The sequence below is a fragment of the Callospermophilus lateralis genome, chromosome 7 (assembly GCF_048772815.1).
Source record: "Callospermophilus lateralis isolate mCalLat2 chromosome 7, mCalLat2.hap1, whole genome shotgun sequence".
Lineage (NCBI taxonomy): Eukaryota > Metazoa > Chordata > Mammalia > Rodentia > Sciuridae > Callospermophilus > Callospermophilus lateralis.
Genome location: NC_135311.1, coordinates 42,415,319 through 42,487,407, shown reverse-complemented (window position 1 = coordinate 42,487,407; position 72,089 = coordinate 42,415,319).

Sequence of the window (72,089 nt, the reverse complement as noted above, 5' to 3'; positions counted from 1 at the left end):
TACTAAACTCCAATAGTTGGTAAAAAAAATTAAAGAAACTAAGTGTTAAAATACTTACATATTTACTGGAATAACATGAACTATTATCAATTATGTTGGAAACTTTGATAACATGAACATTTAATAAACTATAATGTTATCAGAAAAAAATATTTTTTAAACATTACACTTAACGTTATCACTTGCTATATAATAACAGGGAGGCATCATTTAATCTTAATGCCTTCACATTTTAGGGTCTAAGTTTTAGATAGAAGAAGACCATCACTAGTCTTTGGTTATGTGGGCCTACAGATACCTAATGTTAAAAATCTACAGAATTTACAGTTATTGAATGAAGTAATTTGAGAGTATTATGACTATGGGTAATTAATTTTTTCTTTTATTTACCTTTTTTTATAGACTTCACAGGATGCTCTACTTTTGTAATAAGAATATTCCCTTTCAAAAAAATTTTTAATACAATTAAAAGTAAATTAAGACTTGGAATGGATTTAGTTTTTAGTAATCAAAAAAAAAAAAAAAAACCTTCAGGGCTCAGATGGGAATATAGTACATGGGTTGAAAGTTTGCATTTTAGAGTTATGCTTTTCTGAGTCTGAATTCTATCTCTGCCTCTCCTACTTAACAAGGAACACAGCTCTCTAGACAATGGGGTTGTAAACCTCAAATACAATAGTGCTTGCAAGGTACTTGGCACTCATAGTTAGTTTCAAAGAATAGTTGCTTTTATTATTACCTTAAAATCTAATTTTAATAAAATGAACAACCTACAAACTATTAGACATTTCACACTTTGTACCCTTTTTGAAAATAAAATATTTCTAAACCTTTAACTCATACTTGGACCTGGGCAAATACTCACTCAATTTATATTGTATTTTCCACTTAACATATTATTCTAGGGTAGTGAAAAAGGCAACCAGTTCTCATGGCAACGACAAACATGTCTACCTGGAAGTCATCTTTGATACTGGAAACTTGAAACTACTCATTCCTTTAAATAAGAAACACAACCCTTCATTTGAAATACAAGTTATATTATACACACAAACATATGGACAAAAGTGTTAGGGAATAATTGGTTGTGGTTGTTTTTCCTTTTCTGTGAAGGTGAGGATTAAACCCAAGGCCTTACAATTGCTAGGCAAGTGCTCTACCACTGAGGTATACTCCCAGTCCCAAATATATGTATTGCATACAATCTCTTTAAAAAATCTGTTATGTACGTCATTAGTAACAAAATATGCTTATTACAAGATGAATTTTTTATTCAGAGTAGAAATTAGAAATTTATTGAAGGACAGCAGAAAAGACTTCTCCCGGAGGAAGAAGGGGACCCAAAAGGTGGAAATCCATGGAAGGGCTGTTCTTTCCCCTTTTTTATAGTTTTGGTGATGGAATATATGTTGAAGGGGTTAGGACACAGGTGGGCCCAATTATCACCTTTTGGGATGGGCTTATCATTTCTCTAGGATGGGCTATCTCCAAATCTGTTGGGGGCTGTTTCCTGAGCTCCATTAACATTTCTTTAAGGTGGACTTTGGCCTAGGGCCTTTTCAGGACTTCATTAAAATTCCATGAATTGTCCTGCGTTTTCCCTGAGTCATTCCCAGCATGGCCTCCATTTTAGATTTCACTCGATATTAGATCCGATTTACCTAACTACACTGACTACCTAACTTTAAATCTGGCTTCATTCCCCCCTCTAATTTGGGAACTCCTTACTGCTGTAAGCAAGGGGGCCGAAGAAAATCTTTCTGGCTTCTTCAGGCTGAAAAGGGACAGTGTGGGGCAAGCAATTTGGAATCTCCCTTTAAAAATCGGGTCTATCGAGTGGGTCCATGATAGAAGTCTGTTTGAGAAGTAATAGACTGGAAGGCCATTTGAGTGATGGGTGGTCTATAAGAGAAACAAGAATTCATTAGTACTGGAACCAGATTGATGCAGCAATAAATCCCATAGCACAGGAATATGCCAATGAGTATGATGGCAAAGACAAAGACTAACAATGTTTTCCACCAGGAAGTACCAAGAACTAGGAGCTAAGATATTGTTTCCATGACAAAGTTGCTAAGGACATGGCTTCTATCTGAGCATGTAAATCTCTAAGGGTATTCGTCACATTGCCAGAATTTTCAGGGGTGTAAACACAACATTTAACTTTTAGGGTTACAGATGTCCTTTTCCTTAACATACAGTTTAATAACTTAATGTCATCTGAGCTTGCAAAATCCTTTTACTAGTATGACCTCTGTGTCTAATAAAGAAATATTTAATTCTGTTACTTAGGGCTGGATAACCATACTAGCAAACCTTAAGCCTACCTGAGTAGGTTAGAAATAAAGGCCTTGAACTAAAAACTACTCTGGCAATTTCTTTTGATAGTAATCAGGCATTCCTGTCTGAGAATCTCTTTTGAAGCCTCCTGTTTACTTATTTATAGAAGTTACATTTAACTATTATTTTATTTAAAATGTCCAGGAATAGCTGTGTTTTGGCTTTGACTGTCTTTGCTAAGTGTTTAAGATGAAGCATGTCAAACTGACTTTTGTTTCTATCTATTGTTAACAGTCAGCTGAGTTTCCTTGGGAGTCCTCAGGAACTTGCAGCAGCTTCTCAGATCTGCTAGTGCCATTTGTGCTAGGATGGGTCCAGGCCTTGCTTGACCATGTGGCTTCCCTCCGAAGCATCAGGGATGTCTCCATTTTCTGATGAGCCTCCTCTTCACAGCAAATGCACTGATTGGCTTTATATGCCAAAATGCCCCAAGACAATTGATTCAAATCCAATGAGAATATTAGATTCAGAGAACTGTAATTACTGGTTAGTAATTCAATTTTCCTAAGAGGCAAATACTGGATCACTTGCTCTCCCAGAAAAAGAGAAAGGAAAAAAAAAAAAGTTTTAAATGAAACTTGAATATGCAACTTGGACATTTTACAAAGTAGTTCATATTTTTTAGTTGTAATTTCTTCATGGATATGAACTTGATCTTCAGAGATAATATCCCTTATAAGCTCATCACATTTATTTCTTTCCTAAAACATACAAAAACAGAATCACTTAAGTATTTAAATTCTTATTTTTTTTTACTCTTAGAAATATGTCACTACAAAGAAACACATATTAAGCTGCATACTCTTAAGTACATATTATATCATTATAAAAAAGCATTTATTTTTCTCTTGCAAATTTATTATGTAAAGCCTAAAACAAAACAGCATTAAAACATTTTTTTACAATAACTCAGGACCTTTTCTTAATTGTATTCTTAACTTCTTAAAAATTTCTTAAATCATTATTTATCTTTAAAGATTTGTGAATATATTTAGCTATAATTAGAGAAGAATTTAATTTTGCTTTATAAAGTTTATGGAAATAACATCATCTCATGGGAAGGCTGGAATATTTTAATATCTGTCTGACTTTTGTTGTGTGTTTTCTGCATCTGCAAAGGTAAATATAACTCAATAGTTTTTGTTTTATAAGCTAGCAATGAATTTGTAAATTTGGAGAGACCATTAAGTGTATTTCATACAAAAAATAGTTTTAGATCCCTACATATTCTGGACCCTTTATCATGTAGTTTTTGTACTTTGGACTTTTCAGGTATTTTCTATTCCATATGATGGTTCAGTCAAATGTGAAACTTCTTTGAAATTCAAGGTATTAAATGATTTCTTCTATATAAAATATTTTCTTTAGAAAATTTTACATACCCTTATCAAGTCTGAAACCAAGGTTGTAATTTTAAAATGGGAATGAATACTTTATTTTGAATTCATTATCCCACAAAAATAATAATGCATAAATATCATGTTTAAACAACCATGGATAAACCTTCTATAAAGGCAAAACTTAATGTGTCTATTCATTGGGAGTACACTCTCTCTCTTGTAAGAAACAAGAGAGCAAATGCAGAGATTTTCCTATACAAATTGAGACATGCCTGATTGAACTGTGAGGAAGTCTCAGGAGATGTCTTCCTAAAATATCATCTGTCAAGAAACTTTAGCTTTAAAGACTGGAATTGAAAGATCTCAGGCGCACCCGTGAGGAACTCATGTTTACATAGATCTGTGCCTGACAGTTGGCTGGGTGTAAGAGCCAGAATTCAAGATAGGCCCAAAGAGGAGCAGATTCATATTTCTGAAATCTCCTCTCTCCTTGACAGAAAAATATTTAACTGTAACTTGATATTGTCTATAATGTCATTTCCATATACCTTTTGAAAAAGATACCACAAGGAAACAACTAAACATTCTATAATACATTTCTCTGTTTTTTTGCAGCAAGGTGAATTCACCTTCCCATGGCTTTCTCAAGATCATAAATAAGAAGCACTGCATGAGAATACACAAAGAAAGCAAAGTAAACTAAGGACAAGATGAATTTCCTGTCTATTTTCTTCATGGTGGTAATTTCTTAAAATATAATAATGGAATTGTTTATTTTCATCTTTAAGTATTGAAATTGATGAAAAGAATTTGACAACACATAAAAATATGTAAGCTAGTATGTGACTAGAGATTGCCATGTAAACTAAATGAATGATTAAATGTAAAAATGAAAATGTAACAGGACTTATATAGTCATTGTGTTTTAACAAATTACAATTTTCATTTTGGGTATATGTGGATATTATTGTACGTGTAACTTAAAAACATTAATTTTCTGAGGGCAGACAATTAATTGGGTCCAATTCACTCTTAACATGAATTGTAAACTCTCTATTATTAAATATTTCCTCAGTCTGATAGCTGTGAACTCCCAGGTTATCATGAGTATGGCTAAGATGCACTGTGCAGTGTTCATTCAACAATTTGCTGCTGTGGTGCTTGAGTTCCTGTGGTTCTTGATGCCTGAGGTAGTTTTTACTCTTTTGCCCAGCTTGCATTCCATACTTTCATAAAAGTTTTAGAGATGTATCTCAATGCCATCTAGAAAATATCTATTTTCTTAGTAATGAACCCCAACAACACATTGCAGTAATACGTTAAATTTATAAATCCTTCAAAGCCTATAGTAAGTCTTTCTAAGAAGGACTGGAGATTTGTAAACTCACAGAAATGCAATAATGTATTATTGATTTTTGTTAATGATATGCTCATACTGATTACAAATTTCATAGTGTTATAATTGAATATGACATGTAGTAACAATACAGTTACATAGAAAATGACAAGTAAATCAGAACTATGTATAACTATTTCTAATTTACATGGCAAGTTTGAGGCTAAATTTACTTAAATTTCCATTTGTCTAGCCAATAGATAACCAAATTATTTTTTCAAGCTTTGTGTGTATGAGTGATGTGTGTATGTGTATATATATATATATATATATATATATATATATATATATATATATATATATATATATAATTCAAAATATTTCTATGTACTTTCACACTCTAAATAATATTACATAATATTATTGTGGTAATATTTGCTTACTAATGAATAATTAACAACACATATGATTTTTATCAGAATATTTTCTTGAAAATGTTCTGTAAAATATTTTAGCTGGATAATTTAAGTGTATAAGCAAAGCTGAAATTTAAAATTTAAATTCCAGGTAAGATTATGATACAGTAATTAAAAAAAAGTACTATGTTAACAAAAAATATAAAATGGCCCAGGAATTTTTAATGATTTGTGTGCAGACCTTTGTAGTTAACCTCAGAAACACAAATCTGAGCTAGATGTTTTTAAATAGCAGATGATTATTAACCAACTTAAAAGTCTAATGGAAATTTGCTCATAATTGTCTATTATTTAAAAGCAGTGCTCTTTATAGTTTGAATCTGGTGCTACCAGAATCACTACACTAGGAAAAATACTAACAAGCATAAGCTTCTTCTCACCTATAGATATTTTCTGACATGTTGCTCACCATCTCTAGCAGTCAGAGAAATGCCAAGCAAAACCACCCTAAGATTGGCAGCCATTAGGAAGTCAAACAACAACAGGTGCTGGCGAGGATGTGGGGAAAAGGGTACCCTTGTACATTGCTGGTGGGACTGCAAATTGGTGCGGCCAATTTGGAAAGCAGTATGGAGATTCCTGGGAAAGCTGGGAATGGAATCACCATTTGACCCAGCTATTGCCCTTCTCGGACTATTCCCTGAAGACCTTAAAAGAGCGTACTACAGGGATACTGCCACATCGATGTTCATAGCAGCAAATTCACAATAGCTAGACTGTGGAACCAACCCAGATGCCCTCAATAGATGAATGGATAAAAAAAAAATGTGGCATTTATACACAATGGACTATTATGCAGCACTAAAAAATGACAAAATCATGGAATTTGCAGGGAAATGTATGGCATTAGAGCAGATTATGCTAAGTGAAGCTATCCAATCCCTAAAAAACAAATGCCAAATGTCTTCTTTGATATAATGAGAACAACTAAGAACAGAGCAGGGAGGAAGAGCAGGAGGAAAAGATTAACATTAAACAGAGACATGAGGTGGGAGGGAAAGGGAGAGAAAAGGGAAATTGCATACAAATGCAAGAAGACCCTCATTGTTAACAAAATTACATATAAGAGGTTGTGAGAAAAATGGGAAAAAAACTTACTCTAACCTATAGATATTTTATGACATGTTGCTAGTATGAACATGGTGGTTACTTATTGCATGAGGATCAGAAAAAAATTGACAAGCACTTTACATTAACTGTTATTATTATTTGCAAAAAGTCAAATACAAATGTCAATACACACACATATATTCTGTGATATAATTTCTTTGATCTTACATTTATTTTTATTTTCTTTATAATGACACTTATTTTAACATCTTCTATAAATCAGGCAACTGTAAGAACCACTTACCCCCTCACACGTGTGAAAACACTTGCCTGTTAAGTGCTAAATACCTGGCAGTTAGAATGTACCTCATTCACTTAATGAGCTCAAAAATAACCTTTGCAAGGAATAACTGGTGGGGCTGTGGTATTCAGTGATAGGGTTTTAATTCTCAGCACCACATTAAAGGAAATAAATAAAAGAAAGATGTAGTGCACATCTGTAGCTAAAAATATTTTTAAAAAATAACTGATGATTACATTATAACAATATTTTTCAATTTTATTCTGTTCAACAACCTGAGTTAACATGCCCTTATCAACCTTCCTGCCTATATCAATATAGTGTTTCACAGATAAACTTTCACTTCTCACATGAAGTTCCCTTTCAGAAGGAAAATGCATCCTATGCCCTGGTTCCTACACTCATTAACTTTTTTCTCTTCACTAAATCTAAAATTACTTCCAATATAAGTTTTAGAAAGCCACATGAACCCTGAGAACTGAAATTGTAGCAGTCTTGAACTCAGACAGTTAGCATGAAAACCAAAGAAGGCACTGACCTCCTGGTGGACTCCCCAGAAGCACCCAGTTAGGAAAAATGAGCTCTGCTTGACATCACTGCCCATCCAGTGTTCCTAGTTAAGTTCTTGAAACCTTCTATTCAGTGCCTTTTTCTTCAGTTCTAAAGCAAACATTCAAAACTTGAATAAACTAAAATTTACCTCAGCAAAATGATTCAATAACTTCCTTGATATAAAATGTTTTCTTCTTTAACTAAAGTGATCAATATTAGAAAATGGAAGGGAGAGTATAGTGTGCATAACAGAATGAAGACAAATAGAATGAATGTGTTCTCTCTATATTTTATTTGACTTTTTTAAAAAATGGTTTTATCAATACTCAGATCTGTCCTGAAGGTTTGCAAGCTCACTTTGCCACTGAGATAGCCCTAGTCCACAGAGAAGAAAAACTGTCTAATAATTTAAGGTGAATGTCAGAGATGCAGTATAAATAATACCATCATTTTCATTTTAATTCAGGACAAAAGTAATATTTATTTTCTCTGTGTCCCATAGATGCAATACTCTTGCAATTATTAAGTCCCTTATATGATTATATAATTCCTCAGAGTCTTATTTCTACATGGGAAAACTAATTATTGCATTAATGTCAATTATTTGAGAATTAATTTATAAGAGTTGTGCAAGATTGGAGAATATAACAATTAAGATTTTTTTAGGTTTTATTTTATTTCTGATTGATATAATAGGATGTTTAAACACTTGTATACATTGTATAATCATAGATTCACGGTAAACAACAAATCCTTCTTAAATATTTATCATTTCTTAAAGTAAGAACCTTCAGAATTCTCCCTTCAATTCTTTATACATTATTTCTAAGTCACTCTACTTTACAATAAAACTCCAGAAATTATTCCTTCTAACTATAAAACTATTCCCATTGACAACTTCCCTACCCCTTCTAAATCTTGCCTAACCACTGTTCTACTCTCAACTTTTAGGAGATCAACAGGTTTAGAGTTTATTGTTTTTCACTGAGTCTTTTTACTGGAAGTAATGCTTTTACATTTTATTTGAAATAGAGATAATAGATAATAAATATTGAGAGCTTCTGAATTAGATCATTTAAATAAAGAACTCATTTTAAAAACCTAAAAAATGGGTAACAAACAAATAATCTTAGAGAAGATATTACTTTAGATGTGGATACAAATGTGCATGTCCAAGTGTGTACACATGTTCATGTACACAGTAAAAAAGAATTGCAGGGGCTGGGGTTGTGGCCAGTGGTAGTATGCTTGCCTAGCACATATGAGGCACTGGGTTCAGACCTCAGCACCACATAAAAATACATAAAACAAAGGCATTTTGTCCAACTACAACTAAAAAATATTTAAAATAAATACATGAATAAATAAATAAATAAATAAAGAGAATTGCAATTCAATACAAAGAAGAGAATTTTTTCAATGAACAAATTTGCTTCATGTGAAAATCAAATTAGATCTTGATAACATATCATAATTAATCCCAGATGGATTCAACATTTTTGGGGGGTCACCCAACCAGCTGTGATTACAGGTGTGTGTCACTGCATCCGGAAGACTCAACACTTAGATGACAAAATTAGAATCAAAGAAGTGAAATCAAAGAAAAAGGTGTGGATAACTAACATTGGAATAACTAATTTTGCAATTGAGAAGAAGGTTGTAAGACTAGGAATAGAGGAGAAATTCACAAGTCTATTATATTTTGCAGTATAAATAATAAAACATTAGAATCACTGAACATACTCATTTGGAATAAAAGAAATAAAAAATCTAGAAAATATCATATATATATATATATATATATATATATATATATATATATATATGACATTATCTATAACTTTTCCATATATACAACCTATAAATAAATAAATATTTTATATAAATTTATATTTGTATGTGTATGTATGTGTATATATATATATATATATATCTTACTAATTTAAATTTATATATGTATGTGTGTGTGTATATATATATATATATATATATATATATATATATATATATATATATATATATATATAAAACCTACTAATTTGCTTAGGGCCTTACTAAGTCTCTAAGCCTGGCTTTGAACTTGTGATTATTCTGCTTCACCCTCCTGAGCCACTGAGTAAAACAAGTTAAACTGATATAAGAATTTTCACTTCCTAAACTTTCTGAAGAAAAATTTGCCAAAATTTTGGAGTATGTGTGTACTTTTATTAAACTGTATACTTTTGATCTAGTAATTCCAATTTCAATCATTCTTGATATTCAGGTTAAATATTTATATAAAAATGTGTTCTATAATTTAATTTGTATGAATTATAAATAATAATCTATTGGTTAATATCTTACACCTTATTACTATGATAGTATACAGCAAAATAGTTTCAAAATATTTTTGAAGATTATTGATCTGCAGAGACATTAGATTACAAATGCTCAAGTTAAAAAAGTATAAAATATGTTCATTGGGTGTTTGGTCATATATAGACATATAAGCATATAAGTTTAAATTTACACTATTTTTGTATTTAAACAGAAGTCTTCATAAACACACCTTACATACAGATGTATGATAAAACACTAAAATACAAGCCATGTTAAACTTAAAATACAGGTGAATTTATTATCATATTAATGGTTTTTGTTTTTCAAAATGCTAACTGAAGGATATTTAAAAACTTCTTCACTTTTTAATAAAAGTATTGTTGGAAGACTGTATGATAGAGGTTGTCTAAGTAATTCTTTCATGATGAATTGAATATACGTTGGAGGCTATGTATGAAAATGGGTTGTCTCTCTGAACTCATGAAGGAATTTAATTACAAAAATCTTATGTCAATGATATTAAAGAAGGTAGAAACTAATTGGACTATGGTGTTTAGTGGTAGGGCCCTTGAAAAATGATTAGGTTTGATTCCTTCATTAGGATGGAGCCCCTTTGATGGAGTTCTGGTGGTTTTATAAGGAGAAAGAGATAAGATATAGATTTGAGAGATACACAACATGGCGCCTGCCATGTTGTGATGCATCCAAGAAGGACTCCTCTCAGAGCCTTAAACCTGTAAAGATCTGAAATATCTGAAAGATGGGATAAATGGCCATGACCAGAATGCTGATAGAAACACAGACAGTAAGGACCATGCTGATGAGAACTCAGATGCAAATGAAGACTATTCTACTGGAAACTGGAATAACAATTGTCACACCTCTGCTGTGAATGTGGCTGAACTGTGTCCATGCTCTAAAGCTTATGGAGGACCAAATCTAGAATTGATGGACTATAATATCTAATGAAGAAAATATGTAGTCAAAACAGCATTCAGGCTCCTTCCTGGTTACTTTCAATTGTATTCTATAGAACTTGGAACAAATGGGATAATCTAAAGCTGAAATGTATAATTTAAAAGAGAAATATGGAGAATTCACAGCCTGTTTAGGTAAGGAGTGAGGAAAAGCACATTTATGACAGAAGGGTAGAGTGGAAAAACCACTTTCTAAATGGCATGTGTTCATTAGTAAGACAATTGGGAAAAAGCCTAATTTCTTGACCACTGAGCCACATCTGCAGCCCTATTTTGTATTTTATTTAAAGACAAGGTCTCACTGAGTTGCTCAGCACCTTTTTTTTAAAAAAAATATATATATTCTTTAGTTTTAGGTGGACATAATATCTTTATTTTTTTATGGTGATGAGGATGGAATCCTGTACCTCACATGTGCTAGGTGAGTGCTCTGTTACTTGAGCCACAACCCCAACCCTTAGCGCCTCACTTTTGCAGAGGCCAATTTTGAACTCACAATACTCCTGCCTCAGCCTCCCAAGCAGCTGGGATTACAGATGGGCATCACCGTGCCTGGCTTTATCTTATGTTTGAGGCGAGGTCTTGCTTATGTTGACCAGGTTGGCTTCCAACTCCTGGGCTCCAGTGATTCTCATTGTCACAGCAACCTGTAAAGCGGGGACAGCGGGGACTACAAGGTCATTCCACCATGACTGGCTTCTTATTTTTTAAACAAGGCTGTCCAGAGCTGGGTCTGGGGCTCAGTGGTAGAGCTGCTTGCTTAGCTTGCATGAGGAACTGGGTTCGATCCTCAGCACCACCTAAAAATAAGTAAAATAAACATTAAAAAATACAACAACATGATTTAAAAAAACAAACAAGCAAGATTGTTCTGATGTCCCAATTTAACAGATGAAGCTGTGGAGGCTGGGGATGTGTAACTTGCTGTAGCAGACGCTGTGGGTGCTCCACTCATGACCCCCACCTATCCCGCTCAAGGCTCTAACGGTGCAGGGGGGATAGAGATCCGAGCCATGTTATTGGTAGAGGCTGGGACACATACACTGGCAGAGGCTAAGCCACTTTCCTAAGTTTCCCCACTTGTCCTGGGGAGTCTGTGTCTTACAGCATGACAGATGAGCCATGTCTTGCAGGCATGGTGGACTGTGTGTGGACAGTCAAGGGGGTGGGACTGGAATGAGGGTGAGCAGGAGAAAATAAGGTCCCTGTGGCCTCCAGTTTTCCCACTGTCATTACTGGGTTTGAGAAGCCTAAGCCATCCTGTGTTACAGAATCAGAGCCCCAAGCCTAGCACCCCACTTGCCATCCCAAGCAATCCTCCCTGGGAAATCTCCAGTGGGGTGTGCCGGCTGGGTTTTTTTTTTGTTTTGTTTTGTTTTGGTTTGGGGTTTGGTTTGGTTTTTCAAACACAAAGCAACTAAAACAAACACATAACAATTAAAACCTCCAAGTGAGGGCAGCCACTGTCCTCGGGCAGAGGGTGGAGCAGAGTTGGCCCCTGGAAAGCTTGACCTGTTGTTCCTCATTGGAACACGCTGGTGGCCAGTGGACTTGTCTGTGTTTCGAGTGTCAACAAAATCAAGTTGACTTACAAAGTACTAAAGTCTCAGATGTGGTGTCACACACCCGCAATCCCAGTGACTTGGAAGGCTGAAACTGGGGGATCGCAAGTTCCAGGCTTGCCTGGACAACTCAGTGAGGCCTTGTCTCAAAAACAGTAGGGGCCACACACGTGTGGTAGGCTGAGATGGGAGGATTCCAAGTTCAAAACCAGCCTCAGCCTCGGGGAGGTGCTAAGCAGTCAGTGAGTCTCTGTCTCTAAATAAAATACAAAATAGGGCTGGGGACGTGGGTCAGTGGTGGAGTGCCCCTGAGTTCAATCCCCTCCCAAAACAACAGAAGGGGCTGAGGGTGTGGCTATGTGGTCAAGTGCTTCTCAAGCAGGTGTGGCCGTGGGTTCACATCCAGTACCAAAAAAGAAAAAGGGAAGAGAGAGAGAGAAAGGAAGGAAGGAGGCAGAGAGGAAGGGAGGGAAAGAGAAAGTCCTGAAGTGCTGCTGAATGAACGGGTTTGGAATTGTTACCAACACAGACCACAGCGTGGTGCAGTGACAGGAGGAAGATGTCTGTGTCTGTCACACATGTGGTCAAACACGCAATTGCCTATTACCAGGCATCAGAAACTAGAATGGTGGTGGCCTCTGGAAAAGGCAGGAGGGTGGCTGAGGGTTGTTTTTAATTTTGTCCCATAAGCATTCATGAGCAGTCAGTGTTTTTAAAAGTGTGTGTGTGTCCTCATTACAAGCCTCTGCCCCATCTCCAGGGTGCCCATATTCCCTTGAGGACAGGGTATTGTGGTGCTCCATCTCGACCCCCTCTCTCCAACCTGTCGCTGCTGGGTGGTGGGGCCCTGGAGAAATTCTTGGCCTTTCTGGACTCCCATTTCCCTGTGGTACAAGGTGAGACTGGACCAGGTTTCCCCCAAGACCCCTCCCATCCCAATGTCCCATTTGCTGTGACTTGGTAAACCCAATCCAGGGACCAAAGCTGGTCTGATGTGCAAAAAACCTCTCCACCCAGCCCATCCCACGACCCCGACCTAGGCCTCTGAAGCCTTCCAAGATGTTGGGACAGCACACCCAAACAGGAGCAGTGCTCAGGCAGGTGTCCCCGCCTCCAGGCAGCCTCTGCCCCGCCTCTGCTACCAGCACCCTGACTGTGCCCTAAGACCCAACTATTCCCTGTGCGGACCTTGAGGGACTCTCCCTTTTAACCCAGGATAGTGCATATGCTTCCCCAAGCCCTTGTTCTGCAGCCCAGGGACACAGCGACACCAGGACAAGGGCCTCTCCCCACGATGGGGTTCCCTGGAGGGTGGTCTATTACTTGGACCCCTAGGGTCTGGAGCCACCCAAGCCCTAGTCCTCCTCTCATTCATCCCAGCAGCTCTCCCCGGCCAGGAAATCACTCTTCGGCCTATGTTGTCACCTCTGTCATGTGCACCCTGAACCCTGATGGACAGGATAGTGCCCTGTTACTAAGACAGCCGCTAAGACCAAGCACATCTCCACACACATCCCACCCAGGAGCCACCTGGGAAGGGTGATCTCAGCAGGCCTGAGAGCCTACAGCCCTCCACTCCGCCCTGGAGAGTCAGGCCCAGGCCCCACCTTGAGGAAGAAAGCAATCTCTTTCTTCCTGGAGGGCTGTGGGGCTCACTGAGAACCCACTTTTTTTCCCTGGAGCCCAGAGCACTAAGGAAGCAGCCAGTGCAGGAAGGGCAGCCTGCGCCCAAGGACTGCCTAGAGGCTGCCAGGAGTTCCTGGCTGGTTCCAGGCTCCCCCAGCCATTGGGAACCCAGGCCTGGGATGGACGAGGCCTTGGAAACAGTCACAAGCCCAGCCCTCAGCAGCTGAGAACATTGGCCAGAGCCTATAACATTAACCTTTACAGATATCTCCTGTAAATGGGAGGATTCAGCCCCTTTCCTGAGAGGAGCTGCAGAAGGGATGAGCTGCAGGGGGAGCCTGGCAGAGGAGGTTACACTTGCTCTTTCCATCAAAGGGACACAGGCTAGGAGTGGGAAAGGACAGGGGTTATCCTTTCTCAGATGGGAGAACCAAGACTCAGACAGGACACGCTGGGTCCTGAGAACTACAAGAACCCCCATTTTTCAGGTTCCTCGTAACAACCACTGCAGTTGTCTGGGCTGTAAAATGTGGCTTGTGGAGCTCGGTGAGCAATTATTACACCTGAAAAGAACCACAAGGGTTTTTTGACTCGATGGGCCTCGCGTGCATCTCCCTATCCCATCCTAAGGCAGCGCACAGGACCACTGACCCTTGCTGTGCAAGAACTCAGTCCAGGGCTGCCAGACCTCCTGATCACCTGGAGCCCAGGAGCCCAGCCCGGGTCAACCCTGGGGGAGGGAAGCCTGGTCCTGAGCACACAGCCAGAGGGGGACTTCCCTGTGTGTGCCAATGGCCTGCAAAGAGGGCTAGTGCAAGAGGTTGCAGGGTCTCCCAGGGCACTGGCCTCCCCTTTGCTGCAGGGCACCTCTCTACACCCACCTCCTCCCAAGCCACCTAAGGGACAGAAAAAGTTGTTAGGGCCTCACTGTCTGCAGTGACACAAACATGGGCTCTTGGCCACTTGTAGCTGTGTGACCTCTGGCTAGTTACTCAGCCTCTCAAAACTTCACTTTCTTCATCTGTAAAACAGGGGAGGAGAACCTCTCTTTGTAGGAGAATAATGCTGCTCATCAAATTCCATCATTCTTATCTATAATCACATTATGGTTCCAGAAGCCTTGGTGCATGCCTGTAATCCCAGCACCTCAGGAAATTGAGGCAGGAAGATCACCAGTTTGAGGCCAGCCTCAGCAACTTAGAAGACCTTGTCTCAAAAATAAAGGAGGTGGAGGCTGTGGATAGAATTCAGCAGTAAAGCACCCTGGGTTCAATCCCCACTACCACAAAAGAAATAAAAATAAAAAAGGTATTGTCTCTTTTCTGTTGTAATACACCTCAAGACCCTGGCTATGGGGTTAACACAAGTAGTTACCTAGGAATTTTTGAACCCTGGATAAACAGCGAGTCACCTAAGCAAAATCTGATGCCCAGGCCTAATTCAGAAACGAGAGAAGGGAGACAAGGAAGACCACCTCTCAGCCTTGCCTTGGCTTAAAGTGGGAAACCACTGATCTAGTCTATTGGCCTCAAGACAGATAGGGAAACTGAAGCACAGAGAGGTGGTGTGACTGGAGCAAAGTCACACAGGAAGCAGAAAGCAGGGCTGGACCAGAAGTTCCATGCTGACTCCTGCCTGCTGCCCCAGCTCATCTAACCCTTAGTGTGTTAGCAACACTCAAGGCCTCCAGGGCCAGACACAAAAGGGGCAAAGAGGACTCAGCTGCACTCCGGAGTTGTGGAAACTGGCAGGACAGTGCCAGTGATCCTTGCTGTGTAAGAACTCAGTCTGGGGCTGCCAGATCTCCTGGTGACTTTGAAGGACAGTTAGAAACCTGAGTTTTTGTGCAAACTTTCCTGAATCTTAAGAATTACGTTCTAGGGCTGGCGTCGTGGCTGAGTGGTAGAGGGCTCACCTAGTATGTGTGAGGCACTGGGTTCGATCCTCAGCACCACATAAATATAAAATAAAGATATTGTGTCCACCTAAAACTAAAAAATAAATATAAAAAAAGAATTGCATTCTATTCCAAGCAAATTTTTTAAATATTTATTTTTTAGTGGTAGTTGGACACAATACCTTTATCTTATTTATTTATTTATTTATTTATTTATTTATTTATTTATTTATTTATTTATTCATATGTGGTGCTGAAGATCAATCCCAGGGCCTTGTACGTGCTAGACGATCGCTCTACCGTGGAGCCAAAGCCTCAGACCCCAAGCAAATTTTAAACCTGAACAACCAACCAACAAAAACCTGGAGCTAGGTGCGCTTCTCTGGTTACCAGTTTGGGACCTCAGTTCCGGATTTCAGGGTAGGACCTGGGGATAATTTTTTGGTGCCGAGTCAGGATAACATGAGAGGTTCTTGGAAAGTATCTTTCTCTATAAATCAGTGTCTGGTCCTGGTGGCTCATATTCTGCCGTTACCTATTTGCTCCTGTGAGCCAAACAGTGCTCTCTCCGGATATTCTTGCCAAAAGGTTTTGAAGAGTTTATTATAAATATCGTTGTCTAGAGAACAGATTTAGGTACTGTCCTGGACCTGGAAAATCAGAAAAAATTAATGGAAAGTGCACTGCATCCCATGAGAGGGAGGAACAAAAAAGGCTGTGCTGTGGCATCTTCAGCCTCCCTCCATTGCTTCAGTGTGTAAGAGGGTAAACTGAGGCCCCTTGTGGAGCAGACCCTGAGGTCACATATCTATCTCAGAGCCCTAAGACCCTTCTTCCCCACTGGGTCAACAGTGACTTCTGACAGAATTACTGGATGCCTCTCCTGACTCCCTTTGCTTCCTGTGGATGCACCCACCATGCCCTCTGCTCCTTCATCACTGCATCTCCTGGTTCCTAGGCTGTGCTCACCTAAGGGGTCCCGGGTGGGATGCTGCTTCCAACGTGCTTCCCCTGTCTTCTCCCCATCCACTGTTCTTATTGGTTGGGATACACTCACTCAGCCTGACTCTGCCTCACCAGCTCTGCCAAACAATTAAGCCCCACTATGTCCTCTTCACTTTTTTTCATAGACTCCACCCAGCATCTGGCCTCTTACCTGCACTGTTCTGCCGAGCCATGCCCACTCCACCCATTTGATCTTCTACATTGTGTCCATGTGGCTCATCTTCCACAGAGATATTGAACACTCTGGGATTGCAGGATTTCCTCTCTAGCTCTGGAACCTTTGTAGTATGGCTTGTTTGATATAAGAATACCTCAATATTGTGATTAACAATGTTTCTCAAAAGTTAAACAATAACATTAAAAAAATCTGAGGATGAGGCTCAGTGGTTATGTTCCCCTAGTTTGAAACCCTTGTACAAAAAAAAGAAAGAAAGAAAGAAAGAAAAAGAAAAAAAAGAAAGAAAAAAAAAAGAAAAAGAAAAAAAGAATAAAGAAAGAAAAATAGGCAAGTAAGAAAAAAATGTGGTTCCTTTTTCTTATGTTATGTGTTACAAATTTAGCATTCATGTTTACCTGTTGTGGAGGCTGTGAAAAGTCAGTCTTTCATACATACCTCCATGCCCACATCTGACATTCTGCTGTAAGGCTATTGCTTTATGTCAAGGTCTTTAATTTACCTGCCACCTCACTTAAATTGGAATTTTTTTTTTCAAATCCTAGGTTTCTCTGATGGCAGGGTTCTTCTTCAGTCCTTGGAACCTGACTTCTTCCTTCAGTGCTCATTTAGTTTCAAGTTTTTTCTTTGGAGAAGACACACTTGAAAATTGGGGACAGTAAAGCTTGCTTAAACTCACTTTCCCAATGGCCCATCAGTGCAGGAATGGAGATTGGGACCAGTGTCAGCCTGTTGTGGAATAGTTCTCAGGAGAACCATGGGAGCCCTGAGATTTTGGTCTTGAGTGTTGGCGTCAAGAGGAAAGATACTCTCTGTGAACTTTCTGCAGCAGATGAGGGACCCTGGAGATGACTCAGGCCTAACTCTGTCCCAATGGCTCAGATTAGGTACTATAGAGGTTCTGTGTTGTACTTTCCTTCCATCCCCAGAGACATGAAAAACAATTGGTGACAAATATGGCTGGTTTTCTTGACCTACATTGTTCCTGAACCTGAAGACAATGAACAGTAAGCAGAACATGGAGGAAAATCAATGCATCTGTCTTTCCAATACTAGAAAAGTAAACCCATCAAATACTGAAAAATATTTCCTTTTACTTGAAAATCAAAAAGCCCAGTGATTGGTAGTCTGGGCTGCTATGGCTATCCAGCTATTCCATCATGCCCCAGGGCCCTTCCTGTTTTTCAATGTGCCATCCATTTAATACAGCAATCAGGGGAAAAAGAAAAAGGAAAAAAACAAAGAGCTAGAGTCCCAGTTGCTTCCAATGTTATCTCATTGACCAGCACAAAATCACAGAGACCCCTACCTGCAAAGAATATAGGGGAATAGAGTTGTTTTTCACTTTTACTTTGGGTTTGTTTTTGTATTTGGTTGTGGGGACTGAATCTATGATTGCTTAATCACTGAATAACCATCCCCAACCCTTTTTAAATTTTAGAGACAGATTTTTAGGCCTTTACTAGATTGCTGAAACTGTCCTTAGACTTGTGAGCCTCCTGCCTCAGCCTCGATAGTCACTGGAATAATAGACATGTGCCATTAGGCCTGCCTGTGTTTTTTTAGGTGCTGTAGTTGGAACACAGAGCCAGGCACATGTGAAATTTGTTTACTGCTGAGCTGTAATTTCAGCCATAAACTTGTCATTTTGAATTATTAGCAACCCATTTTAAAAAAATATAAGATCCCAGTGGAATAAATGAGGGATACCTGCCATCTGTTCCTTAGCAACCAGTTGTGCTGGTGTGGCTTAGTGTAGGCCCAATGCATACTCACAGGGTGGCATGAAAAGATGGGCATCAAGTGAGGAATGGGTTCGGATGGGCTGTGAAAGGAAAACTGCTGGATAGGTGGCAGACTGAGATACTGTTCTTTCATGTGTTGTGATGGGCATCTCAGGTGGAGAAGGGGTAGAGGGTGAGTGCATTTGGGTGGTTAAACATTGAGATACATCCCCATTTTTAAAAAAAAATTTTTTCTTAAAATATTTTTCCCCTGAGATGTCAGGCCTGCACCACTGAGCCAACTCTTATACAATTTTTAAAGTTATTTATTCCATGGTAATATGGATCTATTGTAACTTACAATATAAAAACATACTTATAATATATTCACTTATTATTAATAAAGTTATAAGAATTAGAATATGTCATTTTTATAAAAATAGATGTCACAACACTTGTTCCCAGTGACTAAATATAACCCATAAAATGTTAAACACATAAGGACATTTGATTTATACATTTTATTCTTTTTTCCATATTTATTATTGTAGACAAGTTCTAAACACTGAATGAGTGAATGCAGAGGTTTATGCCAATTTCCATAATTATTAATTGAGAATAATATTTTATTTTTCCTAGTAGTGGCATTTATTTTCCCACAATTACTGCATGTGGCATTTATGTTTTGAAGCTGAAAAGTTAATCACACAGAAACTGAGAACAGAAACACTTCCGGGATTTATGATAAGAATGAGAAACTGACTGATTGTGTGTAGGGAGTGCAAAAAACAATTAAGTCCAGAAAGTAACTCTTAGGTTTTAGAGCACAATAAGGTGATTACATTGTATAATAACTACTTAAATAAATAAAAATAGCCAGAACTTAGAAAGTTTCAAACACAGAATAATAATTTTAATGAGATGAAAATTACCCTGATCTGATAATTACACACTATGTACACATGCCGAGTTATAATAATGGGTCTCATATCCAAGTACAAAGAGTAGATTCCAGGTAAAAATAAAAATAAATAGAAGTAAATTCTTTGATGTTTTAGCCAAATATCTACATTACCTCAGATTTTTAAATGGTATCCTATGTTCATGAATGTTTCAATGTTTTGGTTTCCCTTACTGTCATGTCTTTTAGATCTGCAAGGTCTAAAGAGTCATGGAATGATTTAGACTTATTTACACGGATTTCTCATGACTGTTATTTATTTTCAAAACTTGTTTACACTTTATTTTATTATTTTATTTTTATGTGGTGTTGAGGATAGAACACAGTTCATCACATGTGCTAGGCAAGCATTCTACCACTGTACCACAATCTTAGCCCTGATGACTGGTATTTTTTAATATGTGGCTGGAAAAAAGCTAAAATACATACCTACTATTTCAGGTACTTGACTGAAAATCCAACATGCCTTGTATAAAAAAAATATTCCATCAGATTAACATCAAATTTTTTGTATCAATTTTATGCATGGTTTCTTTACTGGAGAAATGCATCACTTACTTCAAGCAGATGAATATTGGGACTCTTATGGAAGTTTGTCTTTTAGGCTTGGGTCAAATTCTTGTCCTTTAATTTAAAAACCTTACAATGGAGTGACATTGAGTCTATCGGAACTGTGACGTTAATTACACCTTTATTCCAGATGACGAAGGAGAAAACAATAATAATATATTTCTACTGATATTCAATAGCTGGACTTTGGTCACTTAAGATAGTTTTTCTGGTCATGATAATAGCATATATGCAAGGTGGATAGCTACATTGGGGATTCAAAGACAGGCCTTAAATACTGTCAAAGAGCTTTCTACACATATTGCTAGAAAATTTTAATATCATGAAAATAATTTGAATCCACAACATATGTAGCCATTATGAAAAGAAAAGTTTTAAATCTATTAAATCACATAGATGATGAAGTACATAATTAAAAGATAATGGCCATCATTTCTACTGAGTACTTTTTATTTCAGAAACACATCCATATTTGATCCTTGTTCTTCTTTCATACACAAGAGCTCTAGAATATATGTAATAAGACTCCATATATGTAATACAAAATGATCAGATTTAGCACCAACATAACACTTGAACTCAATAAAAGACTACAAATACAAATTAAAAAATCATCTTAGAGGATATGCTTCTCAGTGTCATCTTAGATGATATATTAAAGGCATTAAGTCTGATAATAAATGGTCAAAAGATAGATCTAAAAATACATCTATGTGCACACCTACTACATTGAGATTCATTTTTTGAGAAGGTAGCAATTCTTTACTTTTGTACAATCATTCCATTTCAATTCATTGAAAATTGTAGAGTTTTCAATATATTTCTACTGCTTAATCAAGAAGAGAAAGATGAAATCAACTTAACACTCTACCTCAGAAAATCTCAAAAGAAGATAATATCAAGAAATATTTTGAGAATATATGGTAATTCTGAATCTATAAGAAAGGCTATGTACAGTGGGAACACAGCTACTGTTACACAATCCAGACATGATTTGGTAATAATATTCGAATGGCACCTGGAGAATATTAGAGAGAGTTGATAATTGAAGTGGGAAAAATGTGTGTTGGGTGAATCCACATATATCCCTAGTAATAAGATAGGCTGAGATTGATAAAGATGACACTATTTGAAATAAGGGCTTCTGCTTCATTTTCTCTTAAGATATATACTATTATTATGGAATTTGAAAATAAAGATCAACAAAATATATTATTTTATTAGTATAAGAAACATTTTCTCTGAAGTTCATCTTGAGATCTCAGCTAACACCATAATTTTCTTCTGCAACATCACGTGCCTTTTCTAGCACAAGATCTAACCCAAGAACTTTACCATTGGTATCTTGGCGGTAACATATCTAGGGATGCTGATAATTATGGGGTTTATAGTTACAGATGTTTTTGTCTCAGAATTTTGGAGATGACATCAAATATAAATTAATAATCTACATTCACAGGTTTGGAGAGGGGGCTTCTCCATTTTTACCATCTGCCTGCTGAGTGTTCTCTATGACATACACCTCAGCCCCAGAAGCTCTTGCTTGGCAACGTTCAACCATATATTCTCACATCAGAGCCTGTGGTTCCTTGTTTTCTGTGGGTATTCTGCATGTATGTGACCTGATGTGATCTTATATTTATTACTGTATGCTGAATAATTATACAGATCCATTACTTTCTAAGGCATTTATTTTAAATATTTGGGATGTTCCAGGAATTCTTTTTATAGGGTTCATGTCCTCAGGTCTTTCTAAAATTCAATAAATAGAAAAACCTCTAACTAAAAAATAAGTGATGTCATCACTATTAAAATGTGAACATTAATATAAATAAACAATATTTAAATCTCTCAGCCCATAGGTACAAGGACTTAGATTACAAAGATCAATTTTTTGGGAGACACAAACTACCAAAATGCATTGTGTCCTTGGTGATCATTGTACTGGGAAGAAATTATTGGTTTCAGCATTGGACTCTCACCAAGCCATGGATTTATTAAGGGTAGGACACTGATGTTTTCTTCTGTAACCATGACATGGTCCCAATCATATGTAAAAAGAAAAAAAAATATACAGAAAGGGAAAATGGTTCCCACAGAAAAAGAAGGCATTACCAGCATTCTGTAATAGTGCAAAGAATATCCAAAATGTGGCCTCTGTCTACTGGGACATCTACAGAAAGCATGAACTTGTATACTTTCTGGCAGAAAGAAAAAATTTTCTAACCTTTAAAGAATTGGGCTTTATTACTTGAAATTATAAAAAGTAGCCATTGATAAAGCAATATTTCTTGCAGGACTGAACATTCAATGTAAATTTGCAAGAATATAAAATAGATTCCCAGAGCTATTCAATACAGAAATATTGTTAATACATAAAGCTCAGGAATAGCCCAAATGTCCATCATTTGTTTAGTTCCAACTTTGGTCTATCTACACCATGGAAAGGTAAGATTTTTGCATATGTGGGTTGTTTTCCAGGTTGTTTCATTGAATAATAAATAAGAGGCAGACAGGATATACAGGAGCACTCCCTTTTGGGTAAGAAAGGAATTTACCTAATAACTTATTATTGTTATTGACTCCTACCAGAACAAGAAACAGTAAGAATATATACTAAAAACAATTAAAACAGATGTTCATGAAGGGCAATGAGAAAAGATTAGTGGGGATGGAATAGAGTTGAGTCTTTAACATGGGTTTATATTTGAACCACATAAACAACAACCATGTTGAAAACATAGAATTAAATCAATAACAAAAATCAAGCCCAACAGGTAAGAGTCTGACAACCCAATCATGAACCACATTATTCGGTGACTAATATCCTTTTGTTTTTCTTTTTTTTAAAAGAGAGAGAGAGAGAGAGAGAGAGAGAGAGAGAGAGAGAGAGAGAGAGAGAGAGAAAGAAAGAGAGAGCTTTGAAAAAATATATATATAGTTTTCAGGGGACACAACATCTTTATTTTATTTTTATGTGGTTCTGAGGATAGAACCCAGTGTCCCACGCTTGCCAGATGAGCATGATACCACTTGAGCCAGATCCCCAGCCCCTAATTAGTTTCCTAAGCTTGCATGATTTCCAGGATCTTTTTCTCCAATGTGAACAATATTTTACCTAAATTTTTTACCATATGCTTGTTGCAATGTAATATTTACTGATCACTAATTAGCCATAAATGATCCCAGGATTCATATGCAATGTTTAGTGTCAGTGCAGCAAGGGACAACATGGGTTTTATGCTTTCTCCATTAGACTGGAGTTTACAATGGAAGAGGCCACTTCTTATCTTGTGTGAGCAGCCTGGTGAATACACAGATACGACTATTAATATGCACTGAAGAATTCTTTGAAAGTTTATTGCCAGGAACACATAGAGGACTTGACATTTACTTCCAGGTTCAGATTTCAGAAGCTTGGCTATACACACTTGGGGCAAAATGACCAGTCCTAGACCCTGTGTGAATATGTATTGTAATATTGTGGTAGTTTATCACAAGCCTAGGCAGAAAAAGGTTGGGTCTTGAAGGTTATTCAGTCATGTGGGTATAGCTATGGAATGGGATTATTGTCCTTTATTAAAAGAGAGCTGCAAAGAAACTTCCCAATTTATCCTGTGAGGACACACATGGTGCACTTCCTTACTCTCATCAAGCTGCTATAATAATTAATGGTAGACTGTGTGGTTTATAAGCCACAGACACTCATTTTTTACATTGTATAAGATCAAGGCACAAGGCTATTCAATGCTTGTTGAGAAAATTTATAATGGGTAGAAGCTTCTGGCTGTGTCATAACGTGGTGGAAGAAGCCAGCTAGCCTGTAGCACCTGTTCATTAGAGCATTACTTCCACTGATGAAGTCTTCAGCCTCAGAAACTCAACACCTCTCCAAAGACTCACCTTCTAATACCATCACCTTAATGGAGAGAAGTTCAACCAAGTTACTCAAAGGGACACAAACCTTCATATTACAGCTTTCTATGAAAAAGCAGGATCTCAATAGTCAATAAATCTGTTGGAAAGTTGATCTTAGAAATGTGAGCTTTCAGAAGTCCACAAATAAAATTTATTTTTGCTTGTAAAGTGTAGTTTCTAGAACTCTCTTAGAGCAGTCCAATCTGACTAATGTATATTTCAAATGATAATATTGTCTTTTCAATTGTTCCTCCATTATGAACAATTCTCTGATTTTTACACAGGTTATCAACTCTCTGGGCATCTCTCTCTGTATGTGCCTATGTACATGCACATACAACAGAAAGGAGTTTGGGGCTTTCTGCCAAGCCCAATCCTCATATTCTGCATTTCTACATGTCAAATTTGGGAAACACCCACTTGGCCCCATCAATGCAAGGCAGGCCCAGGCCTCCTGTGATGTTACTCTCTGAGCTACCTCTTTATGGTATGAGTGAAGCCTGCGTCAACCCTGTACTCTGGACTCTGCGCTCTCCTCCTCAGTTCTTGCCTATACCCTGGTTAGAGCCAGGCCTTCCATTGCACCTGTACCTCCTTTTACTGCTCTATAACCTGATCATTATGTGCCAATGCTTTACCATGCTCATTTGTGCATTTCTTCCCCTCTGTTCCAACAGCTACAATGAAGCTGCCATTTGCTAGCTGTGTGACCTAAATCAAATAAACTCGACACAGCTGAGCATCTTTGTTCTGCAACATGAGTGTAAACATGGATTCTGCTCATGGAGTTCTTATTGCCAGTGAAGAGGGTAGGGATAAAAGTCTCAAAAACAATAGTCCAGGACATGGTCATCAATGGCTCCTGATGTCATTAAATGTTACCACTACTAGCTGTCAATCTCATTTCACAACTTGGGAACATGAATCCCTGAAAAGTAAAAAATAATAATAATAATAATTAAGTTCACCTGGCCAGTGGGACCAGGTCTGCTCTGACTCTAGATTCTGTGTCCCAACCAGAGCTCAGGGCCAGGATGAATACAAAGGTGCCACATGAATAGAGGACTAATGTAAACCTGGTGAAGGCAGTTTCATGAATGGACAAAAGGGAAAAAATTGTGGGAAGGAACCATATCCTATATCTGACACGTGGAGAATCAGGAGATTTTACCTTCACATTGATTCCCTTCTCTTGAGAACAAAATTGTACTGAAAACAGACCCCTGGAACAGGTTAGTCATCAATGCAGACAATAAAGGACACTCAGGAAGTTACCAGGCTGTTTGGTGCATGTACAAGCAGTAAGAGCCACAGATTGGAAGACCTCAAATGGTTCACATGAGACCTCATTATTCCTGCATCTTCATTCCCTGGCTCACACAATGGCAGGCTGAGCTTGGAAACTCAAGGTTCTGTGTGCTGGCAGGTGACATACCCAAAAAATAGCATCTACACATCTTTTCACAAGTTTACTCATTCCACTCAGGCATAAACAAGAGAGGAATTATATCATTTGTCGGAGATGGAGGAACCTGGAGCACATCAAATTAAATTAAATAAATCAGATGCAGAAAGTCAATTTTCAAGTGCATTCTCTGATATGTGAAAGGTAAAAAGAAAAATGGAGTGAAAAAAGAAGTGGATCTCGAAAAAATTGGAGAGAGAATAGTTGAGATTATATTAATGGAAGAGAGGATAAGAGAGATGATTCAGGCACTAGAAATGAGACTGATCAATGATGTTATGCCCATACATGTATATGTCACAAATGAATATACTAATAAATTAATATAATGTCTTAATATGAATGACATTTTTGGCACCTGTGACTGAAATTCAGCATGCTTCACCATTGAGCAACATTTCCTTCACCACTCCTTTTATTTATTTTTTTTAAATAGGTTTCTGCTAAGTTGTTCAAGTCTTTGCCAACAGACAAAAAGCTGGGTGCCCACTTTTTGTCTTTGTAAAAATACAAAGGTCTGTTATCACCCTGGCTTATGGAGCACTCACTAGGCAACAAGTACCAAGTATTTATGAATTCATTTAATTCTCATCACAGTCTTGAGAAGCAAGTGGCGTCATCCCCATCCTTAACATAAATAAATAAAAGTTGGGAGAAATTAAAGATCTATTCAAGCTGAGTGAGGTGGCACATGTCTGCAATACCAGCAGATTAGGAGGCTGAGGCAGAAAGATTGTGAGTTCAAAGCCAACCCCAACAAAACTGAGGTGCTAAGCAACTCAGTGAGACACTGTCTGTAAATAAAATACAAAATAGGACTGGGGATGTGACTCAGTGGTTATGAGCCCCTGAGTTCAATCCCAAGTACCAAAGTAAAAGAAATCTATTCAAGCCTTAAACATATATAAAAGCCAGAATACAAATATATGATATGTACTCAAGACCTTGGTCCATTAACATTTATTTTATACTAATCATAACATCTAGGAACCTCCCTGAAAGCTTAATAAATCCAATGCTTGAGAGTACTCCCCAGAGATTTTTGTTTCACTGATTGGAGCTAAAGTTCAGGTATCAGGATAATTTACTCTAATGCTCACAATTAGGAATGGAATCACTTTTCTATTAAAAATCAGGGAAGCACAGACAATATTGTGTGTCAAGTCGACAGGAAAACCAGGGTTTGTGTATATACTTCTGTAGCTCTCCAAAGAGCTCTCTGTGGCTCCAAACAAAAGAAGATTCCACAAAGCAGGAGGCGGAACACAAGCCAAACCCTCTGCCACAACTCACCCCACAATACTCCAATTTTCCTAGACAATAAGTGTGCATATAGGAGACAATTCCAGATGGTACCTTGGTGATCAATGGGCGACATGCAAAGAAATAGGGCACAACCAACTTTAGCAAAGGCAAAGGTGTGGCTGGGCCAGGATGGGGACAAGTCTAGAGGATAAACTTTTCCAGGGCACATGAAGTCCAGGGCTTCCTCCTCCCCAAATAAGCCTTGCCTTATCACACATATTCTTGTTCAACTATTTATGCCCTTCTCCTATTTTATATTTCTCTTGCACATGGCTTTGGAGGTCTTATGCTTTGGCATTTCTTATATTTTTTAATGCATCTTTCAAACTATCACAAAATCAACAATGAGGAATATTACCTGTACAGGTTACAGTTTTATTTTATTACCATTAGCTCAAGTTTGCAAATCTCTCTGAAATACAATTTTTTAGTTTTTATGATAATTTTATTATCCCTTTGCATATTGACAATGGTTGTGATAAAGCAGTATTCTCTGATTTCAACACTTGGAATATCAGTGACCTGCTTAAACTGATTGCACTTTCTTTTGATTCTCCATCATAAGCCTCCTTTTTATTTTTTTACAGTATATATAACTTTATATATAGTACAGACAAGCCCAAGCTAATATTACATGTTTTTTCTCAGAGAAAGGGCAGGTACATGCATTAGTGAGTATGAGGGCTCATCACAGCTTCCTTAGTTTGGCCTACCAGCATGGGCTCTGACTCAGCTCAATGTTCAATCTTCCTGTGATCTCCTCAGCCTGTGGCTTTCAGCTCATCTTCTTCTTTTAAAATTTTAGATTAATTTTAATATTTTACACAGACCCTGAATCACAAAAATGCCAGTTTGAAAATGGTGGCATACATAAACAACACTACCCAGAAATCAGGTGCTTCATGTGGGAACAAGCTAGGGAAGAGAAGCCTATCACACATGATAGAGAGAGGACCCTCAGAGCCATAGTGGAACCATTGGAGGATACAGAAATCCCTCACCTCAAAGTTGAGGCATTGTAAATTGTTTAATGGGTCTGAACTAATGTTATCATACAATCAGAACAATAGCAACTGTGATTGGTACATGATTCCAATTGAGATGCCTTTCCAAATATGTCCAGAAAAATGTTTGGAGACCAGCTATCCCAGGAGTGGTGTTATCAACCAAAAAAGAAAGTAAAATTAAGAGACAGCTGACATGTTACACTGGGAAAGCCACAGTTCTGTGTTTTCCAGGGGGATGTTTGTCATCTTTCTATAGACATTAAAATTATAGGCCTGCAGAGAAAGAACTTAAAGATGTCTTTCCTTAAAACATGCAACTCTTGAGGCTATTACCTGCACCACATTCTTCCTGGCCTCATCCATCTGGGTAAGTGCCTCTGCATTCTTAGATTCAGAAGTAGTGTGCAGTTGGGTCATGGAAAGGCTGTGGAAGAAGGGAGTTTTATCATATTGCTGAGGTTTCTTGTAGATGCAGAAGAGAGACTTCAGCTCCAACAGTTCAACGCAGCCCAGAAAACTTTGTTCCATATGATACATTGAGGATATTTTCTTCTAACAATGTTTGCTTCTTTAATTCATATCCTCCTAAAATGAGTCATTTTTTAAATAGGGAGTGATGATTAATTTTAGTTTCTCATTTGTTCTAAGTTTAATGAGTTCTACTGATACAACTTCCATATAGAATGTCATCTAGAGATTTTAAACATTACTTATTTGTATACATATTATAACAGAAAACGAGTTTTAACTTGATATTTTATAAACATTTATTTTATTTACATGTGGATTTGAGGATTGAACCCAGGACCTCACACATGCTAGGCTCACACCATTGAGCCATATCGCCATCTGTAATTTAGCATTTTTATTTATAAACTGGCTTCTGTAATATTAATAAATAAAATAGCACTACTATTGATGTGAATTCTATAATTTGAGTAATTATAAGTTTTTAAACTTTTAGAAGGAAATGAGATTCTATGTTCAAAACTTCATTTTATAGAGGGCAATATCACGATGCCAGAAACTACATATATTTCTTATAAAGTCTTTGGATCCAATTTAACTGAAAGAATTAAAAATTTCCTGACCCTGTACTCGCTCAGTTAGGAAATGACAAATGAGAGGATCATAATAAAAGGGTTTGGAAGCACACTGAAAATTTTTGAAAATCAAATGAACATACTAGTAATTTCCTAATCCTGGATTAAAAATACACAGGAACATAATTTCCAAGTTTAGAGGAGGAATATTGGTGTTGATTAGTTCTTTATGTATTAGTTTTATGTGTGTATATATATGTGCCTATATACACACATATGTCTTTTCCAATTTCTATTACAATGGAACTGTCTGACTCTAACTTTTTTTAAAGGAACATTTAGGTCAGTGGAATCTCATCCTACCCTGTCACTGTATTTCAATTTCTGATGTTTTCACAAACTCAGGTTATTTTTTAGTTTTTTTTTTTTTTTTTTTTTTTTTACTTGTTTGCTTGATTCTTTACCTGAACAAGTAATTGTGAACCTGTCTCCTTCTCTGGTCACTGAAACACAAAGAACAAGATGACACAGAGAAGCCAAAGTTGTGGGGAAGAAAAGCAGGACTTGAATTTTACATAACTACATCAATCAGAGAGACAGACTGCCCTTTTGGAATCCATGGGTTTCCCAGTAATGAAAGCTTGGCATCTGTGAAGAAGCACTCTCTGGCTTTTTATTTCTTTATTTTAAGATTAAACAGTTTTTTCTCAGCAAAAGAAACAATAAGAGAGGTAAATAGGGAGCCTACGTCCTGGGAACAAATCTTTACTCCTCACACTTCAGACAGAGCCCTAATATCCAGAATATACAAAGAACTAAAAAAATTAGACAATGAGATAACGAATAACCCAATAAACAAATGGGCCAAGGACCTGAACAGAAATTTCTCAGAGGAGGACATACAATCAATCAACAAGTATATGAAAAAATGCTCACCATCTCTAGCAGTCAGAGAAATGCAAATCAAAACCACCCTAAGATACCATCTCACTCCAGTAAGATTGGCAGCCATTAGGAAGTCAAACAGCAACAAGTGCTGGCGAGGATGTGGGGAAAAGGGTCCTCTTGTACATTGCTGGTGGGACTGCAAATTGGTGCGGCCAATTTGGAAAGCAGTATGGAGATTTCTTGGAAAGCTCGGAATGGAACCACCATTTGATCCAGCTATTCCACTACTCGGTCTATTCCCTAAAGACCTAAAAAGAGCACACTATAGGGACACTGCTACATCCATGTTCATAGCAGCACAATTCACAATAGCAAGACTGTGGAACCAACCTAGATGCCCTTCAATAGAAGAATGGATAAAAAAAATGTGGCATTTTTACACAATGGAGTATTACTCTGCATTAAGAAATGACAAAATCATAGAATTTGGAGGGAAATGGATGGCATTAGAGCAGATTATGCTAAGTGAAGCTAGCCAATCCCTTAAAAACAAATGCCAAATGTCTTCTTTGATATAAGGAGAGTAACTAAGAACAGAGTAGGGATGAAGAGCATGAGAAGAAGATTAACATTAAACAGGGATGAGTGGTGGGAGGGAAAGGGAGAGAGAAGGGAAATTGCATGTAAATGGAAGGAGACCCTCAGGGGTATACAAAATTACATACAAGAGGAAGTGAGGGGAAAGGAGGGAAAATATAAGGGGGAGAAATGAATTACAGTAGAGGGGGTAGAGAGAGAAGAGGGGAGGGGAGGGGGGAGGGGGAATAGTAGAGGATAGGAAAGGCAGCAGAATACAACAGACTCCAGAATGGCAATATGTAAATCAATGGTTGTGCAACTGAAGTGATTCTGCAATCTGTATATGGGGTAAAAATGGGAGCTCATATCCCACTTGAATCAAAGTGTGAAATATGATATATCAAGAACTATGTAATGTTTTGAACAACCTACAATAAAAATTAATTTAAAAAAAAAAAGATTAAACAGATGTTAACTTTATGAACCATATAAATTTATTGACCATCAACTATGTGAAACATTTAAGGCTAAACTCTTGGATGAAGAGTTCTTTAAGCCACTGTGCATTTTCTAGCTTTCATGGTAATTGCTCTCTAATTTAGAAACTGTGAAGAACAAGGATTTCTAGACAATTCTATAATTAGAAAGAGGCATATAATTTCAAACTACTCATATAAGCATATATTACATTAATACATCTGAATAAATGAAGCATGTGAGAACACAAAACAAAAACATGGGCCTAAAACTCCCCACACAGTTATAAAAAGTGCTGTAATGACAAAGCAAAATAATTGTCTTTTGGGTCCAAAGCATGAGGTTTCAAAGTCCTGTAGCTAATAAATGTCTATACCTTCTTTATTTCAAATTTATTGCTGTGCATGCATTATCATAATTTGTTTGAAAGATCATGTTTTGATCTAGTGTTTCATTTCAAACAACTCTCTTAAAAGTACTAAGAATTTTTCTTCTAATATCCATCACTAATAGTATTAGTACCATAGTTATATGGTGATTTTTGAGCCTAAAGGAGAAGTTTACTTAAAATTTAAAAATTATGTGTCACTGAAAAGGTAGAACATATACTATATTAAAGCTGACTTTATTGTCTAGGAAATAGAAATATTAAAGGAATTATTTCCAGGTATTTGGTCATTTTTGATGTACTGATCTGTGTATAATAAATAAAATTTAATTATATTTGCAGATTTATGGAACTATGCTTCAAATTAAATGTTCCTTGAGAAAGAATATTAGTGTTTTTTAGCTTCTATATCTATGTCTAGAAAATTTACATAATATCATTAAAATTATATGTTTTCTGTAGAAATGCTATTCACTGTATTGTATTTGGAGGAGATTAATGGATTTGGTATTTTTGCTTCAAATATGTTTTGTCAAAAATAAACAGAACTTGGTTATAAAGCTTTTTTTATATTATATCATCAAAATATGGTGATGTTTTTAATTCTCTTTCAAACACAACTATATATAAAAAAGAGTGATTCTTTTTTTTGGTGTCATGTTATCTTCCAAAATTCTTATCCTTTGTGAAAAAAATGATAATTTTGTAGTGCAGAATTACATCTTTTTAAAGCCTATTTTATTTCCTCCAATTTTAATCATGGATCTAAATTCATATTAAAATGTATTGAACATTTTTTACAGTGTATTATAAACCCATAAACTAAGTTAACTATTTTACTTAGAGACCTGGATCTTCAAATATACAATTCTATTTTACCCACAATGAATTAAAGTAACAGTAAAATAGAAGCATAAAATGAGATAAACATTCACAATGAAAAGAGGAGGTGATCTCCAGTGACAAAAGACTTCAAAGAACTTCTGGAAAACAGAAAGTATGGAATCAGATGAAAAATGCATTTGAGTTCTAATTAGGGCTCCCAAGGAGGGAGATTAAGAGCATGACTAGGCATCTTGGAAGTCTCTAAGGTAGGGTGCTTCAGATTAGCACAATGGAAATAAAGGGAAAGAAGCTTGTTTGGGTGCACAGAATCTGGGTTTGCAGTCTTATCTCAAAGGAGGCTTCTGCTTACTCCAAGTGAAATTTTGGAGTTGTCTTGCACTGTCATATTGGGTCCTACTTGAGACATAGAGTGTGATTTACTTGAGTCTCAAATTGTCTTGAGTGTAGGAAGCCTTGAATGGTCATAGCCATAAAAACTCTCTTCTACTGATGAAAATATTTTGAAAAGACCACTTTCAGCAATTGTCTGGGAAATGAATCCTTCTGTCCTTATGGTGCCATAAAGCACAGTTCCCTATAGTGACACTACAAAAATTCGCTTTTCAGTCAAAGTTCTGTACTTAGTTTATGGTACTGGTGAGAGTCCGTTCCTGAAAGAAAAAAAAAAAAAACTTATAAAAAGGAAAACAGGGCAATTAATTACAGTTTTGACAGCTGTGTAGACTGAATGTCAAATTAATGTCATCTTGTGTTTTTTTTTTTTTTTTTGCTCTTCTTTTTAGATCCCCTAAATAGACTTCTTTTGGTCTCTACAACTTAGCTGATTGAGTGAAACTCATACATATGCCCAAATCATTTGAGCCTCCTCAACATGATTTTCCCAAGACACAACTACTTCACTGGTCTTTTTACAATTCCTGTATGGAAAGTGAGTACTAAAAACAAGAGAATTGGATCATCTGTTTTCAAATTGAATCATCTGAGTTTTTATCTCCATTGCAACATGGAATCAATGTCCTTCTGATAAGGAGAGTGAATTGACCTAGATAGGATTGTACTTTGCCCTCTTGTTTTCTGTTTTTTTTTTTTTCTTTTTTTTTTTTTTTTTTTAGTACATAGAATTTTTAGTCCTCAGGTGGAGTTTAAATTTTAGTTCGAATCTTGTTAGACATCCTGTTGGAAAAGTGTCCTCTTAAATAATTAGGATTTCTAAAACTGGAGGATGCGGAGGCATGGTGTAAGAAAATGTAATTGCCAAGTGGGTTAATGGGAGTGATAGAGAGTGAAGACTCTTAAACTTTGACAGTCTACCTCCTGGATCTATGTAGTATACCTCTTTTATAGCACAAACTGATATAATGTTATGTAATATAAGAAGTATAAGCAAAATCATCACCTGTTCCAGAATTCTACCAGGCCAGTACCTTTTTATTTATTTATTTTTGTAGTTGAAAATACAGTGAATAACATGGTCATAGATCCATATAATATCTTTGTTTTTGTTAACTGTGGTCTCATTCACTTTTATGCATGATCCCTTGGCATTTTATTAATGGTGCTTGCTTAGAATTTATTGTCCCAAAAAGCAAAATGTAAAAAAAAAAATGTTTGGGTTTTTCTGGTTAAAATTATTTCTTCATTAAAAGAAGTCCACTTGTTAATTTATGATGAGAGAATGATGAAAAGAATGATGTTGTCACAAGAATCTAGAAATAGAACTCTCTTTCTAACTGGCTGGATATTTGTAAGAAGTATTTGATAGATAAAATGCAGTGACTGAAAACCACTATGGTACTCAGTCCTCATTCATCCTGTGCATCATCAGAGGCTGGATAAAAACAACTAGCCAAGTCAAGGTGTCAACTTGGTTGTCTTGTACAATGTCCATGATATATTTGCTTTGGTATTTGATAGCATGAAATCTCATGATATTTACACTGCATTATCTCTTTCAGAAATCCATCCTGATTACTGTACCCCCAGAATTTTATAGTCTTCAAAAGTTTCTTCTAGACTCTTGAAAAGTCTTAATTTCTTCCTATAAGTTTATGTACCTTCTTAGCTGAGGTAACTTTTTTTACAGTGTAATTAAGGATGAAGTGTGCTGCCAAGTATTCCTCTCTTTAGAAAGAGCTTTTTTCACTTTTCATTTTTCAAGGCTAACCCTGAAAGATTCTGTACAATGATGCTATTTTATTTCCATTTACTTCTAAATGAAGCTAACTCATATTTATTTCTAGAAACATTTTGTTAAAAGATGGCCAATTTCTCCTTCTATATGATTCATAAAGGGACCTTTTCCCAAAGAAGGGAATGAATAGGTGTTGTATCAATTCTTTGCTCTGAAATTTATTGGGGTTTTCTGAGAAAAGTGTAACTTCGTGACTATCTTCTTGATTAGTTATTTGCTTAGTTATTGGTCACACTCTACAAGTGTGACCCTAGGTGAAATGCAAAGGATGATAAAGAGTAAAATAAGTAGAAGCTATACATTTATTATGCTTTTGTAACTGAAGAAAGTTTTGTGAAGAACTTTATGACTTGCATAACTCTCTACCTTCAATTTAAAGTCAAAAGATAAAATTCATCTTTATTTTTTAGTTTCACAAATAAACTTCTAAAAATAAAATTTACACCTATTTTTCCTAATTCTGTTCATGATTTTTCCATTTTCTTGATTATATGTAATTTTCATAACTCATACTAACTTGATAATCTGTGTCATTTCCTGGTTTACAAACAATTATTGATTTTTGTCTCTTTTTAGTTATAGTTGGCCTCCAGTGACTAAGAGGAAGACTCCTTCCAGTCTGCTCCTCCCAGCCCAGCTCCAGCCTCTCAGCTTCCCAGACCCTCATGCAATTGGTTGCAAATTCTCCCAGAAGTTGTTTTACTGTCTAATTTTCAGAACTAAAAATAAAAAATAAAATAAAGACTTAAAAAATAGTTAAAATGCAAAATGTGGAGGGAGAAAGCAGCACATATTTTTTTTTTTGTAATTAGGCTTTTTTAAAATTTTGAAAATATTTTTCTTTTTTCAATGTGGGTCAGCCACTAATATTTCATCAAAATATAACAGTTTCTTTGTTGAGTTCAGGTAACCAAGGTATAGCCACACCCTCAGAACAAAATAAAACACACACATACAAAAAAAAAAAAGAAAAAAAAAACAGAATCATCTTTAACCTAATGTTTTATAAAATGTCTCAGATCCTTGTAACTTGCACACAAGCTTCTGTGTTCAGTTGAATAGTAACTGCTTTTTGTATTTGAAGAGAGTATGACTGCTGAACTTGAAACCTTTTATTCTGAGTGTCATGGTGGTTTCTGGTGAGATTAAGTAGGTGACAGGGTGAAGAGAAAGTGGGGAGTTCTTCCCTATTATAACATGAATTTTCCCCCACATTCTACTCTCAGCTGCCAGACCTCAAGTTTTTCTTACACTGGTATACTTTAATTATCCATACTTCCCCTTTACCAATTATTTTTAACAGCAGTTTATCAAACTACACTTATTAAGAACAATTTTAAAAATAAAGTTATAGTTCACCTCACCAGTCTACACTTATTGCTTATGGTTTCACTCACCTGCTATGCCTGTTTTTAGTGTCTGAAAAACATAGATATTATTTTCCATATTTTATCCAGTTTCTTACATGTATATACTGGAAAGAAAATCTGGTCTGGAAATATTCCATTTTGATTGAATGCTATATTCAAGAAAATAATATTTAAACATGCTAAATATATCTACAGAATTTCTCAAGTAGCTATGCTTAAACCAAATAGAATATCCTTTAAAGAAAAACTATGGTCAGCTTCAATAAAGCAAGAATAGAACCCAAGTATTTATCATTAATGATGGATTATAGATGATACATACAGAATAACCACAAGATTTAAAGGAAAAATTGTATTCAACATGGTATTCTAAACAGAAGCAGAATGTCAATTAAAGATAAATAATAATAGAATTTCATTAATGATAAAATTCTAAAAAAGCAATTTTCTGTGCCTCATTTCAAAGAGAGTTACTCAATATAGAAGAAAAATAAAGCAAAAGGAGCACAGTTTGTGGACAGAAATAGTGGTTCTAACTACAGAGCTCAAGAAAGTTATGCTGATTTTCAGTAGACCTTGAAAATTGTTTTGTTAGCTTACCTCAGTCCTACCTTTAAAATGATGCTTTAATAGAAATATTAGCAAGTGATTGAATACAGCAAAAGTTAGAAAATTCTAGTGATCTATTTTTCATAGCACACACACACAAAAAAATGAGTATTGGAAAATACAGGAAGAACAAAGTAATAAAAAATAAAGCAAAAACCCACTAAACAAATAATGGAAAGTCAAGTTCTGCATATGAAACACAGTAAAATGTGCACTTTTTGTAACATTTGATGGGATAGAAGAAAGTAGTATTGATTGTTCTTGATGGTAAGAACATCCCTCCATGAGCAGCATTCATGTCCTGATATTGGATGTTAGAAAGGCTAATAAAGTAGAGAAAGAAAGCATTCTTACTTCTTGTGTGTGTTTTGTGATGAAATCTATTTTAAAGTCAAATTTGTGAAAATGATTACTGGTTTTTAACCTTCATAAATTTTCTGTAAACAAAGATTGCAGCACATAATTATTTTTAAAAGGGAATAACTAACTGATGAAGCATGAACACAGGTACTAGTAACTATTGAAAAATAGAGTGGGGTGTGGTGGTGTGTACTGATGCTGATACTCAGAAATAATAAAGTTTCCAATGTAGATTAAGCAAGAAATCACAGAATGCATATCATTCTGATTTTATAAATGAAAATCAATTAAACACTAAAGCCTTTTATTATTTGATTCATTAGTCCTGAAAAGAGAGAAGTGGCCCCATAAGCTAAATTGGTTTTCCTCCCTCTTTCATTGCTATTGGAAAAAATAATGAAAACACCTAATACATTGTGAAGGGTCTTCTATGTATATATTTCAAGATTATGGTCAATATCAATCAACTAGTAGTATGTATGGCTAAATTTATTGCCTTTTAGACCTTTAAATAGTTGCAGATAGAGTGGAGGATGCTGATTTGGGTCTAAAGTATGGAAACTACTGTTTTATATGGTACTGGGGATTGAAACCAGGGGTGCTTTATTATTCATATATATTCACAATTCTTCAATATTTCATTTTGAGAACTGGTCTCTCTTAGTAACCAAGGGTGGTCTTGAAGTTGTGATCCTTCAAGGCCTCAGCCTCTATGATTTTTCAGATTACAGGTATGTACCACCACATCAGGCCTGGACACTACCTATTAATTTTTACATGCATCTAATAATCAAAACTATTTTGAATATTCCTGCCTTTTCTTTTATTTAAAATATTGAATACTAACTTTCTGACATTGCTGGAGAGCATCTGCCTTTTCCCTCACTCCCACTCTGCTTAAGGCACACACAGAAAGAAACCAGAAAAACTTTTTTCAAAATATAATAGAATCCACTCTACAGCCATTCATATCTAAACAGAACAAAAAACAAACAAACAATTATACTGAAGCCAGAGACAGTGGCACAGGCCTGTCATCACCAACAGCTCTGGAGGCTGAGGCAGGAGGACTGCAAAGTGGAGGCCAGCCTCAGAAACTCAGTGAGAGTCTGTCTCTAAATAAAATATAAAAAAAGGCTGGGGGTGGGGCTCAGGAGTTCAATGTCCCTGGGTTCCATTCCTGGTACCAAAAAATAAAAAAAAATGCAGACTTCTTGTGCTCATGCTGGACATACCTGGAAATGGATGATTACAGCAAAGACAAAGATGGAGGCAATGAGATTCCTGAGGTAGAGGTGATTCTGGTGGGAGAAAACCTCTCTAAGGGCTGGGACTTTGTCTGTGTTCGTGGCCCAGAGATGGAACAGTGCAAGATGCCAACCTCCAATTCCATGCCTGTTGGCAGAGGAGGACACAAACGTGAAGGGAAGAACAAAGGGCTGGACTCCGCTGCGTCTTGGGCCTCCTCCTGGCCAAAGCAGATGCAGGAGAACAGAATCAGCCAGGAGACTCAGCCAGGAGACTCATGGCACCAACAGTCACAGGGTCATGATCTGGATTTTTTTGGCACCAAGGATGGAACCCAGGGGCCCTCAGCCACTGAGCCCCACTCCCAGCCTATTTGTATTTCATTCACTGACAGCATCTTACTGAGTTGCTGAGGCCTTGCTGTTGCTGAGGCTGGCCTCCAAGTTGATATCCTCCTACCTCAGCCTCAGAAACAGGCAGAAAGGGGTCTGGCCTGAGGAAAAGGCAACAGACCAGCCAGGGACACTGCAGCACAGGGCACCAAGGTCTGAGCACTTCAGAAATGGCATGAGACTGACTTTAGAACAAGAACACAGTGGGAAACGCTGTCACCATGGCCCCTGCGGCCCAGGTCGGTGCTTCACTAAACGTGGCATCTGTGGGCAGAGTGGCTAATAGCTGGGGACTCAGATGTCCCAGTCTCTCCCTGGGACTGCATTTTTCTGTCAAGCCAGAGTTGGAACAGCAGGACTCATGTCACCTTCTGGATGGCCACTCAGATGGGCCATTTGTCCTGTAGACCACATGGACAGGAAATCTGTGACAGAAACGCTGTCCTAGCTTTCCCTGGCCCCCTGGCATACCCGTGGTGGTCTTCTGACAGCCCATCTCCCTGCCGCCTCTGGCTGTGTAGGACAACGCTGATGTCCCTGTGGTAAAGAATCTGGAGACATGAAACCTTGAGCATTTTGTAAAGGAGGAATTTCAGCAATCCCAGGGAAAGAGAGTAGGGACTTGTCCTGGCTCCTATTGCCACCAATGACCTCTCTGAACTCCCTGCATTTGCTCCGCTGAGCCACAAGTTGACCCTCAAACACACCAATTCATCTCTGCCCCAGGGCCTTTGCACGCACCAGGTTCTCTAGATGGACCTGTAACACTCTTCCCCTGTCACCCCATCTTCCTTCTCGACTCTATTCTGACCCCGGGGCCCTGGGATGACACTGACGCTCACACACCTTACGTTCTATCCCTTTGTATTATTAGCACCCACAGAAGCGCCTAGTGCTTAACAGCACCTTACTGACAAATGTCTGGAATGAAAGGTGGGTGACATCAATGACAGGGTGTGGGCCTTAGAAGCTTTCTGAATGTTTAACATGGTCATTTCTTGCAAATCACTACCCTCTGATCTCTAGAAAATGGGTTGTTTCATGCACTAGTGTCACAGAGGGCAAGAGCCATGTGACATCTGCACTGTCCACCTCCCTCCCAGCCTGGACTGTCCCCCACCTCAGGGAAGAAGGACCAACTCCACTCTCCACTCTAGGGGCCCTTCCACACCCCACTTTCCAGGTCACAAGCTGAGCCATAGTGGCAACTCCTGGTAACAGGAAAGCCTTTCAGCTGAAAGCTACCTGTGCCTGCTCCACCCTCCTCTTGCCCGTTCTGGGGGTGTCCCCATGGCTCCACCATTTTGGCTCCTACAGCACCACTCAAAGCCCCCCAGGTAAGATCTCTGCCCCAACCAGGTCCCAGAGGTGGCCAAGGCAGCCACCTCCATGTCTCAGTTGTCTGTGGCCTTCATCTCTCCCTAAGTCCTAAGGCCCTCACTCTGATGTCACACTGGCTGACTCAGGCTGAATGGCTGTGCCACCATGCCAGCCATTTTCTCAGCCTGTCTCCAAGGGACAACAAATAATTCCTTCAAAAACTGTCCCCTCACTCACCATCCTGCTCCAGAGCAAAGTGATCCTCTGGCTGGCTGCCACGGCCCAAGCCTTCACTGACTAGTCCCCTGTGGTCACCACTGCTCCTACTCTTTTTGAAGGCAGCCCCCCACCAAAACCAGGAGGTCTTGGCAGACTCCTTAACTCCTACCCAGATTTCACCACCACATCCACAGCTGGGTCCCAGCTGCTTTGCCTGCAGTTTTCTCAATTTGATGTCATGGCACTGAAAGCCAAGAACCAGCTCCACAGTCAATTCCAAGAAAACACAAAAAATGCACACAAATATTTTCCATGAGAGACTTCCCAGCAAAAAACAGATTCAGGAATCAGAGGCCAAAAGAAAAAGAAAAGAAAAAAAAGTCAGTTTCCCTCTTCTAAGAAGTCTCACATGTTTTTCAATTTTTATTTTATTAAGATTTGTAAGCCAGGTGTCATGGTAATCCCTGCCACTTGTAATCCCAGTGGCTCTGGAGGCTAAGGCAGGAGGATTGCAAATTGGAGGCTAACGTCAGCCAAATTGGGGCTCTAAGCAACTCAGCGAGACCCTGTCTCTGAATAAAATACAAAAGAGGGTTGGGGACGGGGCTCAGGGGTTAACTGTCCCTGAGTTCAATCCCCAGTGCCTTCCTCCCCAAAATGGCAATACTGTGGGTTGAACCCAGGAACAGTCATTCTACCCATGACTGTTTTGAGACAGGGTCTCACTTATTTGCTAAGGCTGTCCTTGAACTTGTAATCATCGAACTAACTGCTCTTTGCCTTAACAAGTGGTTTGGTGTAGAAATTTTATGTTTAGAATCTTATTCGCTAAGAACAACTGCTAAAATATGTGCAGATGATTGCCCAAGGATATTCACTTCGATGCTAACTGTGACTGAGAAAGAACTGAAATGTCCACCAGAAGACAATAGACTAAAATCAACACTTCTTTATCTTTTCAGTGCAAGTTCCTGCTAAGAAATTTGAGGCAGGATTACTCTGTGGCATGCTAACTGTCCTTGAAATATTCTTATAAGACATGAAAGTTTAGATATCATTTTGATTATTATTTGGTACTAGGGATTTAACCCAGGACCACTTAACCCCTGAGCCCTGTCCCCAGCTCTTTTTATATTATATTTAGAGACAGGGCCTCACTAAGTTGCTGAGGCTGGCCTCCAGCTTGTGATCCTCCTGCCTTGGTCTCCTGAGCTGCTGGGATGACAGGCTTGAGCTTCTGCACTCAGCTATAATTTTAAACATTTGCGCACTGAAAATTCAGAAGAAATGATTCTGAAACAGTTATTTTCGCCCAGAGGAATACTCTGCATACATGAAAACTTCCAGCAGATGTGCCCAATGGGAGGCAGGGCCCTTACCTTGGTCAGTGTTGATGGTGGTGGGGTTGATGGCCTTCTCCAGGATGGTTTTACAAATGTTGCTTGAGATGGAGAGGGAAAAGCCAGAGCCCAGGCCGTTCCCTTTATAATGAAGCTCATCCAAAAGGAAGACGATCAAGCCTGCCACAAAGAACTGCAGAATTAAAATAAATTAATTAATAAAAATGAACTCTGTGTTACTGGCCCCAATGCCCTGCTTCCTTCCATCTTCAATGACAGGGCTCTCTGCTATGAGGGCCAAATAAGAGACCCTTCTCAATCTGCCTCATGGGAATTCAGAAGCCAAAGCCAGGGTCTTTCAATTCTCTATTTTTTTTTAAATCTATTTTTTATTTGGAGGTGGACACAACATCTTTCTTTATTTTTATGGGGTGCTGAGGATCGAGCCCAAGGCCTTGTACATGCCAGGTGAACCTCTGCCACTGCGCCCCAGCCCCAATATTTTTTTTTGTTTGTTTCTTAATTGTTTTGGGGTTTGCAGGTGGACAGCAGGCCTTTATTGATTTCAATATTTCTCGTTGTAGATGGGCACAGTGTCTTTATTTGGTTGATTTCTTTTTGGGCGGTGACCAGCCTCCAACCCGGGGCCTTACCCTGCTCAGGCCAGTGTTTAGCCTTGAGCCCAGCCCTGAGCCTGGCCTGGCCCCAGCTCTGGCTGAGTACTGCTGAGGAGGAAGAGGGACAACAGGGTCACTCAGGAAGCGGGGTGAGAGTGGGAGTTCACCTGAGTGGTGATCAGAAGGCAGATCCCAGAACCCATCTTTGAGGGGGTCCCTGTCCATGCCTGTCATCACATCCATAATGGACTGGCCAATGGTGACAATCATGCCAAACACTAAGGTCCGAAGAAAATCTTGAGCAGAGTGTGGCAGAAATTCAGATGACAAATACTGACACTGCCCACGAAAACCTTGGTGAGGAGTGTCCAACTGTCACACGTCAAAGCGCATGAGAACTCAGAGGCTTTCTAGTGAAAGCACCTTTCATCTTTTTTGTGGCTTTTGGGATTGAACCTAGGGCCTTTCAGACGGTAGGCATGTGCTTTATTAAACTTCAGACCAGTCATCCTAAATCTTTTTTTTTTAAAAAATGATCTTGAATTCTTAATATGGAAAAACATTTTTAAAAAATTGTCAAGTGTAAGGAGAAAACTTCTGGGGCTGTAGCTAAGTGGTAGAGGCACTGAGTTCCATTTTCAGGTCTGCAAAAAAAATATTAAAAACAAAGAGAGAAAGAGAAAAAAACACCCAATTTGGGCTTTAGAAAAATAATGCAAATTTTTTTGTTTGTTTGTTTTGATTTTTGTACTGGGGATTGTACTCAGGGTCACTCAACCACAGAACCTCATCCCTAGCCCTATTTTGGTTTTATTTAGAGAAAGAGTCTCACTGAGCTGCTTAGGGCCTTGCTGTTGCTGAGGTTGGCTTTGACTCACAATGCTCCAGGATCAACCTCCCGAACTGCTGGAATTAGAGGTACGCACCACTGCACTAAGCCAAGTATATTATAAAATGTCAAAAATAAAAATTAAAAAAAGAAAATCTCTTATTAGTGCTTTAGAAGGATAATGCATTAATTTAAGGCATTGAATAATAAATGCATTACTTAATATTTAATAATGCATTACTTAATTCATTAATGATTAATGCATTAATACATAAATATATTCTACAATCTTAATTTGTGTCTGAAATTCACAATTTAAGTTAGATGGATTTCTCACTGAATTATTTAACCTACTAACTTAAGATCTCTAAGACATGCTGTATGGAAGATGGCAGAGTATAAAATTGTAAATATTGTTTTCTAAGTAGCACATTCCACTTAACAGAGGCTAGGCTTGGCTGACTCTGAGGCTGGACCCCATTATTGGGGCTGCCTATCATTTGATACAGCCAATACTCTTAACCTAGTTTAACAGCATGTAGAAACTGAGACTCCAGAACTATTATCTAAATTTCTTCCACATCAAAGATTCTAATCAACAGCAGAGCTGGACTGAGAGGATCACCTTTTTGCTCATTAAATCCTTTTAAATACAGAAGAAAAATAGCACTTGCTAAATAACTACCATGTGTTAGGCACTGTGAGAGTGATTATTTAATTTAACCCTCTTTTTTTTTATACTGAGGACTGAACAGACATGCTTCACCTCTGAGTCTCATGCCCAGCCATTTTTTATTTTATTTAGAAACAGGGTCTCACTGAGGTGCTTAGGGCCTCACTAAGTTGCTGAGGTTGACCTCCAAATAGTGATCCTTCTGCCTCAGCCTCCAAAGCTGCTGTAATTAGAGGCATACTCCACAGCATCTGACTTTGATTGAATTCTTATGACAGCTCTGAAATAGATGTCACCTCCTTCGTGAGGTATAAAAATCATGGCTGGTGAAGGGGTGACCTCCATGCACTGATCCTTCATGTCCATCCTCTGGGGCATTCCTGCCCTCCCCTGCCCTGCCTGGCCTTCCCCTATACCCAGCACCTCCCAGAAGCGCTCTCTCACTAACAGGCCATGGAGAACCTACAGGGTCGGCAGGCAAAACACACAGGCCAAACTGGGCTGTTTTAATGCCCCCAATTTTAGAGCCAATTCAAATTCTCAACTAGACACCAGAAATGTACCCATGATCTTTCTTAAACTTCTGGGCTCCCGTTGAAGAGGGCTTGGTCTTTTGGGGTGTCACCCACTTCAATCATCTTGGTGCAAGCCAAGAGCTGCATGATGAGGCCTAAGGTGACCATTGCAGAGATACCAAGCTCCATGAGTGTGTCTAAGGTAATGGGCAGCCGCAAAGCCCCTGTGAGCTCAAGAAAACAAGACATTATTTAATAAAATGAGCCTACAGAATTGAATGTGACCCCTTTTCAACATTGGATGGGCTTCAGGTTGCTGGCAGCAATTATAGCATAACCCCCCCAAACCAAAGATAAGAACACAACTCAGTCTCTCTGTCGAGCCCACCAGACCCCATGTCATTCTGTTTGGAAAGTCACGTACCCCTCAAGAGCCTGCTTCATTCCCATCCCCATGGACAGATCCATTCTGGCTGGACAGAGAGGCCCGTCCTTCATCAGTTCATAAAACTGGAGAACATTCCAATCATTTCCTGAGTCTGCAGATGGGGCTGGCACATTTGGATCTAGTTGGGAATCTACCTTCCCTTTCCATCATGTTCAGATGAGCTCTGATTCTGAGTGACTGGAACCTCTTTGGAACCCCATTATTAAACCGTGTTCATCAAATGCACCATCAACATACACAAGAAAATCATTTCTAGACCCACAGGTGACTGGTTAGATTTGACCCTCCACTGTCACTCATGATTTTGATCCATATATTTCACCTGTAGATATGAAAAAGATGCAGCTGAGAAACCAATAGAGAGTTCTAGAGAGTGTTCTATGTGGACTCACCATCTCATTTCAGGGATTTCAAACACTCTAGTTTTTTTAAGTTTTCAGAAATTCTCAAGCAGAGACTTATCTTGCTCTTCCAGGTTTTGTATTGCATTCAAACCCAACTCTTAAGAAGATGGTGTTTCCCAGGCTGAATACACTGTTGATCATGCTATTTGACGTGGCACATGCAGACTTTCCAGGCCACAGAGCTGCCCATTCTCTGAGCTCCACAGAAAGGCTGTAGTTCAACTAAATGGTGCTGGTCCAGCAGAAAAGAGGCACAGTGAGTCTAAGCCTCCCGCTGTTGGAGGCCAGAATCCCTCACATCCAGTAGAAAGGGTCCACAGAATCTGAGGCCATAATACCAAACAAAGGATCTGGAAACAAGTAGAAACGAAAGGAGTGGCACGTGGTTCTCCCCTCCTCCCCTTGCCCCAACAACAGCACAGGAGACCGGATTGACCTGACAGCAGACTAAGAAGATGAAAAGGGGGATGGCTCGCCACAGCACCTTTGCCTTCAACTGGATCTGAAGAAGAGGTAGAATCAGAGGACATGAAGTTTCCCAGTAAGTCATTAAAAATAGAGTCCAACAGACACTTTCTCTGATCACCAAGAAAGGCCAAGGTGGGCTGGGGGCACAGCTCCATGGGGAAGCACTTGCCGAGCATGCATGATGTTCTGGATTTAGTCTCCAACAGACAACCTCCACCAAAAAAGCAAAGAAGCCAAACCATGCACCAAGCAGAGTCCTGAAAGGTGAGTCTCATGCTTTCTGTAGACAAAGCCAAAGCGAAGATGTCCATAAGTATCACGTCTGGGAATGCTCATATTATACCACATCATGATCTTCCCACTGCTTAAGTGAGTTCAATGGCAAAGCTGTACTCTTAACCATTGACATGAACAGTTTAGATGCTCAAGGAGGGGCAAGAGGAAGGCAAGTTCAAAGACAGCCTCAGCAAAAGTAAGGCAGTGAGCCACTCTATGGGACCCTGTCTCTCAATAAAAAACAAACTAGGTCTGGAGACATCTCTCAGTGAGTGGTTGCTTCTGAGTTCAATCCTAGGGATAAGTAAGTAAGTAAGTAAGTAAGTAAGTAAGTAAGTACGTAAGTAAATATATTCTTTCTGTTGTTGATATATTTAAAATAATATTTAATCTTTATTTTATTTACCTCTTCTCTGATGTTTAGTATTTTTTCTTCTACTAGCTTTGGGTCAGGCATGTTCTTGATTTTCTACCTCCTTGAAGAGGAAGTCTTGGTTGTTTTCTTTTTTGATGTAGGTATGTACTGATCTAATTATCTTAAAATTGCCTCTGCTCTATGATATAGGGTTTTTTGTTTTGTGTTTCTATCATCATTTTTCTCAAGAATCTTTAAAAATTTCCATTCTATTTGTCATTGACTCTGCTATTTGAGAGCTTTTTGTTATAATCGCAGACATGCAGGATGTTTCTGAAGTTCTGCCTGTTGTAGGTTTCCAGTTTTATTACATTGTGTTCAGAAAAAAAGTTATATTCTTGCAAAATATTTAACCTATACCCCTTGATTTGGTCATCATTCAAAAATACTTCACTTCAGAAATATGAAATGTGAACTTCTTATTTTGTGGTCACTATCAGTTCCGTCTCTCTCCTTTCATTATACTCTCTTGCTTTATGAGACATTTTAACCCCTTTATGTTAAATTATCACCTAATTTATTTCTCTGTTTTTTTTTTTGTTGTTGTTGTTTTGTTTCACTAATTAAATCCCATGCACCATTATTTAAGCTACTTTTTACCCTTTCTCTGAAATTGGGTGAACTTCAATTCCTAGTGTTTTCTTTGTTCATCAACTGGAAATATGAGTTTTGGGAAAATATTAAATAATAAAAATAAATAAAAATGGCAAAAATATTATATTATAATATAGTAATGATGTGTTAAAATATAATAAACACTTAAAAACAATAATAAAAATATAAATAAATACTCACAAAACAGAAAGCCTCTACCAAATATGCTCTGCACTTAAATTGACCATCAAAATTGCCTAGACATATCATCATTTCAAAAATTGAGCACTCAGTGAAAGCTAGTTTCTCCTCTAAACACTGAATGCATGAGAGTGAATACTTAATTATTAATACCTAATTGTAACAAAATAACAAGATTGTTTTATGAGAAATAAAAAAAGAACTAACTAATTAATATAGGAAAAGATATTTGAGCTGAGTTCTAACAAAAAAAAACACAACTTGATTTAGTATTGAGAAAAGAAGGAGAAAGAGAATTCTTCAGGAAAAATAGAATGTTTGAAAGCATGGAGTAAATTTATTGTTGGGCAACAACAAGAAAACCCATTTATTTGTGTGCTATATCACTTCTGGAGAGAGTAAATGTTTTGAGGATGAGAAGTTAAGGTTAGGACAGGGAGGACTTTGTAAGCCATTTTGTATTCTCAATATTTGTCCTAAAGAAAACTTACTGCCAGTAGAATATTTTAAAAATTGAGGTGACATGATATTTTTTTTTTCACATTCAGAAGATAACTTTTAGAATCTTATGGAATTGGAGATGGCAATCCTGGAGTCTGAGGCCCATAAGGATATGGTTGCTATTAAAATAAATGAGAAAGAAAGCTGGCATGGCTCAGGGTGACTCTAGTAGAGGAGGATAACAATAAGGTTGGGCTTGCTTGAACAACTGGATTGTTGTAATATCATTTACAGTAATGAGAAATAATGGTCAAAAAATAGAGTTTTGAGGAAAATGAGTTTACTTTACAGTCTAGGTAGATTTAAAAACAAAACTGAAGAAAAATTTCCAAAGTAAGCAGTTGATTTCATTAGGCATGAGACTTTATAAAGGGAACCATAGAGACATATCTGAGAATTGTCAGAATATTCTTGGGAGTTGAAGCATAGGCACATGGGAGATTACCCACCATCAACAACTCACCGTTATGTGGGAGCAAGGGCTGTGTTTTCTTTGTCCATGGATTTATTTCAGTGTCTCAGAAGAACATCCAGTTAATCTCAGGAACTTAATATTAATTTATAATTTTTCTAAGAGTATAAATCAGATGTCAAGATACATTGGCTATATGGGAATAAAATAAAAGAAGAAAAGAAAGCAAATATCAGAAGAACTAAGTCTTGTTTTCATCCACATATTTTTTATAGTGAAATCAAAGTAATGATTCCAAAACCCAAATTGCACCATACCTTTCTCCTCTTACACCATCTCAAAAAATCCCCATTGCTCATACCCAGATGTGAATGGCTGTTGGTGGTTGTATACATTCTCATACAATGTCTGCATGAATTTATTTAGCTCTCATTTCATTTGCATATGATTAATGCCATCTTTCTGTTTTGACACTGCACTGGAAAGATTGCACTTATTCTTAACTAACCAGTGCAATCTCACTTCTCTTAGCACATGTTTGAACATGTTATTCAATGATCCAGTGCATTGATGACTGAGATATAACTCAATAGGTCCCTTTTTTACTATACATATATGGTATCTGCTGCAGCTATCTTATGGGTAAGCTTTAGAATGTTGACAATTTACAGAGAATGCTGAGACTCACCAGACTTCAAAAATAAAATTCTAATGAAGACTTTACTAATGGCTGCTTTGGTTCCTCAGAATATCCCAGCTAATTGTTACTTAACCATGGGAAAATTCATTACTATGACATTTAAGGTTGCTTATCATCTCTCCTGATTTATAGTTCAGCTTCACCTTTCCCATTGTCAGCTCTGATTTTTATTTTTAACATTAAGCATTTTTTATCTCTACTATCTCTTGAGAAATACAAAGAAAAATAGAACTAAATAGCTAATTGTCAAAATAATTTTTTTAATGAAAGAAAATGTATCACACAAAAAAGAGAGATTATCTATAAAATATTTTTTTCAAACATATTTTTAATAAAATCAATACACATAGAAACTAATATTTCCTTTTATGGATATACAGAAGCAGCAAAATTACATAAGACTTTTTTCACCCTGATTTCTTTTGATGCAGCTAGAAACACTAAGGAGGGAGGGCATTTGAAAAATATTGTCAATTTATAAGTGGATTCATTTCTAACAATGGACTATTTCACTCACAGAACTTCTATTTTCCTCATTTCAATGCCAGAAAACAGAGATGATGCTCACAGAGCACAGGTATATTGTGCTTCACCACACAAATGGGTGGCAAAAAATAAGGTGGTAACATTATTCTGCTGACAGCTGCAATCCAAGCACACTCCCTCCCAGGTCGTTGATATACATGTCTGTTGAGAGATTGCAGGTTATCAGTAGCTACTCATTTTTTTTTTCTGTGAAGATACCAAGAGCCATTTAATTTTTTAAAATATCACCTCATTTGGCTCAATTTATTGGATCTTCATAATGCCCGATCTTTCTACAATCCATTCTGAACTTGCACAGCCTGCATTGTTACCATCAGAACCCTGGCTCTGAGGTAAAAATGAATGTCAAAGATTGAGCCTAAGGCTGTTTTGAATCATTTCCAAGGGACGATTATTCTGTCTGAAACTCTATTGCTGTTTTTTTAAATAACTTGCTGGACAGAAAGATAGTGTAAGAATTTGCAAGTTATGTATTCATCGGCCATGTAAGATTTTTCTCCAGAATATGGAAGATTGTTTATTTACAGGGACTTCTTATTCTTTCCCCTTATTTTCAAGGAGAGTCCTGAAACTTTTATTTGAAGAATCACTGTAGGAGTCTTTGAATACACAAACTTAAAATTAAAATAAGCAATTATTCATCTGTTTTAGGATCTAAAATCTTCAATATTTCATTTTCTCCACAAAAGTTTAGAGCTATGTATAGAATCCACTATTAAGATTTTTATGAGAAAAGAAAAATTAATAAGTAAATTATATAGCCCAGTGCCTGGAATATACTTGGTATGTTTTCATACTTATTGCTATTATTACTAGTGTTCTAATTGTTATTTTTTTTTATTTGTTGATTCAAGAAAACTATATTCCTATTTCACTTTTGCTCTTAATTTTTAATCATTTCTTCTGTCAATTGTCTTCTTTTAAGGGTATATGGGAATTTTAGTATTTATGATTTTTTAATTAAAATTTTTTACTTTAATTCTCTGGTGATAACAAAACATATAAATGAAATAGCCTTATTTTTATAAACTATTGTGAATTTCCCTATTTTATTGGCTTGTTGATGATAATTTCCACATTTAATTTAGTTACTATCCACATGTAGCAACTAAAATCATAAAATATTGGGTACCATAAATGAATGACATTACTTCTTTATTGATCAGCTTATAACAATTGTATAACCCAATCTTAACCATAATTAATGATATAGATGAAGTTAATCTTCATCCAGGAGGCTTTGTTTATTTGAACAATCTGGGGTACATATATCTTTCTTATGTTTTATTTTCCTTTGGCTTTTAATTTAGGTATCCTTTTTATATTGTCCTTTATGGTTTCTGCAAACATAAGTTTTCTCCTTCACTAGATTGTAAACTGCTAGAAGTCAAACGTGATATCATGTAGGTTATGTGCCTGACACATTAAACTATGTTAGGCATTCATAGTGGCTAATATGGTGCAAAAATAAATATCTATGAATTAAGTATTTTATGTAAAGGAAGTGTAATAATAAATAACATGAACCGAAAGCAAGTATTCTCTTGTCACAAGTCACAAATTCAACATTTTTATTTGTAGCTCTTTATGTTTTTGTGAAAAATGTGCATTTTTAAAATAAACAAACATGGATACTTAAGTTTATCTCACTGATATGGTGTTCCTACAAATACAATGCTGATATTGTTTCTTTTCTATTCTGATATTTATTTTGTTGTCCAAATTTTTCTTGGACTTACAATACTTTCAAAACAAGGCAACACGTGATCATTTTATGACATATTAAGTATAGCTAATATAACCTAAATCTGTTGTATTGTAGAAGGCTGTGTTCTAGGTATTTAGTTAGACCAATTTGAAAGAGTAAATTTTGACAACATTTTAGGCCTGAAACAAACCCATGTTGTTAAAAAAGTAAAAATTAGTTGTTATATGCATATGGTAATAATAAATCTGAGCAGATTTCTTGATACTTTCTTTTGAATTTTCTCTTGGAATTATTCTGGAAATGTTTATATACAAATGTTTATATACAAATTTAAATGGTGATATTAGGATATTAAAAAACCTGGAATCAAGCTGAAGTAGTATAATTCTAATTTATTTTATGGGTTCATCTGAAATTATAAAAAAATCCTCATACTAAGTAATTCATTTCTACACTGACTATTATGATAGTCACAGGAGATATACTGTTATACTGTGCACTGTATATTAGTCTACTAATAATTTCAGCTGAAAATCAATACACTCTTACTTGACTTGAGGAGGTTAAATAATTACACTTTATTTTTCCCTTGTTTTACTAAAGTATATTTTTATTTTAAATTAGATAAGCCTAGTGCTTGTATTCATATTGATTGCTTGATGATTGTTTATTCTGACACAAATAAATAATAAGAACACAGCAATTAGTTGTTCTTATTAGCACATAAAGATCTTTTATGGTCACTTAGGACCAGAGACTCTATGTTTCCAGGCTAACTCAGGAAATTATATTTATGAAAATTGATACTAGTATCTATCTCAATATTAAATAGGGCTTGATTCTTCAGCTGTGTATTTTATAAATACACCTGATCACTATAATATGTACCTGAAAATACCAAGAATGCATCTTGTCTGAAAGCAATTTAATCTGTATATAGAAGTTGAGTGCTTTCTAACGGAGTAGAAATAAAAGGAAATAGGTCAAGAAAGTATAATAAATCAAACAAAATATACCTGCCAAATGATTACTCAAGGGCCTGCATGTATGTATGGATTTATATTTTCTCCTGAGAAAGTTGAACAGAAATTCAGTGATTAACACTAACATATATTCAAAGGAAATTAGAATGATTTTTTGTAATGACTTAAATTTCTTGATGAAAGATGTCCATAACAACTCTATCTTGCAAAATAGTGTAAGATCCTGCAGAAAGCAGCACTGAGTTTGTTTCTGTCTGTTGATCACCATGATATAGATGTTTTGGAAACAAAATGTGGAAATATTCTTTCTCCTATTTTAAAACATAAATGTTTCAGCATATAGATGTGAATGTAGCATCTGATCATTGGACAAAATAAATCCTCTGAACTTGGCTATATCTATAATTCAAAGCAAAGTAGAAAATTGTATTTATAAATAAGGATTAAATTCTTTAAACCTGTAATTAACTGTCAGCAATCAAAATTTCAGACCAAACCTGCAAAGGGTCTTAATTAATTCTTTAATTAATTCTTCACTTATTCTACAAATGTAGATCAGTGACTGTGGTATTTTTTTAAGATATTTTTTAAATAACACATTCAAAGTTTACCCAAATTTTGAACACATTAATTAATTGAGGCAAAAGATAAGCATCATTTAAAGTTCTGGTAAACTGACAACTCTCCCTCCAAGCTTTTAATACTCATAAAATTCACTTACATTTCTCTTCTCTAAAAATTCAAAAGGTATGAGCTGAGGTTGTGTCTCAGAGGTAAAACATTTGCTTACCAAGTGTGAGGCACTGGTTCAATCACATAAATATATAAATACAATATAATTCAGCACCACATAATTATATAAATACAATAAAAGTATTGTGCTCATCTACAACTAAATTTTTTTTTTAAATTCAGTAGGAAATTATATGATTACTTTTTAAAAAACAATTTATTTCTGTAAATACATGACAGTAGGGTGTATTTTGACATATTATACATACGTAGAATAAGTATACCTTTTTCCAATTTTTATCCCATTCTGCTGGATGAACATGATGTGAAGTTATACTGATCACGTATTCATATGTGAGCATAGAAAACTTATGTCTGACTCATTCTACTGTCTTTCCTATACCTATCCTCCCAATCTTCCCTTCATTCTTCTTTTGCACAGTCTGGCTGGGCAAAATAACTGAGAGATGACAAGCAACTTGAAGGTTGAAGCAGGAACTACTTTATTGCAAGTGAACTCAGCAGAAACTGAGAACTCAAAGTAGCAGATACCCAAGCAAGCAGGAGCTGCCTCTCTGCTGGACAGCAGAGGTACATATACCCAACTAATTACACACAGCTTAACTTAATTGACATCATTTAGACACAGCAGTCAATCATTAGGGAATCCTCATTATATTAATGGCTCCCTAGCCTTGGCTCACAAACCACTCCTTCTAGCATACCGCCAGGCACCATCTTAACTTAGTTGTGGCCCTCATCATTCTTGTTCTAATCTAATCAACTTCTAATGTTTTCCTCCTCACCCATATCATATAGAGCATTAATCTCCAGAATATACAAAGAACTCAAAAATAAATAAAATTAAAAATCTCAGTCAATAAATAGGCTAAAAAGGCCACTTCATAGAAAAAGCTATTTGGGTTAGGATCCACATAACAGACAAAACATTCTGCCTTTGAGTTTTTGGTTTTGGCTTCTTTCACTTAGCATGCTATTCTACAGTTCCATCCACTTACTGGAAAATGCCATAATTTCATTCTTTCTTATGGCTGACTAATATTCCATGTGTATATATAATAAATGTTCTATATTTGTTAATCTGTTTCTTTATTCATTCATATAAATTGGTTCCATAGATTGGGTAATGTGAATTGACCTGCTATAAACATTTATGTGGTGGTATCACTATAATATGCTGATTTTAACTCTTTAGGTATAAACCAAAGTGTTGGATAACTGGGTCAAATCACTGCTCCATTCCAAGTTTTGTACCTCTCTACCATGTTGGTTAGAAACCTGCTTCCTCAGTAAAATTCCTAACATACAAGAAGAAAATAAAGAATCAATAAATGGAATGATATCAAACTAAAAATTTCCTTTACTGAAAAGGGAACAATCATGTACATGAACAGAGAGCGTACAGAATGGGAGAAAATCTTTTATCACCAGCACATCAGATAGAGCATTAATCTCCAGGATATACAAATAACTAAAAAAAAAAAAATTAACGCCAAAAATCAAACCAAATTAAACCAAACCAAACAAACAACAACAACAACAAAAGCCTTAGTCAATAAATAGGCTAAAACAGGCACTTTCCAGAAAAAGAAACACAAACAATCTATCTGCAATATTTTGTACTGGACTGCAGGGACGCTTCAGTTGCAACTGTGTTGTAGATCAATTTTCCCTAAACTTAATCCTACTTGTAAACACACACACACACACACACACACACACACACACACAAACACACACACAGTATCTCAAAAGAGCACTACACAATATACTTTTTATCTGGTGTACTCTATCTTAGAATTTATACCAAGAGGGTTCAAACTAAAATAAGTGGTATATTCAAATAGAATTTAGGGTGAATAATTCTGAACAACCTAAGGACAAAAGGTAATATGACATTAGTACTCAGTTTCCAGTACAAAAAAAAACACCTCTAACATTAAGTTTCATTAGTATAACATACTGACACAATAGCTTGGCATGCACTTGACACTCTTTAGCTACTTTAAACCTCCTTTATTTTTGTGTTTACTCAAGAACCATCCTATATTTTCCCTTTGCTACATTAGCACTTCAAGACTCATTGTAAAATCAGGATAATGCAAGGAGATCAAGGATAGCAACATCATTGTAGCATGGTGTATTTTGAAGCTAATTCACTTTGGTGCTTTAGATACTGGAGGCTGAGTAGGATAACTGTGACCATAATTGGAATATGTGCCTAAGGTTTTATGGAATAGGAAATCTCCCTGTGTACTTGTTATTAAGAAGTTCATATCATAACATGCTCTACGAAGCTCTTGTAAGATGATATGGGAAAGGGCAAGGATCTTGGCCTTTTGCCATTCCTGTTAATTATTTCACGTATTAACTATTTTAAACCTTTTGATGATGAATCATAAGTTAATTAGGAAGGGGTTAGAAATATATAGTAAAGTTGTTAGGGGACTAATATTTACAAACTTCCAAGACTGTTCAAACCTGTGAGCATATCTTGAGATTTTGTGCTATGTTTACACATTGCTGACAGGCATCTTGAGGTCAATGAAGTCTTTTAATTCTCTATGCTAAATTGATTTTTGCTTCTTGTATCTTATATCAGGAGCTGTGGGAGGTTAAAGGTAAAACAGTTATTAAGGAATATGAAGGAGGAGAGGACAGGGGAGATGTGGATTCTTATAGTCTTAACACAAACATCTCTGGGTGCAATGAACAAGTATGAAATACCCACATAATAAAATGTCCAAATCAAGTTCAAATAAATAAATCAAAAACCTAAGAATTCAATAATCTTTGATTTTAGCATTGTTCATTAAATATGCAAACTTTTCTGAGCCACAATTATAAATTTGTTTCATAATGATGATGTTATATTTTGTGAATGTATGTGTGTTTTAATTTTTTAAAATCACACAGTTTACCTGATATGGTTAAGAAAAGTTAAATCAATATTATTTTCTACTTGCTTCACAAAAAAATGTCACTAATCTTTAAAATGTTAACTATTCAGAAGGTTAATTTAAGGTTTTGTACTATTTTAGAAGTCAACAGAGTGAAGTGGAAAAGGTTGATTGGGAATTAGGAGGTGTGTAATTTAGCTTCCACTTTGTCACTAACTAGTGGTGTGACTATAGGGAAAGCACTTAATCTCTAAGCTCTCTGCCTTCTCATGTGCAAAATGAAAAGGTTGAACTACTTGATCTCTGACAGTGTTCAACGAAATCTGCAGCTTAATCAAGATATAAAAATTTTGATTGAAATAACAGTACACAACAACTAATGTTTTAAAAGAGATATGGGGAGTTGGAGCAAAACCTTTGTCTTTATAGATTCCTTCTAATCCTCAGTGTTCACTTTAGACTATTCTTAACAATATTCTCAGAGGGGACTAAGTTAGAAAATAAACAAAGCACTATTCTATTTGTATATTTTTTACTTAATTAAAGAACACAGCATTCTATAAATATTTCATGTACATCTAATATGTGTATCCCTCCTTTGTTGATCATATATTTAATTCATTTATTCCTGACATCTCAAACCATAAAGCATATATTACAGAAGAAAAAAAATAAAAATACCAATATGGTGCTATCAAAAGCTGGCAGTAGTTAACCAAGTGGCAGTATCTGTCTCTGTTAGAACCACAAGGCAAAACTTCTACATTTAACCTACCCTTGAAGCTATATATTAAAAACTCTTGTCCTCAACTGAAAAGAATAAGGAGAATATAAGAGAAAAATAATGGATATATTTCAAGTTGGCTTTTTTGTACAAGTAGAGTTCACCAGAAGTTATCAAAAGCATCCTAAATATCTGATTAAAAATTAGGCAAGATTCATCTCTAGATCACACTTGTTTGTCTCCTGTGATGAGAAAGGAATATTATAAGAATGTTCTAATATTTCAGGACTGTCATATTTTTGCATCATATAATAACTAATTTCAGACACATAGATCCTCTTGGTAGTATTGTTGCTAACAAGTTGTTTGTATAAATTTTGCTCTACTGAAATCAGATCCATATGTCTACTTAACAGAGATTTATATGTCTTATCATAGCCTACATTATTATGACTTCAATTCTAACCATACATTTTTTTCTATCCCAGTATATTGAATGGTGTCTATTATATACTTCTATGCTCCCTCCATCATAAGGATGGATTTCTCATATTAATCTTTATAATAATGTAAAATTGATTTTCTTAAACTCTGTCAAGGTTAATTTTTTCCCATTCCCAAGTAACTGGGAAAGCAATTCAAAGATAAAATTCAATCCTTGGCCGGAACTGTCAACTTAGTTGTTAAAATAAAGACACAGAGATATGAAAAGGAAAAATGACATATATTAGTGAGATTTCAGTGTCAGGATATTGTAGAAGAGTAGAAAAAATTGAACAAAAATGTTCTGAGAACACATATTTTATTAATTGTACAACAGGCCTATATTTAAAGAAAACAAATATTAAATGATAAGTTTTTTCTACAAATTAAAAGAATAAATTGACACTCTAGGATATTTAAAAGAAATGCATGAGCTGCATGTAAAAGAAGAAATTTAAATGGCTAACAAATGTATAAAAACATTTTAAAACTCAATCATAAAAAAAGAAATAAAAATAAAAATGTTAATGAGCCCCAATCTTTAATGATCAATCATAAAGAATTTTATACATGGTAATATTTAAATGCTGACAATAACTGAAGAAAATAGTATATCTAATATACATTGATAACTGGAGGATAAAGTAAGATAGCTTCTTGCAATTCAGTTTGAAAATAAATACCAAAAGCTTTAAAATATTTTTATATATCAGTTCTCCTTCTGAAAACTAGCCTAATGGAATGAGGAAAAGAAAAAATAGAGCTCAAATTAAAAATTATTATTATCACTGGGTTTATATCACTTATTTATTCTAATTATCTTAAATGTGCAATCACAGAGTTTAAATCACTTGAATCTCTTAATCTGAGTGATGCAAATTAAACTGCAAGGATTAAAATGGAAGTTCATCATATTATTACAATGTATTTGCCATTTTGCTCATTTGCCTAAGATATTTTTAAATGAGAAATATCAAAAAAAAAACTTTTTTTGCTTAAATTAAGCAAATACCACATGCCAGTTGAAAATAACTGTAAACCAGTGTTTGTGCACAAATGGGAGGAATGTGAAGTGGTAAGTATTGAAATTAATTCTTCCCAATGATCAGAAGTGATCACTGGGTAGAAATAAGGGAAAGAAGAAGCAAAGAAGGAGGGAAAGAATAAAGAAAAAAAGAAGAGGAAGAAAAAAGAAGAGGACAGAAAGGCGGGTAAAATGACCAAGTATTAACCCAATAACTGAAGGAAAGATATAAAACCTGCAAAAGAAGTTGATTGATGGAGACCCTTACAAAGAAACAAAGAAGAAGAAACAGAAAAGCAGGTGGTGTGGATGTCCTGTTAATTAGTAACTGACTCTAATGATTTTAAATTTACAAAGTCTTGAGTTCACTTCATGTTTAAATTCTTATTATCTGATTCGGGTGTTTAATAACTATTGTTACAAGAAAAAAGGGGGAAAAACACAAGATAATAAGAAATTAACTTTAGCAAATTTTATTCTTTTATCAGGGGAAGTCCTGAACACCAATGGCTATGAATTTAGAGACAGTAATTTAAGCTCAACACAATAAACTTTGATTTTTACCCTTATAAAACAATCTGCCTTGTTATCCTAAGTTGAGCAACAGTTAGGAATAATAGAATGGTGGTTAGTGAATATCAAGAATTATTCAGACACTGAGATAATAATTGTATAATTCAAGGTTACACAAAAATGCATCCTAAAATAATTTTTACAAATAATATAGCAATAAAATGATGTCAGAAATCTTCATAATGTGGTAAAATCTGGGTTTAAATAAATACTTCCCTACAATTTTTCTTGTTAGAGTTCATGAAATTCACCCAGTGTGGTGGTGCATGCCTGTAATCCCAGAGGCTCCTGATGCTGAGGCAGGAGGATTGGGTTCAAAGCCAGTCTCAGCAACAGCAAGGCACTAAGTAACTCAGTGAGACCCTGTCTCTAAATAAAATACAAAACTGGACTGGGAATGTGGCTCACTGATCAAGTGCCCCTGAGTTCAATTCCCAGTACCATAGAAAAAAATATGAAATTAAATTATGATTTAACTTAATCATTACATTTTAGGGTGGTTCATATCCCCTAAATATATTTGTGCTTCATTGAAAGAATCAGATATTTTTTAAAGAGTAATAATAAATGTATGTCAATGAACAAATTAGAAATATAAAGTAGAGGATTGAAGAACACTTTGAAAAAAAATTAGCTTCTTTGAGTTCATTTATGTTGGGTAACTAACTTCCTCAAAATAGAGACTGATTTCTTCAGTGTGTGACAAGTCCGTGCACAATATTAATTACAATGTTTTTCACATATTCACCTCTTGCTCCAAAAACAGTGAAAGTAAAGTCTTATTGATCTAACTAGATGAAAAAAAATATTCATTTGTTACCAAAGTGCCATATTTTGGAAAATTTTATATTAGTAGACTTCATTAAGGTTATCCTCAGGCTGAATACCAATGTGGATCCTTATCTCTCTATCAATGCAGATTTTTCTAGTATCTCCATGATATGAATCCTCAAATAATATGAGAACTCTTCTATTATATTTATAGAATTAGAAGTAACATAATTTGCTCATTTATACCCAATTAGTTTTGTAGCTTCAGGAGTTTGTGAGGGATAAGAATTAATTAGGAGATAACTGATGTTTTTCCTTGCATCTAAGAAGTCAGAAAATTTACTCATTTAATACCACTCCAACAAAAAAGCAAGAAATGTGTATTGTGTGTGAGTGTATATGTGTGTGTCTTCATTTACATATATATATATGAAAATTATGTATTTATGGGTATGTATATATATATATATATATATATATATATATATATATATATATATATATACACACACACACATAAACACATTAAGCACCTTCTAAGGATGATAAAGAAGCATAATTGAGAAGTTTTGAAAACTAAAGACTTATACATACAGGGAGAAATATTTTAAGCAACATGCTGCCTTAAAAATCAGAAAATATCTCTTTCATTCACAATTTCTATTTTTCTGTCTCCAGTGGAAGGGATTGAACCCATTGCCCAGTGCATGCCAGGCTTGGTTTAACGACTAAGCTATAACTTCAGTCCTCATTCATAGTTTTTTGATTATTTCTAGATTGTCGAAAGTATTTTGTATGTTTGCTATTGTCTTCAGGGTTTTGATGTTTGATGTTTCATGAAAGATTGAAAAGCATAATGTTGACAGCAAAACAACAGCAGCAAAGCATGGCAGAAACCAAAGGCTTCTCTTTTCATGAGTGACCGAAATAATTGCTTCCCTTTTCATGAGTGGCGAATATTATTTTTAAAAAGAAAATCATTCAGATGTTGCAAAATAAAGTTTTAATGATCCATTCCTAAATGCTCTGGGCATTTGTATTGCTTCCTTTATAGTTTCTATGATAGATGCCTTTGCTTTTCAATAATTTATTTATGCAGAATAGGGCTCTAAAAGCAAATCAGGAATCTATACAATATATAAAAAGGATGGGTAAGAAAACAATTTTAAAATACTCATGTGTTTACTCTCAAATAAATCATAAACTAGACTAATAACATCTGATTTGAATTAAGAAAGAGTTATTACTTACAAACCAAAAGTTTTCTGGGTATGGTGGTATACACCTATAATCCCAGTGACTCAGGAGTTGCAGGCAGGAGGAACGCTAATTCGAGTCCACCCTTTCTTATCTAGCAAAGCCCTAAGAAAATGAGCAAGACTCAACATATAAAATAAAAGAAGTCTGGAGACATGGATCAATGGTTAATCAACCCCCAGGTTCAATCTTTGGCACTTCCTAAATAAATAAATAAATAATTTTTGCAGTTGTTGATGACCAATATTTTCAGACATACTGCTTGACTCCACTACTCTTTATATACATATATCCTGTAGTTTTCAGTGGTAGGATAGCTTAAAATATGTTTTTTTTTACTCTGAGGGGTGAATATTTTACATCTAAATTTTTTATGAACTTGAATTTTCATTTAGATAATGAAAACTTTCAATATATTAATATTCAGAATCTTAAAAATATACAAATGGAAAATACACAATTATTTTTGAAAAATAATATAATCATTGATGTGTAGATCTGGGAGATAGCACAGTGGTAGAGTACTTGCATTTGATACCCAGCACTGAAAAAATAAATGATGCATAGTTGCATAATTTCCATATAATTAAATATACCTTGGTTATACACATTTAGTTTTTAATGTTAAACTATCACAGTTAACGCTTTACATTGCTCTGTAGGATATATTAAAATAAATTGTAATATAATATGTTCACATTTCATCAACATGTTTCGTACATCTCTAATTTTTTACCACTATTAATATGTTAATCCTAGAGTACTAAAACAGCATTGAAATATCAACACTGCAATAGGTGAATATTTTGTTTTCTTTTTCTAATACAGTAGCCACCAGCAACATACTGCTGATGAACATTTGAAATGTGGTCAGTATGGCTACGTCAATAAAAGTTTTATCCACATTAGTTTAGTTACTTTATATTTAAATAAACACTTCATCTTGTGACCCCTATATTGAACAACAAAGCCCTGAACTATTTGAAGATAATTCCAAAAATTTTACCTTATTCATTGTTTTCATTCCATTTTTGAATTATATTTGTCAATGTAACATGTTTCTACATAATAACTATGTTCAGAGAATAAATAGTGATTTATCGTCTTGATTTATAATTGAATGTTAACATTAACACAAAGTATATCCATCTCATTCCTTAAATGAAATGAGCAAGCTGCACTTTCTAAAAACCAGAAAAATCACACTCTTCACCTATACAATTACAATGGAGTGATGTCATATAAAATCAATAACAATTATTTCTTGCCTCAGAACTAACCTTTCTTACATTAAGAAAGCAATTAATGAAAACTTGCTCCACTTAACGCACTCTAATAACTTATGAGCCAATGGATAAACAGTACGTTTCATTCAATTGTTTTCTTAGAAATTTTATTTTAGAACAATATTTGGGTTCTGCCTTGCTTCCCTAAATTAATAAAATTTACTTTACTTGTATCTTGATTGATATCTTTATATGAGAATGAGTCTTTTCACATTTCCAAATTTTAGAGGGTAATAAAAACTTATTCTCTTTTAGAACTTCTTCTCATTTAAGTGTGATAAAAATAAACAAGATTTTGATAATTTGTTTCAGTTATATTTTATGAATTCATCCTGAAAAAAGAAAATCATTATATTAAAATATTTATGTATTTTAAAAGTACACATTTTTATATATTTTGGTAAAAATTATATGTATGTAGTATATACATTTGAACAGAATCTTTAGATCTTATCAATTAAAATGTCAATGTGAACTATAAAGAGTTTGCAGAGTTTAAAACCTAAATATATATAACAACATTTTTTAATATTTTTATCACTTGATAAATTTGTAATTAAATTGAATTTTATCTTCAAAGAATATATGTTATTAAATGATAACTTATACTGAATATATCATTTAGAAACAATAAACAATATTGCTTTAACTACCTTATTTTACCTAACAATATTAACCAAATTTCCTCCAATTCACAAAGTTAAACATTAATGAAAGTATATAATATCCCATGTCATAGATTAGACTCAGCACCATTCTGCTTTGAAGACTAATAAATTAAATGAAAAATATTCCAGTTGAAATTTGATTATTGATCTGTAATGATGTTATATGAATATTGTGAGTGCACATTTAGAAATTTCCCAATATGAGACTTTTACATAGAACATTCAAAATATTCTCCCAGACAGGAGAGAAGGGATGGTTTAGTACATAAATAGGTGAAATCCAACAACATGGCTTCAGTATTGGGAGTAAAGGTAAAAAAACTGAAAAGCAGATTAAAGTAAAATAGAAATTCAAAGGAGGAGTTCTAAGGGTCAAGTATATGGAAGCATTAAAGTTCAGAGTACCAAAAAAATAGTCGACATCAAAGGAATTGTAGTGGTAGCTAGGCAAGAGAAAGCTGGTGTGTTTAGTTGACAGAACATCAAGAAATTTCCAGGAACTACAGTAGAAAAATAAAAGGAGCCTAGTGTCTCCTGATTTTGGAAAAGTAACTGTTATAGGCAAGTTTAGAAACCACACATATATATTGAAAGTATATGCTCTTTTCTAATTCTTTCAACATCTTTTTTTTTCTCCTCTGTCTCTATGTTCCCATCTTAAAAACCATTTCCCTATCTCCTCTTAAATGCTATTGTCTTAAATCATTTGCTCTTTATTTTAAATTTTTTTTCTTTTTTTTAATTAGTGACAGTAAAATGCATTTATGTACTTTGATATATCATACATAGATGGGGTATAATTTCTTATTTTTTTGAATGTACATTTTGCAGAATCATATTGGTCATGTACTCACATATACATACAGTACTAATGTCTGTTTTATTCTAACATCTTTCCTATCTCCATATTCCCTCCCCTCCCTTCCCTTCAATTCTTTCTACCTAATCTAAGTTAAAACTATTCTTCCCTATTGCCCCTGCCTTATTGTGAATTAGCATCCACATATTAGAAAAAGACATTTGGCCTTGCTTTTGTGGGATTCACTTATTTCCCTAAGCATGACATTCTCTAACTTCAACCATTTACTGGAAAATGCCATTATTTCACTTTTCTTTAAAGCTGAGATATATTTCTTTGAGTATATATACCACATTTTCTTTATCTGTTCACGTAATGAGAGACACCTAGGTTGGTTTCATAGTCTAACTATTGTGAATTGAGCTGCTATAAACATTGCTATGGCTGAATCACTATAGTATGCTGATTTTAAGTTCTTTGGGTATAAACCAACGAGTGGGATAGCTGAGTCAAATGATGGTTCCACTCCCAGTTTTCTGACGAATCTCCAACTTCTGTCCATAGTGGTTGCACCAATTTGCAGTCCCACCAGCAATGTATGAGTGTACCTTATTTACCACATTCTCACCAACATTTATTGTTGCCTGTATCCTTGATGATTGCCATTCTGACAGGAGGGAGATAAAATCTTAGAGTAGTTTTGATTTGCATTTCTCTAATGGCTGAAGATATTGAATATTTTTATTTTTATTAATGAAAATAATAGTATAAAGTTTAATTTAGTGTTTAAAATATAAAGTATATTATGAAGAAACATGCATATAAATAAATAAGAGTTGCAGAAAAAATGGTCAAAATAAAAAGTCAGAAACTTCTGGAAAGTAGTTAAATTTCTTCAATATCTCAGGGACAAATTATTTTAATTAACAGACTTTATTATTATTGTTGTTGTTATTATTTTTTGGTGGTGCTGGTGATTGAACCCAGGGCCTTGTGCATTGGAGACAAGCACTCTATCAACTGAGCTATATCCCCAGGCTCAGATTGTATTTTTTAAGAACAGCTTTAGATTTGTTGATCAATTGTATTTATTTTTATGTGAAGTGTGTGTGCAGTTCCTTAGCCCATTTATTGATCGGTTTATTTGTTTGTTTGTTTTTTATTGTTACATTTTATTAGTTGTTTATATATCCTGGAGATTATTGAAAGTGCATGTGGTAAAGATTTTGTCCCAATCTGTAGGCTCTCTCCTCACATTATTAATTGTTTCCTTTGAGAAGCAGAAGAAGATTTTTTTTATTTGAATCCATCCCATTTATTGATTATTGATTTTACTTCTTGAACCTTAGGAGTCTTGTTAAGGAATTCAGATCCTAGGCCTATAAGGATTGTATTTGGGCCTACTTTTTCTTCAATTAGGTGCAGGTCTCTGTTCTACTGTCTAAGACTTTGATCCACTTTGAATTTATTTTTTAGCAGGATGAGAGAGGTTTAATTTCATTTTGTTAAATATGGATTTTCAGTTTACCCAGCACAATTGGTTGAATATGCTATTTTTTCTTCAGTGTATCTTTTTGGCACTTTTGTCTAGTATGAGATAACCATATTTATGTGTGTTTGTCTCTGTGTCCTCTATTCTGTACCCTTGGTCTACAAGTCTATTCTGGTACCAATACCATGCTGTTTTTATTACTATAGCTCTGAAGTATAGTTTAATGTCTGGTATTTTGATGCCTTCTGCTTCACTCTTCTTGCTAAGGACTGTTTTGGCTATCCTGGGTCTCTTATTTTTTCAAATGAATTTCATAATTGCTATTTCTATTTCTATTTCTATTTCTATGAAGAATGCCATTGGGATTTTAATAGGAATTGCATTAAATCAGTATAACAGTTTTGGTAGAAAGTCAATTTTAACAATATTAATTCTGCCTATCAAGGAGGATGGGAAGATCTTTCTGTCTTCTGAAGTTTGCTTCAATTTCTTTCTGTACTTTTTCTATAGTTTTTATTGTAGAGGTCTTTCACCTCTTTTGTTAGATTGCTTCAAGATTCATATGATCATCTCAGTAGATGCACAAAAAGCATTTGACAAAATACAGACACCTTCATATTAAAAACACTAGAAAAAACTAGGGATAGTAGGAACATACCTCAACATTGTAAAAGCTATATGTGCTAAACCATAGGCCAACATCATTCTAAATGGAGAAAAATTGAAAATAATTCTTAATAAAAACTGGAACAAGACAAGGCTTTCCTCTTTCACCATTTATATTCAACATCACCCTTGAAACTCTAACCAAAAAAATTAGAGGAAAGAAATTAAAGGGGTACAAATAGGTAAAGAAGAACTCAAACTATCACTATTTGCTGATGACATGATTCTATATCTTGAAGATCCAAAAATTGCACCAGAAAACTTCTACAATTAATAAATTAATTCAGCAAAATAACAGGACATGAAATCAACACCAATAAACAAATGTATTCCTATATATCAGTGAGGAATACACTGAAAGTGAAATTAGGAAAATGACTCCATTTAAAATCATCTCAAAATAAATCATTCATGCTTTTGGTTGTTGTTGCTGTGCTTCTGTCCAAACCAGTAATCCAAAACTAATCAATCAATGAAGCTGAAGTTCAAATTTCCATAAGCTTTCTATTCTGGACTTTCCAATATTTCTCATTTTTTGGATTGTTTGAAAGGTTTTGATTTCTTATTTCATCCCTCTGTTTGCTTCCTCTCTAGTCTGAGATATCCTTTCTCTTCATAATATTCAGTAGAAAAAAAAAATACTCCAGACATTTTTTTTGAAACTCTTGCAATGCTTCACAATTTCAACAATCATCTTCACCCTGCTAATTTTCATATTGTTCAAATCTTTTACCTCATCTTCCAAACTCCAGTATCCCGCTATGGTCTTAATGTTTTCATCACCCTCTTAGATCTTATGTTGAAATCCTAACTTCCCAAATGATAGAATTAAGAGGTTTGGCCTTTGGCAGAGGATTTGATCATGAGGATGGTGTCCTCATGACTGGGATTAATGCCCTTATAAAAGAGATCAGAGATACCTGCCGCGGTTCTTTTACGTTCTGAGGAGACTGTGAGATGTTAGGGTTTATGAGAAACAGAACTTCACTAAACATGAAATCAGTTTTTCTAATTTATAAGCTATCTAAATTTATGATATTTTCCCAGAGCATAGTGAGCAGAATGAGGCATTCTCTATTTGTAAAAAGCTGGTAATTCTTATCTTAAATCAGTACTTCTCAGTTTAAGGAAATTTTGTGGTTACAAGGTATTTCAGAATGTCTGGAGGCATTTTTATTGTCACAACATTAGGCATTATTGGCATCCCTTGGGTACCAGGCCAGGAATGCAACTAATCATCTTTCAATGCCCACAACCAACCTCCACATTAAGGAATTACCCAGCATAAAATGTCAATAGTACCAAAAATCTCTGCACTTGTACTTTCCTGAGGACTCAAAGACAGTATATCTGCATTCATTTTCTCTTGAAAGTACCAGAAATTTAGTAGCTAATTTTTATTTATTATCTCCCAGTTCTTTAGGTTAGAGATCTGTCCAAACATAACTTGGCTCTTTGCTCAGTTTATAAAACATTCTAAGTCAATGTGGCAGCCAAGCTGAGTTTTCATCAGAAGGCTTCAGAGAATCATCCACTTCAAGCTTGTTTTTATTGTTAACCAAATTCAGTTCTCTGAGGGTACAGTAATAAATGTCCCTTTTCCTTGCTGAGTGACACCCAGAGACTGCTTTCAGCTCTCAGAAGCCAACTGCCATCTTTGCCATGTAGCTTAAAGTGCTCAGTCTTCAAGCTGGCAATTATAACGTTCAGTCCTCCTGATGTGTTGAACATGCTGCTTCCTTTTCTGCCCCTAGCCAAGGAAAATGCTGTTTTCTTAAAAGACTCATCTGATTAGGTCAGATCCACCAGCATAATCTCCATTTCTTAAATTCATCAGTTCATACAAAATAATCTAATCACATAGGTATAATCACCACTCTCACAGCCTGTGGGATCATGTAAAGTCTGCACATGAGGAAGAAAAAAGCCATCTTAAAATTTTTGTTTTAACAATGAATAGAACTGAATTTATAGTGTTCTTTACCAAATTACATCTTGCATCTGCTTCTATTAAACACATCATATCTTCTCAATCATCCAGGCTCAAAATTTGTACCCAACACTCATAAACAATTTACTTTAGTTGTTTGAAATAGTGTTTAGCTAATATCTGGTACCACACAGCTTGTCTACACTGTCTTAATCTACTGTTTACCCACCCTGTTCAAGTCCATTTTATGTACTGCTGCAGCATTAATTTTTTTGAGGCAAATCTGTTATCTGAAACTTTCACTGTATCTCATTTGCATAAATGATGATACTCAAATTTTATGAAATTAAGTCTAAATTTTTAAATGTTATTGCCTTTAATCTTCCTTTTCTTTAAGCCAAATGAATCCCACTGTTCCTCATGGCAGCTTTATCTTTTTGCTTTGTTTATCATGCAATTTTGCTTGAAATGAAAACTTACGTATCTGGCAATTCAAAACCCAATGGAATTGTCCTTTTCATAAGAAATCCTTCCCAAATATTTAGAGGTAAAAACTTTTTTTTCCCTAAATTCTGAAACTATTTTTTAATTACATTATTTTATCATGTTATACCTTGCATCAGTTGATATTGTGCATATATTATGTGTTTCTACTATGGAACAACTTCTTTGTGAACATTATCCAATAAGCCATATATTTTGTACATTGTAGAACTAGGATAACCAGATTTCCTTGGGCCCAAAATAAAAAGGTAATTATAATGAGATAAAAGTGAATTTGTGCTTAGCACAGGTTGGCTCTTGAAAGTGTGTATAGATACTTTAATAAAGAGAAAAAGATAGCCACTGAGCTATTAATGGGCACTTAGGAGATCCTGAGAGTGACTGACAATTACCCAAGTCATTCACAATAAATTAGTGAAACCTGTTTTCTTGCCTCTATTATCTCTATTTTTTTCAAACATCAATTATTGTTTCTGGTGACACTCTTTGTAATTTCGACCCACATACTTTGGATGTTCTAAAACTCTAACATCCTGTGCAGTTATCAATTCTGTTCTACAATGTATAACAATGGATATGTAGTGTAAAGCAACTACCACATCTGATAAATAAGTTGTACTATTATGATAACATAAATTAAATGTGGTATCATTTAAAACTTTTAGACAGATCCTTGTAGAAAACTTCCACAAAAGTTATTATTATTATGGTGGGTACTTTAGGGTAGAATAAAACAGATTAGAAAAGTCTGGAGATTTTTTATTTCCTTTTATTTTTATTTTTTTCCTTCTTTCTTTCTTTCTTTCTTTCTTTCTTTCTTTCTTTCTTTCTTTCTTTCTTTCTCTCTGTCTCTCTGTCTCTCTCTCTTTCTCCCTTCCTTCCTTCCTTCCTTCCTTCTTTCTTTCCTTCCTTCCTTCCTTGTTTTTTACATCTAGAAAGCCTTTGAAACGTATTTTATCTCGTCACTTAATTTACCTTCTCTGGCCATTTTTTATATCTAGGCTTACAATGATTTAAGGGAATTGGGTTTTTTAAATATTTATCAGCTTCCTGAGTTATGTATCATTTGACTTATAAAAGACACATATTGTAAAAATGATTAAGCAAGTAATATATTGCAATTAAAAGTATTCTTTTCTAAAGTAGTAATTACAAGTTAAATAAACTCCTGAATCTATGCACTTTGAATGCACAGTTGCAAGACTAGTTTTATAACAGAAAATAAAGTAAGTGGTCAGCAAATGAGGCATTTAGGCAAAAAGTTATGTTTATATATGAAATCTTCTAAATGAGTTTCAATGTTTTCCTGCTGCATGACATTGTACCTCCTTTTCCATTTTCTGAGCCTCATAGATGCTATAATTTACCAATAAAAGTCATGGAGAAATATCACTGTCCTTCTGTGAACACTGAGGATGCATAAAATCCAAACACTAACACAAATAAAAAACATGGTCTGTCTGGGTTCACCTCTCATTCTTAGTCATAAAATGCATTCAATTAACATTGAGCCTTTGCTGCCTGGAAAGCAGGTAATCAGTGAAGCACTTTAAGACCAAATCATGGCTAAGAGGGAATTAGGTTATGCTAATACAAAAAGATTTTTGTAATTTCACAGAACTCTAGTTACTCTCTAGACTCAAACAACGACAATAAAAAAATATAAAGTCTCCATACTCAAGAAACTTGGAAATGATGATTAAAACTTAAATTGACATAAAAAAGTTGCCATGTAGTCATGTCACCTTTTTTATCTATCATATAAATTTATGAATTTGAGATTGAGTGAGTTCTTAATTTTTAATCACCAGGTATATACTCAACCAGTAATAGATTAATTATTTTTTGTTTCTTTTTATTATTTTTTGGAGGTGTCCTTCATAGGGGTCTTTATTTGCCATAAATAATTTAAAATCATTGTCAAACCTGTACATCTTGGAAATTACTGTGGCAGAATAAGGAGAAGATATTCTGTAGTTCCATTAAAAACTATAGAAGTTAGAAGATGAATAATTACAGTAGTAACTTACTTTTCTTGTACATTGAGTAAAAGTCCTTAAGTACTGATTAGATTGTAGGAGAGAATATGAGATCAGATAAAATGGTGGCAGAATTTGAAATTTTATCATTGCTTTCCTCACCCATGTCTTTTCTTCTTCCGAAGAGGGCTGTGGGTCATGTGACCCTGCCTTCCTCTCTTCACCAATTGCATATTGGATGTCACCATCAGGAAGCGATGTCTACAGGTCAGCCTATGGAGGTACTGCACATAGGCTTACAGACACTGTGCCAGTCAGAATGACTGAGAAACTGTTGGAGACCCAAAGAGCAGTTAGCATGAGACAGCCATTGTTGGAGCTGGAAAGCCAAATAATAAAATTTGGGTGAATTTGACTCTGATGGGTCGTTTGAAGACCAAACTGAGTAGACAGAGGAAGCTGTTTGATCAAGAATGTATTAAGGATGATGAGAGACACTCAGAGACAAATGGAGATGCCAAGAAAGACTTCCTTATTGCTACCACCAGTTAGTTATGGCTTCCTGAGACTTGGTTTTTTTCTGTGTATCTAGCAACTTTATGCCTTTTTCTTTGAGATAGCAGGTGACATCCCTTGTCTTCTTGAATGCTAGAGATCTTTTTTTTTAAATAATTTTTATTGTTGGTTGTTCAAAACATTACATAGTTCTTGATATATCATATTTCACATTTGATTCAAATGGGATATGAACTCCCATTTTTACCCCGTATAAAGATTGCAGAATCACATCAGTTGTACAACCATTGATTTACATATTGCCATCCTGGTGTCTGTTGTATTCTGCTGCCTTTCCTATCCTCTACTATCCCCCCTCCCCCTTCCCCTCCCCTGTTCTCTCTCTACCCCCTCTACTGTAATTCATTTCTCCCCCTTATATTTTTCCCCCTTTCCCCTCACTTCCTCTTGTATGTAATATTGTATACCCCTGAGGGTCTCCTTCCATTTACATGCAATTTCCCTTCTCTCTCCCTTTCCCTCCCACCTCTCATCCCTGTTTAATGTTAATCTTCTTCTCATGCTCTTCGTCCCTACTCTGTTCTTAGTTACTCTCCTTATAACAAAGAAGACATTTGGCATTTGTTTTTAAGGGATTGGCTAGCTTCACTTAGCATAATCTGCTCTAATGCCATCCATTTCCCTCCAAATTCTATGATTTTGTCATTTTTAATGCAGAATAATACTCCATTGTGTATAAATGCCACATTTTTTTATCCATTCGTCTATTGAAGGGCATCTAGGTTGGTTCCACAGTCTTGCTATTGTGAATTGTGCTGCTATGAACATGGACGTAGCAGTGTCCCTACAGTGAGCTCTTTTTAGGTCTTTAGGGAATAGACCGAGTAGGGAAATAGCTGGATCAAATGGTGGTTCCATTCCGAGCTTTCCAAGAAATCTCCATACTGCTTTCCAAATTGGCCGCACCAATTGGTCCCACCAGCAATGTACAAGTGTACCCTTTTCCCCATATCCTTGCCAGCACTTGTTGTTGTTTGACTTCCTAATGGCTGCCAATCTTACTGGAGTGAGATGGTATCTTAGGGTGGTTTTGATTTGCATTTCTTTGACTGCTAGAGATGGTGAGCATTTTTTCATGTACTTGTTGATTGATTGTGTGTCCTCCCCTGAGAAATGTCTGTTCAGGTCCTTGAACCATTTGTTGATTGGGTTATTTGTTATCTTATTGTCTAATTTTTTTTAGTTCTTTGTATATTCTAGATATTAGGGCTCTGTCTGAAGTGTAAGGAGTAAAGATTTGTGCCCAGGACGTAGGCTCCCTATTTACCTCTCTTATTGTTTCTTTTGCTGAGAAAAAAACTTTTAAGTTTGAGTAAGTCCCATTTGTTGATTATAGTTATTAACACTTGTGCTATGGGTGTCCCATTGAGGAATTTGGAGCCCGACCCCACAGTATGTAGATCATAGCCAACATTTTCTTCCATCAGACGCCATGTCTCTGATTTGATATCAAGTTCCTTGATCCACTTTGAGTTAACTTTTGTGCATGGCGAGAGAAAGGGATTCAGTTTCATTTTGTTGCATATGGATTTCCAGTTTTCCCAACACCATTTGTTGAAGATGCTATCCTTCCTCCATTGCATGCTTTTAGCCCCTTTATCAAATATAAGATAGTTGTAATTTTGTAGATTGGTTTCTCTGTCCTCTAAGCTGTACCATTGGTCCACCCGCCTGTTTTGGTACCAGTACCATGCTGTTTTTGTTACTATTGTTCTGTAATATAGTTTGAAGTCTGGTATCGCTATACCGCCTGATTCACACTTCCTGCTTAGAATCGCTTTTGCTATTCTGGGTCTTTTATTTTTCCATATTAATTTCATGATTGCTTTCTCTATTTCTACAAGAAGTGCCGTTGCGATTTTGATTGGCCTTGCATTAAACCTATAGAGAACTTTTGGTAATATCGCCATTTTGATGATGTTACTTCTACCTATCCATGAACAGGGTATATTTTTCCATCTTCTAAGATCTTCTTCTATTTCTCTCTTTAGGGTTCTGTAGTTTTCATTGTATAAGTCTTTCACCTCTTTTGTTAGGTTGATTCCCAAGTATTTTATTTTTTTTGAGGATATTGTGAATGGGGTGGTTGTCCTCATTTCCATTTCAGAGGATTTGTCGCTGATATACAGGAATGCCTTTGATTTATGCGTGTTGATTTTATAGCCTGCCACTTTGGTGAATTCATTTATTAGCTCTAATAGTTTCTTTGTAGACCCTTTTGGGTCTGCTAGATATAGA